At 40.5% G+C, this 59,950-nt stretch overlaps 1 protein-coding gene across 2 annotated transcripts; it reads right to left on the bottom strand.

The window, feature by feature from the left end:
• Positions 1-241: 241 nt before the first annotated feature.
• LOC141774367 (uncharacterized) lies at positions 242-34,352 on the bottom strand. 2 transcript variants are annotated; one of them, XR_012595319.1, is made up of 4 exons: positions 33,578-34,352; positions 28,896-29,969; positions 5,055-5,112; positions 242-4,145 (listed from the first exon to the last, which is right to left on the bottom strand). XR_012595319.1 is itself a non-coding variant. In XM_074646999.1 (4 exons), exons 1-4 carry the CDS (start codon positions 33,830-33,832, stop codon positions 4,130-4,132), a joined length of 1,392 nt encoding a protein of 463 aa, XP_074503100.1. In that variant the 5' UTR covers positions 33,833-34,351; the 3' UTR covers positions 242-4,129. The 2 variants fall into 2 exon arrangements, 1 of the variants encoding a protein (XP_074503100.1); XM_074646999.1 differs by having other exon boundaries at positions 28,907-29,969; positions 33,578-34,351.
• Between the last annotated feature and the right edge of the window lie 25,598 nt (positions 34,353-59,950).

Below are 59,950 nucleotides of genomic sequence, written 5' to 3' on the forward strand. Positions count from 1 at the left end.
AATATAAATGATATTTATAATGAAATTAAATAGCCATTATGAAAGGCAAACTCTATGTAGAAAGAAAGGGCTGGCAGCAGCAGTAGAAACGCTGCGGGTGTGGACAACCCACGCGTGACATACGCAGTGGTTCAGCGAGGCAGCCGTCGTCACACACAGACACTCAGAGTGTGTGTGGTTAAGGCTGGGTTTCACAGCTGTATGTTTGTGTGTGTATCCAACAAAAACACCAACAAAGGAGTGGATTTTACATAAAGACACTTTATTAGCTTATACATACATCTCTGGTTATAATAATTAGATATATAATACCAAGAAGTCAAAAATAATAACTGTAGTTATATATTTATAAAACTAAGCAGATATACTACTCTTGACTTTTAAAAACATAAAGGTCTTTGATAATATATTATAGTTCTCGTCTTGTTTCATCTGTCACCAAATCTAAAAAAAAAAAAAAAAAAAGGGGTGAAGAGGTTATAGAGTATGGATTCAGGATAAATGTATATGTGTGTATGTCTGTATGTGTATATTATTGTGAGCCACTGTGTGTGCACCAAGTAAAATGTCACATTTTCCACACACCCAAGCATCCAGTTTTATAAGGACAACACATCTTGATCGTTTCATCCGCTGGTGAAAAAATCCTGAAAATACTTTTAAAGAGAAAGTAAACATTCTGGGGATAAATTATCTCACACATATTTTAGTGAGGACAGACGTCCCCCTAATGCTAATCCTGCTGAAACCAAGCTCCCTGTCATGAAACATACCGGCCCTGGTGTATCTTTAACGGATGATTTTTAAACACATTTTCGACACAAACCTCAAGTCGTGTAAGTCATTTCTTGTTAAATCTTGACCTTGGATTTGGTGCAGTGAAATCTAATTTCCTCTGTGAAAGTTAAGCACAAAACACAGTTGCAAAGGTATTTGGGAGCATTTATTCATTAAATCTAAGAAGGCTCCACTAACCCACCCACAGTAAATAGAGCTTTAGTTCTGTCATAAACTCAAACTTCTAGTAATTTTTAGTAGGAGCACAAGACATACCAGCACATTTATGGGTTCACTGAAGGTTGGGCTGAGTGGTTAATATCAACCTTTTCTCGCTCCAATCCGTCAAATTGGTCAGTACACCCTTTAGCGTCTGCAATGGATGCACCAGGCTTTCATCTAACTCCCCATCCGCATCATTATTAAACAATCAGAGCAAATAACGTAGTATAAAGAGCGAGGAAGTCTGCATACTGTGGATGGGAGGTGAGGATCTATGAGTCAAACAAACACCCAGGATACCGCTCTTTGTGTCGAGTGTGAAAGTCGACGTTGACTTATTTTACTGTAGTTAGTAGAGTCCAGAAGATACGTAACAAACATACTTATTTTAACCCAAACCACGATCTTTTCCTTAGCCTTACCAAGTAGTTTTGTTTTGTGAGTAAACCTACAAACTAAGTAAACCTACGTTTGAAGTTTATTTTCAAAAGAGACTGTATGCATTTTAATTTTGTCCATTTATTCATATGTTAATAAAATGTATCAATTTATCAATGAAATGCTCTATTACTATTTACGTGACTCTCGTGGTCCTCCATATCTAAATACCTGGGAGTGTGGAAAATGACAAGCACACACACACGCACAGCACCATATATATGACTGAACGCTGACACAAGGTTTAGAGTACTCTAACACTGTCGGTATAGGAGCGGACCTTGACACAAAAGCTGAACGAGGAGCAGAAAATGAGTAAACCTTTCCTTCTCCCCTAAACAACAACATATTTAACCCCCCACCCCACCCCCATATATGTTCTCTCTGTAACCCTTAGAGTTACAGCACCCTGGGTAAAATGCCTCATAACTACACAGGAATACACAGAAGCTATGCATACTTCAAAATATGGCAACTTCTCTGTCAGCTTATTTTCATCAATTGGAGGTAAATGCTCGCTGTGCTGGTAACTGCTGTGTCAAAGTCTATTAATTTGAATTAACTGCTGTGTTGTAACTCCAAACAGAAGCTATGCTCAAAGAAAACAATTGTTTGGTTTGACGGAGGTCTTTAAAGTATAATTGGTGCTTATTACAACCTGACTCTTAGTGTCGTAGTTTTCATCATAATAATCAGTAATAATAACATTGTACTCATCAAGATTAGGGCTACAACCATAGAGTGCTACAGGAATGAGTCCTAAAACACGGAAATGAGCATTTTAGCACTTCCGGTTCCCTCATTTGGAAGTCAATGTTTTTTTTTAATGGGTTTTTAGTTAGATGCTTGAAATAAGGTACAGTATGTGGTAGAGATTTTAACGTTTTGTTCTACAATATAAAATACGTCAGTAAATATCCCACTTGTGAATTTTGAAGCTTTTATGTGTCTTAAAAAAGGCGGTTGCTAACAAGTGGCTAAATGAGACTACTAAACGTCATCACACCGACACGTCCGCCTTAACAGCCTCTTTGTTTATACTTGCGCTCTATTATCTGTCTATCTTGTCAAAATTATCTGACGATAATTTTTTCAATTAATCGTTTCGTCTGTAAAATGTCAAAAAATTCATTCAAATTGGCGAAAAATCCTCCATTACAATTTCCCCAAAGCCCAAGGACATGCTGTCCTCAAATGTTTGGTTTTGTCCGACAGTTCAAAATCCAAAAGATCCTCTAGAAACCACAAAATATTCACATTTGTGAAGCTGAGAGCAAATAATTTTGGCATTCTCATAAAACAATTTGAAACTTTTAAAAGCAATGGTTTTTGAAACCACATGTTTAGCAGCTGGATACCATCATGGGTTGGCTCCGGTCAGCCCTGCTACCAATTGTGGGTTAGGGCAGTTTTCCCTTTTTCGTGGGAACAACGATATTAATGTATTGTGTGAACATAGTTTTCATGTGAAGTGAGGGATTTACTATACATCAGACTGGCACATACGGGTACGTCGCAAAAAGTCAAGGCCGCGCCACCTTCTTGGGGAAAGAAAACCAAAGATCCCATTAACTTCAACGCAATCTGACGTATATTTGGATTATAATTTAGACAAATTCGACGCCATGCTGGTCTGGTCTATAGCTTGGAGCCATTAAGCAATTATATATTCTTTAGGACACGGCGTTTTTTGATTTATTGTTGGTGCAACCAACTGCACAGCAACTCTTCGGCATAGCGTTATTACTATTACCGTTTTTTTTAAAGTAGAAGTTTGGAGACGTGTTTCAACTTCTTCTGTTTACTCTGTAACCCACGGGATTGTTTTCCCCCAAAAGGGGGCGTGGTCATGCTATCCTACGCTGGCTGACGTATTGCCGGTCTGATGTATCGGCATTTGTGGTGCACTCACATTCAGTATAACCTCCAAAACTGTCTTATTTGTGACCTGTCTGATAGTCTTACCTCTTGTGTTTCTTGCCCTATTGGACTGTTTTTAGCGAGTGTTCCTAGATCAATGACTTTAATGAGTACAATGCTAGGCTACGAAAACAAGACCAAGGTTGTAATAAAAACAGAATTATCTTTTGAATAACTCCTCTTTTAGTTAAAAAAGACTCAGTAACTTCTTGTGCTTTTAATTCCTGGTCCACAATGACTTTGTAAAAGAAGTTACCATGTTGGGCATTAAGTTTTAAAATAATCACTGGCACGTGACTGTGAAGAGAAAGGGGCTGTAACCTCCAGTGTTACTATTCCGTGTACGGGTGCTTTCATCCAGATGGCCTCTGGCTTTCCAAAGAGGTAGGACTATTTTGTTGGCAACACAAAGATTCTCAGCTGTCTTATTTATTTTTCCTCTCTTCATTTTGGCAACGCAGGGATGAGCCTCTGCCCGTCCGTCCGATCAATCAGTCTTTTCTGGTGGTCCACGGGAAATGCATAGCAGCAGCAGCAGCAGCAGACAGGGCGGAGAGAGGTTTTCAAGTGTTTACAGTGTTTTGTCGCCTTGTTTCGCTCATCTGCTCCTTCGCCCTTACTGCTTGATTTTGAATTTCATGATCATTTCTCCATCCAGAGATCCACTCGTCCATCCATCCATCCATCCATCCATCCTGCTAATAACCCTCTTCTTCTGTCTCTGGGGTGTGTGTGTTGTCACAGCAGCATCTGATCAAGGGGCATGTCACGGTCAGGAGGCATCAAAGCTGAAAGACAAGAAGGAAATGGTGCAATTACTGCACATGGATGCATCTGTGTGTGTGTATGTGTGTGTGGAGCCTGTGCTCAGCAGAATGCAGGGATCCGTCCTCCTCCAGGTAAGGATGGAGACTGATTTATTCACCCATTAAGAACTGCTTCATCATTAAATATTAACCCAGCGCCATCACTCACCCTGCGGCCAATGCATTAACGCAGGGGTCACACCAGGGTGACCTCTCATACTCACACACGATTTGCCTTTTCCGATTACTGCAAGCCACCTTTACAAAAAATTGCTCCACCAGTCATGGCCGTAGCTGGTTCAGAACATAGGTTTTAATGTGATTTATGTTCAATTGTAGAATGTAAAGTACTCCTCAGCTTGTTAAAACTTCAAAATACCCAGAAACCACAGAGTACAATTGAGCATAAACATTGACTAATTTAACCATATTTTTATTGCATAACTTCCGTACTTAACTTACAGCAGTTACACAGTAAGTGTAGTTATTTTACGTAACAAATGTAGCCTGCGTATTTTAACCCAAACCACGAACTTCCAAAATTCGGATAACGTGAGAGTACTCGTTTTTCGACAGTACGGCAGGTGCCGTACCGGGGATCAGGGCTCGAGACTAACGGCAGAAATCGGCAAGAGAAGAGCAAGTCAGCTGTTAGCAACCGGTTGGCAGCTCAGTCCTGCTCAGCCAAATTAGAACGGCTAACGTACAGAGGTTGCATTGAGTTACATTATGATTCCTTCAAGCTCTGTTCAGTAAAAATTATTATTGGGCCATAAATTATAACATTATCATGATGTGTTCAAAATGTAATCTTGTAAAACAAATTGTTTTTGGCGGATAATCAGGGATTAATAATACAATCACACAAAAAAATCTGTCAATGTGACTCACCTGTCCCAAAGCTTTACACTCCTACAGGAGTTGGTGCAGCAACCAGCAGATATCAGAGCTGCGAAAGAAAACAAAAGAAATAATTAATAATCAAATCAATTCCAGCGCTTATTGTCAAATGTGTGCGTGACTGTTTGTGTATGACTTTCAACTGCAACTAACAACTATTTGGATAATCGATTAATCTGTCAATTATTATTTTATTACTGATTATTAATCATTGATATTTGAATATATTGAATACATTCTGTCTGTTTTCTCTCCGTTATGTGATGGAGCAATGTAGCCAGGCTCAGCTTTATCAAGCGTTAGTTTTGAAATAAATTAGTTTTATCAGGGGTAAGACTGCAACTAACAATTATTTTCATTATCGATTCATTTGCAGACTATTTTCTAGTCTTTAACTCCTGTTCTGGGAGATAAACACGACCTCCGTGCTAAAGATGCTAGCAGAGCAAACTAGCTTTTTTGCAGCCGGAGGAACATTCTCCACCATTATTACATATTTATATGGATCGGCACATGGATCGGTGAGCTCAGTCTGATAACCGTTACGTGAATTACATCATATCGGAGCCCAACGCCAATAGTGGATCGAATCGGTCCCATCTCTCTCTACTTTCAACCACTGCCAGTTTGCTGCTAGTTATTCCAGCCACGCTCAGTGAAAGGTGTATCTGCTCACTCGGAGCTGCTTCGCTGACTGTATGACACAGACACTTTTCTCTCTCTGTCAATCCACTTTGATTCCTGTCATGGATGGGCAGCCACTGGCACATTTCTTGTTACCCATCATCCTCTCCTGTCCTTTCTCTTTGTGACAGTTACCATAGATATGTCGGTCCGTCTGAATCTGTTCTGACTGCGAAACGTCTTTTTAAAATTCATATGCATTCATGTAAGAGAGAAGCGTCACAGTCGGGCCTTGATAGGCTACTATATGCAATAATGATTATATAGAAATGAGCTGTCAAAGAGAAAATGTGTATCTTATATGTTGACAAGGACAAATAGATGCTGGTTTTCCACCCCTTTCTCCAGTTGTGACCCTTTCTGTATCTCAGACAGCTGAATGACGTGGCGGTTGGTAAGAACAGAGCCAGCCACGCCAAATATCGTCACTGTCTACCACACACATAATTACACTGATTAGTGGGAAAAGAGAAAACCTAAATTGCGGGTGAATTCTGCTCTGTTTCACTGCAAACAGCTCTTTAGTCTTAGCAACAGAGGGAGAGTGTTTGAGACAAAGATGTCAGCTCAGTTTGATGAGGCAAGAAGAAGATTTCTCATCATCTGACAAACAAACTGCTCGGTGTTTTACACATCACACAAACACATATCTCTCTCACTGTCCATGTGCCGGAGATGAATGTTGATTGGATTTATGCAGATTGGACAAAATTGTGATGCTAATGCTGTTTCTCAGCAGGAGTAGTTACCTTTTTGTCAGTGATATATTCAGGACTGTATTAATAAAAACAACAGTGCTGATTCTTTCTGCAATAGACCTCTTTTCTGTTAGGAAACATGATGACGTATTTTGTGGGCGGAGCGTTAAGTGGAGGCAGAAAAATTCTCTGAACACGTATTTTTGGCTTGTTTTTTTAAACAATGGCTGAAGAAAATACTAGTTTCTCTCAATATGTGCTGTCACTCTCCAGGATCACAAGTGTTAGTTGAGAAAGTTAACATTAACCAACGGGACCAGATTAGCCGACCCCTACGCCACTGGCAGACTACAGTCTACAGAGTAGTAAACGGCTGGCTAACGCCATCTCCGTGGTCAAATGGGCCGACGCTACAACTTTAGAGCACCCATATACTGACATTTATGTTAAATGCATTGAAACGGCCCCGATGGAGCTGACCATGGATGTATAAAGAGAACGGAGCTGACTGGAGAACTAGAGACGGGCTTGGAGAAGTTAGAGGAAGTATACACGTGTGACTATGTCTGGTTTTCAAAATAAGGTGTTAACAAAGGGAACTGTACATACAAAATACATTTATAGAAATAAGATTGATTGGATTATATTCACCAGAAGTATAAAACATTACATGTCCCTTATAAATTAAAAAGAAAATACAACTAATTTGTGAGGGAAATGTCATTGCTGGAAAAGATTTAATAAATAATTCCTGACAATGACTGATATATTAGACTTCAGGACATCTCTGACTACAAACATGCTGAAAATCAAACATTCTTTCTGTATTAATTTAGATATTTTCAAAAGTAAAAGTCCCTAAAAGTGTATGATTAAACTTTTTCCCATGGTATTATGTTAAAAAAGTAAAAATTTAAAAAACAAAATCGCAATAAATTGCAATATCGAATTGCAATACATATCAAATCGGCACCCAAGTATCATGATATTACCGAATCAGGAGATGGTGAATCGTCCCAGCCCTGGTGAATAGTGAAAATCACAGTGTTGGTGGAATATTCATATTCAACACACCCACATCAGCATGACCGAACCCAGCGTGGCAGTGTGTACCGGTGCAAATGGGAGACTCTGTTGAGTGAACACACACTGCTGCTGCTGCGGCACGACAAGCGTTTCCATCAGTTTACCGCGGTGAAACTAGACGCCTGCTGTACGTGTTGGACAACCCCAAGTGAGCATGTGGCAGAGCAGCTGTGGAGAGGAAGAGAGGCTGACCACTGACTGTGGTCATTTATCAACCCTCAAACACAGCTTAACCAGGCAGCGTGTGCGTGTGCGTGTGCGTGTGTGTGTAGGTGATGAATATTGTAATTATAGAGGAAACACTGACTACGTTTACGTAATTTATGACAATATTCTGAATTTGATAGGGGACATGTTAACAGTATATTCTGTTTGGATATTCTGAATTAGGCCTTATTACAAATGGAGCATTTTCAGATTAAGACATGTGGGATATGCTGATATTATTCAGGTTTTAGGAGCATTGTTTGGACATGTATACAGCACATTCAGATTATGCGTCTCAGTTGGGGTTTTTACGGCCTCTTGCCTGTTTGCGGCCAGCTCTGTGCGTCATACACAAACCAACTAGCCGACAGTTTGCAGAGATGGATGCCCAGAAGAAAAGCCCACATTTCTGGTTAGAAGGAGAAACACACCTACTTTTAAACTTCATGATGTAAGTAAGTGATAATGTACAGCGAGCCGTTAATTGTTGTGAAAGAGTGCCCGACAGGGCGATGCTGCACCTCGACACAAAGCGAAGGGGTCTCTCATCGCCCTGAAGGGGATTCTTTCACAACAATGACCCGCTAGCTGTACATTATCCCGCTTATTATGCGGCTACTTACTTAAGAAATCAATATTTTGACACAAAAACGGTCCGCCAGAGTCTTACATCAGAGCTGCACCCATAGCAACGGTCTGTTATACATAGCACCGGTCTGTTATACACAGCAACGGTCTGTTATAAAGAAATTACAGACTGCAGAACGCCATGATTGACCAATCAGAATCAAGTATTCAATACAGCCGTGTAATAATGTGTAAACATCTTAGTAGGAATATTGTCTTTCTCGGAATAAGGGCAAAAACTGGAATATTTGATGCATGTAAACGTAGTCGTTGACAGTTCTTTGGATCGACCTGTGTTACTCCACCTCTCTCTCTCTCTCTCTCTCTGTTTCATACAGTCATTCTGCCCTCGTTCTCATGTTGACCTGCTTACGCCTCTGGTTGTGTCTCAGTGGTCCAGGCTGTCAGACACACACACACACACACACGCCTCTGGGTTGGTTCACAGCTGTGTGCTCTGCTTCGCTTCAATGCACCTCACTGTGTGTGTCAGAGAGAGTGATGGACGGAGGAAGGAAGGGATGGAGGAAGAGGAGAGTGTCTCAGGGAGAAACAGAGAGGAGGGAAGTGTGTGTGTGGGTGTGGGTGTGTTAGTTTTCAAGCATTTTATTCTGTAATTACATATTTTTTTCTGTTGAGGAAAGACGTAATAGAGACGCAGAGGATCTCTTTGAACGAGAGGACCGTCCACCATCAAAGGGCAGACGCACACAATAGGTGGTCGAGGGACGGAGCGGTGGCGGTGGCGTTTCTGAATTTAAAGTCTAATTTCTGTGCTGCTCAATCACAACCACCCACGCTGCTACACACTCACACGGAGAAGGTGAATATGCTGCATCTATTTGAATACATAAAGAAGGCTTGGAGTCCACACCTGGACACTTGTACACGCTTCTACAAAGAGGTTTTTAAATAAGCATTTGTGTACATGTGTGCTGGTCAGTGTACTAGAATACGAGCTGCATTAATATGCAAAATGTCCCAGTGTTGAAATAATAGGGGGGGGGAAAGGGCTTCAAAGCTGACTGGAGATGAATTGCCAGGGAAGCAGCTGTTGGCCTAGTTAGCAGGCCTGTCCTTAACACAGGACCTCTGATCACACACACACATTACAAAAGCTCACACACACACACACACACACACACACACACACACACACACACACACACACACAGCCTGTACTTGAACACAAGCTGCCAGCTTCAGTTGAACTTTGCCAGAGACCTTTGCTGACCCCTCCCCGACCGCGTCGCCATCATGTGCTATTATGCATGTGTGTGCGTGTGTGCTTCCATTTGTTCATCTGGACCCGTGTGTGTGTGTGTGTGTGTGTGTCCCTGATTTCACTGTACTGTAATATCCCATAATCCACCAGGCCCTCGGGTCAACACTTAATGACTTTCCTGCCAAATATTCCAAGACTCCGCCACCTTCCTGACCCACTTCCTCATAAAAAAAGAGGCCCCATATTACGTGTCATATATACAGTAACCCTGCAGCAGGCAAGAATTTGATGTAAAAATTCATTAGTTCTAGTTCAGGCAACATCGTGAAATGTACGGCTACTGCTGGGAAATCTACTCCACCCCACAGGACGTGGCAAATCAATATGCAAAATACAAAAGCAAATAAACACTGATGAGCTAAATCTGTAATGGTACGTTCAAACACCAAGAGCGAAGCGATTACACACAATATCAATGCAAAGAGGCCAATGGACGCAAATTTGTGCCGGGCGACGAGTTGATATATTTCAACCCGAGCCATACTTGCCAACCCTCCTGATTTTCCCGGGAGACTCACGTTTTTCATCGCCCTCTCCCAGTTTCCTCCCGGGGTCACAATTCTCCCATATTTCTCCCGATTTATGAAAAATGTTCACTCTTTTTTTCCTTTTCGTTATCTGTTGCAGTATACTTACTATACTTGTTATTTTCACTCTTTTAAAGTCACCAGAATGCAGGAAACAAAATCTCTGAAAACTATTTTTTCTGGGGGAGGTTTTGAAATCCTTTAGCGCTGGTAGGAGACACATTGGGCTTTCCATTGACTACAATGCAAACCCATTTGCGGCAACAGTAAACACTCCGAGAAAATGCGCCGGGAGTTTGGTGACGTAGTTTAAAGAGCGAAAGAGACACACAGGGAAGGTGGGAGTGGAGGTGGATGGGTCCAACAAACCCAAGGCTTTCATCCAGGAGACCGCTGTTCGTGTCCCGTGCGTCACATTTCACTTTCACTTTACAATCAGCTGTTTGTTTGTGTCCCGTGTTCACAACGTTCAGTCACATTTTCACTGTACAAACGTAGTAATTTTAAGCCCAACCATGTTGTTTTTCCTAAACATAACTGAGTGGTTTTGTAACCTGAACCGAAGCAAGTGTTTTTGTTTAATTCACAACATTAAGCACACGTGTTTACCGCGACCAAAAAGTGGCGCCACGGGGTCTGACAAAGCATTAGTATGTGTCGAGTTGGGATGAGAACGTGGATGATGCTGCTGAGAGCCTTGGCTTCTGGTCTCAGATGAAAAACCAGTCCCGACCTATTGAGTTTTTAGTTTGACGCAACATACACACACATGTACAGCCATAGAAGCAACACTGAGAGGCATCAAGAGGTGTAACACTAGCAGGTTGAACTGGCTCAAACAACAGCGCTATTTGAACCTTCACACCAAGTTGCTGACGTATGCATAACGGTACATTTCATGCTGGAGTTTGTGTAGCGGATGCTGAAATCCACAGGAGAATAGAATATACCTGAGCTCCTCTCTCTCTCTTTCTCTTATTAATCTGTCTTTCCTGAATATAAAGTCCTCCTGACAACCTGCTTTGCTATCTCTCTTTTCCCTTTATATGGTAGGTACTGCAAATAGGCTTGTTTGGATTGAGTTGCACTAGAGGTAAAAAAGTAACAGTGGAGCATAAACTACTGTAAACCACACACACACACAGTGAGCCTCTAGCAGGAAATTAGAGTGTCAACACTAGTTCAGCCCGGAGCAAACACCCACATACTGCATTCACTACACCGCTCTCTCTCTCTCTCTCTCTCTCTCTCTCTCTCTCTCTCTCTCTCTCTCTCTCTCTCTCTCTCTCTCTCTGCAATGATGCTACTGACAAATTAATTGTCCCTAGGTAATGTTCCCCTCCATTAGCAACAAAGCAACTGTGTTTCTGCAGGGTATCCACAAAAACAAACATACATACTTTAATGCACAGCACCGCAGGCTGGATAGAGTAGTGAGCGATGATCAGGTGCAGAATAAATCTGTATCAGTCAGTGCCAAATATTAAACACACCTAACCATCTATGGACGTGTTTGGCAGCAGAAAGCACCTTTTTTGTCTTAAAAGAAAATCACTGTCATGCAGTTTATTCAAGATATGTGTACCCTTAAACACTTACAAAACCATCCCCCGTTATGTGGAGCAGTCTTTGCTCCAGCAGAGGTTACGTAACAGTGGATATTAAGACCTTTTATTTGAGTAAAAGTAGCAATACTACAGTGTAAAAATACTTTGTTGCTTTGTTACAAGTAAAAGTCCTGCATTTATTATGTATATATAAGTATGCAAGTATTAGCATCAAAGTATACTTAAATTATCAAACTTAAAAGTATTCATTATGCAGAATGATATATATTATATTATTGTATTATACTTTGTGATGCATTAATGTGTTCGTCACTGTAATATTGCAGCTGGTTAAGGTGGAGCTAAGAGCTAGTACTTTATATACTACCTGGTAACTTAACCTGTGATAATACATCATAATATATTAGTTGATTTTTTTAAATTTTCTATTAATAATCTGAATATGCAAAGTATCTAGTTATTAAAGCTGTCAAATAAATTTAATGGAATAAAAAGTACAATATTTTCTTTTAAAAATGGAGTAGAAGTATAAAATAACATAAAATGTACTCATATAGTACCTCATAATTGTAGTGAAGTACAGTACTTGAGTAAATGTACTTAGTTACAGTCCACTACTGGTCTCCATGCCTCACCTACAAGGAGAGCTGACTGACGTTTACAACAGGAAGTGGAAGGTGCGGTCACTGTTTCACAGCTCGGCCACGTCAGTAAGGCTCCCATCAGCCTCAGAACACATCCTGACGCGATGCAGCGTCTGATACCCTGGAGAATAGACTACACTCACGATCACACACATACAGTGTGTACTACCTGTCACACACTCTCTCTGAGGAGCTGCAGGCGGCTCACGGAGCAGATGCAGGTGTGTTTAACCCTTTGATGTCGAGGGAAAGACGGTTACATCGTGTTCCAGTACATCTTTATCCAAAGTAGAGCTCCTGATCCCACCATCGGCCATGTCAACATAATCCACGTACAATCCCATTCTGTCATTGTAATCAACTGGTGACTTCTTTCCTCACAAGTCAACCAATCATGTGATTTTTCAGACTACTTCCTGGCATTCACACAGTCGGGGCTGATGTGTTAAAGCTTCAGTAGGCAACAATTTTTTGCCATCATTTGGTAAAAATTTCATAATAACCTTTCAGCATATTGTAATTCAAGTGTTCTGAGTGTTTGTTACACCGCCATGTTTCTACAGTAGCCCAGAACGGACAAACCAAACACCCTTAACTTTTCCTGCTTGGGCCGGAGTCGATAACATTGACGATGCCGTCAGCGCTGCTCTCTCTCTCTTGCTTCACCAATCGCTTCCCACGTACACACACACTCTATGCACTCTACTCTTACGACAACTGACTCTAGAGAGGGCCATTCGCGTTTTCACGACAATCACCGTAGCTCTCCAACACGCTGCGTGATTCATGCGTCGGGTATTCACACCAGCTGCGTTTCTGCTGCTGCTGCTGCTGTTGTCAGCCCTTTCTTTCTACATAGATTTTGCCTTTTAATGGCCATTTCGTTTCATTATAAATGTCATTTATATTTATTTTAGACAGAGAAAGGATAAGAAACGTGTGGTAATTTGTAAATAATAGTAATAATCCACAATTAAAACCCCGTACTATATTAATTCATGGAGCTCTGCAAGTCACTGCATCTTCTACAACACTGACCTGCTCATGTTAACAAATGAAGGAATTCTGTCCACAGAAAAAAATGCTTGAGGGCTTTTATTTTGAAATGAAAGTCCATCCATTCATCTTCAACCGCTTATCCGGGGTCGGGTTGTGGGGTAACAGCTCCAGCAGGGGACCCCAAACTTCCCTTTCCCGGGCCACATTAACCGGCTCTGAAGCGGGGATCCCGAAGCGTTCCCAGGCCAGTGTGGAGATATAATCTCTCCACCTAGTCCTGGGTCTTCCCCGTGGTCTCCTCCCAGCTGGTCGTGCCTGGAACACCTCCCAAGGGAGGCGCCCAGGGGGCATCCTCACTAGATGCCCGAACCACCTCAGCTGGCTCCTTTCAACGGAAAGGATCAGCGGCTCTACTCCGAGTCCCTCACGGATGACTGAGCTTCTCACCCTATCTCTAAGGGAGATGCCACCCACCCTCCTGAGGAAACCCATTTTGGCTGCTTGTACCCGCGATCTAGTTCTTTCGGTCATGAAATGAAAGTGTTGATTTAAAAATAAATCTGTAGAACACGGGAGAAGTTGTAATCTTCAACCTCACCGCTAGATACCGTCGGATCACATCATTCCTTCAAGAAAGAAAAAAAGTTTTCTGTTTATTGAGAGTTTTTTTACGGGGATAAATATGGTGGTATAGAATGGGCAAAAGAAGTTAAAAGGAAAGAAAGAGAGCAGCTTTTCAGATATTCTGGAGAGAGAGGAGGGAGGGATGTGCGTGCTTCAACCAGAGTTACTCACAGTGATCCTGAAAGACGCAGCGACCTTCAGCTCGGCACATAGCTGTTATGACACATCACCAAGGTAAATACTCAGTGTTCTTCACACACACACTCACACAGCCTGCGTCAGCCTGTCAACATGCGTCACACACATTGTTAGTCGTCCCACAGTCTATTCAGTTAGATTCAATCCAAAAGTCACAGTGGTGGAGTTAGACCACATATTCTCTCTCTGTTGGTGCGAAACAAGAAAGCTACTTCTGCCCACATACTGACACACACACACACACAATTTGATTTCCGGTTTTCTATTCAACACACACCAGTTGTCAGTAGCTGGGAACAGATTGTGGGGGCTTAACTGGCATCGAGGGTCATGAACGTCAGCTCCAACCCCCCCCACAGGGAATTCAAACTGGGACAGGAGCCAGTGAACTCTCCCGTCGTTCTGCCCTGCTGGACCTTCATCCTACCAGACCACTGCTGGATGAGGGAACGCACGCCCACATGGTGCAGATGAGATGTTAGTTTAATGATGCCCGTGGGGAAATTTCATCATTGCAGCAGCGGATTTTAAGTTAAATTATGAAACCAACAAACTGAGACTAGATAGGAACGAACAAACAAAAGAAGAGAGCTGGATATGTTTAGAAGCAGAGGCAGTGAGACCGCCTTCACACTTTTACTTGCATTAAAATGTGTTTTATTGCAATCGGATACTGCTTGACCACATTAAAGGAACCTCATGTAACTTTTTACATGTATTTTTTTTTCATTTTGCCAATGTGTGAACAGGTTGCAACCTAACCTAAACAATGAGACCTTCCGCGACTTTCTTGGTTTCCTCTATCAGCCTGTAGACTGCTTTTAATGTGAAGAACAGGGGCTGTTCGTTCCAGGAAAATCCAACGTCATTTTCAGCTCCAGTGTGCAACCATAGCTAACGTTTGGTTAGAAATGGAGTCCGCTGATATTAAAGACACTCGTGGACGGAGTTTCTGCTTTAAATTTGGTCCGACGGAAGTATAAAAGCGGTGATTGGGTCCTCCAAATCCAGCCAAAACAAAAATCTATTTCTCAGCCACATTTTGAGAAGCCTTTTGAATTAAGACGGGCCTTGTCAACACATTTATGACATATTCAGGCTTCAGAGGGTCCAGCCCCTGAATGAGACACAGCAATCCTGTTTTATGTTCGGCAACATCCAAAGATAGCCTCTTATCTTTCTGTCTGCCGTCGTTGTCTAGAGGATACAATCATTGTCTGTCATTACAACACGATTTAGAGCAGTCATTTTTATGACGGCGGGGGGACGGGCTGTCTCAGAGGCACTTCAAGAAATCTCCCATTGCTGCTGAATTAGGATCATTTGATTATTGAGTGATTTAGCTTATTGTGACCATCCTCTTCAGCCTGTTAAAGCCTTATTGATGGGGCCTCATCAGACAGATACAACCCCATCAAGGCAAGAATGCATTATGGGAGAAAGGTCAGCAACAGAATCATTATATTGGCAATTATTGTCATCTATTTTAGAGATTCTTCTCTTGGACCAAAAGAAATTATTTTTCAATATTTTCAGACCACATATCTCTAAATGATATGTACTCTGTAAGGCTACATGTAGTGAAACAATACAGTAAAACCTGAGCATAAAACAACAAATAGTTTGTGTGAAAGACAGAGGCTGCTGTGTTGTGGTGTCAGTGTCTCGGCGAGGATGGACACTAATGAGAAAGAAAGATGGAGCCTCCTGTTTCCGCTACAGTATGTTGCTTTCTAAGATTCAGTGAAACAGAAACATTGAGCACAAACTTGAGAACACTTCCACAGGACCAACTTTAAATCCAAGTTAAAAACTTTGTCCTGGGTGTCTTTAACTGACCCTTAAATACTGATCATGAACCATCTCACCCTCCTATCCTGTATTCATGTCTCTGTTTATGTAATTCTAAATATTTCTGTTAGCTTTGTAAATATCTAATGTTAGCGAAAGGAAATATAAATACATTATGCAAATATAAACCAATCTGCTTTCATCCATCCACACGACATTCACAACACTTCCAAACGGAATGGGGCGGAGAGGCAAAAAACGCCATGACCGCGCCCTCTTATGAGACAGGAAGTGTATACCATTTCAAACCATTAGGCTCGTTCGAGATGAACTGCGCCTCGCCTGGAAAGTAGACGAGATCAGGCGGCGGCAGTTTAGCATGATGTGCTCATACATCACACTTACAAAAATGGCAAACTGCCTTCGAATCGTCCCCCACTTGAAGGAGAATCCAATCTTTAAGTCCTCTCTCTTCTTCCCAGTCTTTGTTGTACTTTTAGCCACATTTTGCCCACTTAGTACCTCGGCATTGTTTATTTTGGATTGCATGCATTTCATTGCATTTTTGCATCCATTTTTAGCTTGTAACTTGTAACTAAAGTTAAAGAAGTTGAACATTTTATTTCATTTCTGCAAAGACCGTGAATCCAATGTCAGTAAGGCTCATTTGAAGAGAACGGTGCTGCGTTTCTTTTGTTTTTCAGTGCTAACATGTTGAACCAGATCGGCATGATGTGCTCGTATATCACACTTACAAAAAAGGCAAACTGTCTTTGAATCTGAGTTGTGTACGGAACCTGCAACAGGACAAACTAGACCACTATAGAGGAGGAAGACAGGAGCCCAAATATATAGCTACTCTTTAGAAACAAGACCAAAAAAATGCAACCTGCGACTAGCAATATTTGTAAGCAACTTTTCAGGAAGCCCAAAGTTGCTTATAATAAGTGACCTTGTCAACTTTGGCAGATGCATGCATATCCTCTGTAGTTCCCCCATTACCTCTTATAACCACAAATCCCCTTTTAGTGAGAAACATTTATTTTTTGTGATTTTGGTGAACTGACCCTTGGAATCAGTTTGGAAAATTGTGCTCTCTCTCTACAGAAAATCGTCCTGTACATCCTGTGCCAACCTCTCAGTGACGTCTGTTTGTGGTAATAACGCTAATGTCTCCAACTTAATATGGAAATGACTCAGTAATGTCGACATTTTAAATACAAAAATAAGTTTTTCTTAAGTGGTTCAAATGGTCACAAATGTGTTTGTGCTCAGGTTTATTTTAGTGACAGCCCCAAAAGCTGCAGGTATCCACGACTATGTGGCTTATGTTTATTAATAGCTGCAGCGGTGTAATATATTATGTGCTCCCTTGACAGAAACTAGATGACTCTCTGTGTGTGTGTGTGTGCGTGTGTGTGTCTGTGTGTCTGTGTGTCTGTGTGTCTGTGTGTCTGTGTGTGTGTGCTTTCAACTCGCCATGAAGATACTTTCTGCCTATGCACAGTAATGTGAGATTGGGCCAGCTGAGCCCGACAAAAACTGCTGTGTTTTCAATTGCACCTAGGGCACTGATTTAACGGCACACACACACACACACGTAGAAACACACACAGACACTGTAACATGCACACAAACATGCATGCAGGCCATCTGTTGCAGTCAACACCATACCTGACCCTTGTAAACAAACAATAGCGCACCAAGAATACATGCACTCAACACACACATGTACCACACACACTTCCCTCTGTCCACACACACACAGCCAAGAATTAATTAAGCAAGGTAATTTTGCAATTGTGCACAACGTGAGGGTGCACCAAAGGTCTCGTGTCAGTCTCAAACTCACGTCGCGCTACATCAGTGAAACTGTGTGTGTGTGAACAGAAGCAGTTCATTTCTCTGGGACTTTACACTCAGTAGTTAAAGGTAATGAAGAGAGGCCGTCGTAGAGGATTCAGCCTGTTTAACTCTGGGTCCATTAGCAGATGAATGATGACAAAAGAGGCCTTTCTCATTTCCTAAATCGGCTGTCAAACTGATAGCGCCCGTGTGTGATGTAAGAGCCACAAATCCTCTTAGCCATTTGCTGCAATTTTAGATAGGAAAGGATGTAATGAAATAACCACATTTTCTGTTTAAATCGGGACCTTTTTGGTGACATTATATTACCTTCTGTCCTGGACTGAGAGGTATGCAGGCAGACAGACAGGAATCAAATCAGTGACAGAGACAGAAAGAGTAGGAAAATATATTAATGTATTGCTTCCAAAAGAGTGCTGCAGGAATGAGTCCTAAAACCTGGAAATGAGTTAGCATGTTTACCCTTCTGGTTCCCTTGTCTGGAAGTCAATGGGTTTTTAGTTAGATGCCTGAAATAAGGTCTGTGGTTAACACAAACTTAAGAGATTTAACGTGTTGTTCTATGATATAAATCAGTTAATATCCCACTCGTGAATTTTGAAGCCTTTACGTGTCTTAAAAAAGTGGGTTGCTAACAAGTGGCTAAATTAGACTACTAAACGTCATCATATAGTTCATCAATAGCCTAAGTTAGCTTTTTGCTTCTGGTGACTGCATCCACACTTCAAAAGTCATAAAAGTGGTGTTCACTTGTGGAGATTATTTTACGGAACAAAACGTGTTAGTATCATAAACTATGATGCCACAGAGTTTATAATCCAAAACCCAATGGAAAAAATCTCATTGGCTTTTGGTTGAAGGAACCAGGGTGATGCTAACTTGCTACAAAATATGTCATACCTGCAGCACTCTATAACTGGGCTTTCATAAGTGCAACCTTTTGTACGAATGTCCAGAGAAATTGTATTTAAATAGTAACCTATTTGAAAATTCTTTGGAATTACTTATTTACCTTATACTATACTATACTATATACCTTATACTTATACTTACTTATTTACCTAGAGGGAGGTGTGTGATAAGGACAGAAATAAAGGAGTGATGAAGTAGGTGAGCTATCCACACAAGAGCAGAAAAACTTAGATAATAATCATGACAAAATATTAGGGCTGTCAAAGTTAACGCGGTAACGCGTTAACGTAAATTTGTTTTAACGTCACTAATTTCTTTAACGCATTAACACTAGAGTTAAGATACTGACATTATATGAAACTAGAAAAACCTAATGAATCCATTGGTACCAACCATGTCATACTAGCTTGTTGTGAAGGAGGCAAAATAACGCTACAAAGTTATGCAAAATTTTGGCGAGGAAAAACTGGCATGACCATTTTCAAAGGGGTCCCTTGACCTCTGACCTCGAGATATGTGAATGTAAATGGGTTCTATGGGTACCCACGAGTCTCCCCTTTACAGACACGCTCACTTTATGATAATCACATGCAGTTTGAGGGCAAGTCATAGTCAAGTCAGCACACTGACACACTAACAGCTGTTGTTGCCTGTTGGGCTGCAGTTTGCCATGTTATGATTTGAGCATATTTTTATGCTAAATGCAGTACCTGTGAGGGTTTCTGGACAATATTTGTCATTGTTTTGTGTTGTTAAATGATGTCCAACAATAAATACATACATACATTACACATAAAGCAGCATATTTGCCCACTCCCATGTTGATAAGAGTATTAAATACTTGACAAATCTCCCTTTAAGCACACTGACAAACGGATGGTACCCACAGAACCCATTTTCATTCACATATCATGGGGTCAGAGGTCATGGGACCCCTTTGAAAATGTCCATGATAGTTTTTGACAGTTTGGAGCGTTATTAAGCCTCTGTGGCAACAAGCTAGTATGACATGGTTGGTACCAATGGAGTGCTTAGGTTTATTAGTTTCATATGATGCCAGTATCTTCACTCTAGCTTTAAAACTGAACCCGCTACAACCTAAACATTACAAGTTGCGTTAACGCGTTAAAGAAATTAGTGGCGTTAAAACAAATTTGCGTTATTATCACGTTAACTTTGACAGCCCAACTTAATAGCCAAAAAGAAGGCATCACCTTGTTAAAGAGAGCTATGGAAGAAAAAGGGAAACAGAGCTGACACCAAAGCAGCTGAGGTTCACGTTATGCACCGACACACACAGAAACACACACACACACCACAAATCACACTCATTTCAGTCTGGAGCAGACAAATTCAATTAGACCAACACTGCCTAAATGGGTTTATCTGTACAGTGCGAGCTTGTTACATGGAGCCCCTAAGCCTTGTGGTTGTGTGTGTGTGTGTGTGTGTGTGTGTGTGTGTGTGTGTGTGTGTGTGTGTGTGTGTTTGAGAGAGAGAGAGAGAGAGAGAGCTTTATAACATGAAAACACAAGACCTGAACTGGCAGGAGGGCATCATGTTGTGTGCTAAATCTCCACTGCTAACAGGAAACCCTGAATGGAGAATGATTTGATGACTTTTATGGCGGCATTATGGCTTTGTTTATAGCGCTGCTGCGGTGGCTGTTGTGGTTACAGATGTTACAGATGCAGGATTCATTTCCAGTAAGGCTGCTGCAGCAGCACAAATACTGCAGATCTACATACACTAAAAGCCGTTTCTCATCAGTGCGATGTGAAAATTCGGTGCGGGAAGTGACAACTATGCACACCGAGTCCAGTGAGGTTCCTCCTAAATAGTGCCTGTGTCGACTCCACACAACAAAAATATCCAGACAGTGTCTAAGGGGCTAACATTAACTACACAATAAACTAATCAGATCCCAAATGTGATGTTAACGCTAGCTGTTGTGGTTAGCCCTGTTCCGTGACCAACATATAACGTTAGCAAGTGCATATCAGCTACACTACCATCTTCATCGTATCCCAGCTGCTGGGCGATCTCAAGCCATATATTGTCCTTTATTTGGTAGTTTTGGTTGTAGTGTTTGTTGTACATTATTGGGATTTGAGAAGAGGACGGTCAATTGTTATTCCGAAACACCAATAGTCCGAAAAAATGGCCCATAGGACCGAAAAAAGATAATTTCTCCGACAGTCCGTTACGTTCCTTGTTCCACTCTCTGTGCAACAAACAGAAGCACATGGCTACTTATTATGCAGAATGAAGACAACACTTTTTTATGACATCAGTTGGAAGAAAAGATTTCATTGGTCAAACATACATTTCTGCAGGAGGATATGAAGCCAACGTTGAAGTGACAAAAACTGCAGTTCTTCGAATGGCCACTTGAGACTCCAAAAGCGAGTCAATCACCACAGCAAAGAACGTACAGTATATTGCCAAGAAGTGAAAGTAAATTGTTCCTTCCATTGCAACAGCAGCGCCCAGCAGCAAAGTAACGCTTATGCCATTTTGGACTAAAAGCGACTACCGGATGCCAGTAAAACATCCGCCTAAAAAGAGCCGTACAAAAGTAAAACTTTTTATTTATTATTATTTATTTAATTATTTCTATTGTGTTGTCATATTCTACCAAAATGGCCTGTGTTAAACAATAAAATATTATAAATATAATAAGCGTTTTCAGTCCAAAATGGCGGCAGCGTCTGTTGTCAAAAACACCGCAGTTTCGTCTCTTTGCTTCTATACTCTTCACCCACAGACCTCCATGTTAAAATGTCCAACTTTACACCAGAAATAAATACGTTTACAGCCTTGGTCTCTATAGCTAATTCAAGACAACTGTACGGGGGGTGAATTGTTCTATAAATTACCTGTTTAAATTATATTAAGGCTTAAAGTCGGTGTGTGTGTGTTTAAATAAGCTTGTGAGCTATATGTAATGTGCAACCATTTCTGTGTAGTGTGTGTGTGTGTCATTAGCTCTGCCACACACGCTTCATTCAGTAGAGATGTCGGGCTCCTAATGAAGCGAGGAGCGTCTTCTGTTCTTCTCCTCTGTGAGAACAAAGACTTTATCCCAAATCTACAGTCATTTGTACTGCAGCCTGCTTTGGGTTCTGGCTATGTACAGAGCCTAATGAGTTTTACACACTAATTCTTCCCATCTGATTCAGCACTTATCCACCCAGGGCTGGCAGCACCAGCTGGGCTCCAGAGAACAGCTTCACCACTAAGAGAAGCAAACTAACTGGAGAGGAATACTAGATATGTTCAAAACAACAACCATGAAACCTTGAATAATATAAGAAGTTGTTTTGCCCATTATTGATAGATAGATAGTAACTTTATTGATCCTGAGGGAAATTCAAGACTATCCGCAATCGCTTATGTCTACAACTACGCTCATGACTATGAGTACTTTTTATTTTGTATTGAGGAACAAAACAGTGCAACTTGCACACTTTGCTAATGTATACAGTGAGTTATTCTATGTTTATAATTGAGTGTTTTTTTATGCTAGTTGTAGTAGTTGGGTGTATTTATAGATTATTCCAATATTCTTTATATTTTGTATTCTATGGATATATTTATTTAGTGTTGTTAAGAGAAGCAAAGTCCGTGATTCCCTCCATCGAAGTGGTGGCTCTTGAGAAGGAAAAGATACATTTGGTCCTCCACACCCTTACATACACGCCCCTCCCTCAGCAAACTTTTTTTTTTATTTGGTTCCAATTCAATTTGTGCACTGTGAAACGGAACCAGACTAAATAGAAAACTAACAAAAAGTATTCATTTTACTGTGATTCGGACTAACCGAACGGACTACGGCTTGTGAAAGCGCCCTAAATCTACCTCAAAATATTTTAATGGATGCTCTATTGATGATGGAACTGAAGTGTCATGAATAGAGAGGATCAATACCCTGGAATAAAACCACTTTGAGAAAAAAATTAAAACTTAAATAGTAAATGTGAGGGAGCTGCAACGCATCAAAAGACACAGACATGCACATCGATTGTGTAAAGTTCAACCAAACAGACGAATAGAGGAAGTACATGTTTGTTAGGTTGTGCTTTTATTTTGGGTAACTCCTCTAATCACTCTAATCCTGCTCTCTTCTTCTGGGGGCGTGTTTTCATGGATCACACCTGATAATGCAACAGCAGCTGCTGCTGATGTCAGTTACCTTGTTAGGCTGAACCAAGTAGTGAATGAAGAGAGGGGGGACTGGGTAGACAGTTGTTTGTTAACTTGGCTTTTGTTTGGTAACTCTTTAGTTTATTATGCATTTTATTTAATCTTGATTCGTTAATGCTCATTTGTATTTTGTATATAGAAATATTTGTGAGGGTAAATTGTAAATATATTTCTTTAAATGTATTGTGGGAGTGTTTGCGTGCCCTTCACTGTGTAATGGTGCTGGTAGAGGCTGTGTTATATAAGCCAGGTGGGAAAGCAGTATAGAGTGTCAGAGAGAGAGAGAGGGAGGAGGTCAGGTTGGGTGTCACCGCTGCTGCACCTGTGAAGCTGCTTTTATTGTCCATCAACTACACGTTGGTGAAGTTTTTGTAACTTGTGTATGATCAATATTAAAAATCAGAGCTATGGAAAAGCTGGAGTTTCTTGCTAGATTTAGGGACGTTTAGAGCTAATGCTACTTTCATTGGAAGTTGGCAACACTGGGCTTTGCTTTTTGGTTGGATAATTTTTTTAAATCTAACGTACTCTTGCTAGTTTCTCAACATTACCAACCCTAGCTTTGACATTTTAAACATTGTGCAAAAACATGTTTGAATATTAAATATCATTGGCTATATTACGCAGCCCTAGTTCTAACTGTCACCACGACCACAATCCCACCGCACAGCCCAGTGCTGCTCTGGCGTTCTGTTCTTCTCTTGCTGATGACAGAATTTTTGACTATGCAATGGCTCCCAATTGGCATGAAAACACAGCAGTGACAGCACTTCTTGAAAATGTTGACTGCATACAACAGACGTGCTGTGTAAAAGGAACTCCTGGGCCACCGTAGAAATCTCATGAACCTTCAACTCGAGCCCAGGCGGCGGCGGCGGCCAGCCCGAGGGTCACATTAGTTTTAGAAGCATGTATTGATACGACCGGAGCTTCTATAAAAGGGGGGAAATCACACAGGACCTTTTCAATTATTTAGTGCACCAGGGCAGCAGTGCAGAGAGACCACTGGAGTTAATGACCTCAATTTGTAAAAGTGCTGGCCCTTGATGGAGGCGGCTTAATGAAGATTTACGCCGACTGTATCAGTGCAGCAACGAGGGCTGCAAAGAATAGGTATTACATGCTGGTGGTATACGGTGCAGAGGCAGACAGATGTTAACAGGAATGAATGAAAGGTGGAGGAGATGGATGAAGCTGAGGAAGAGGATGGGGTTGGAATCTGGGAAGCTACAGGCTGCAGAGAAACACTGAGAATAAAAATGAGAAAGAACGCGTCGAAGAGAGCATTCACCTTTATATAACAGATTAAAGAGACAAATGTGGAGCTGCAACTAATCATTATTTTCTTTCAATTCGCCATGACCCCATGATGACACATGTTGAGTGACTGCCCTTCTCATTTGCATAATAAGGCAGAAATGTATAAAGAAAAGAACACAGAAATAAATGAGTTTGGGGAAATAAATAAGGGGTGAAATGCAAAGGGGAAATCGTGCATAAATAAATAAATAAATAAATGCATGAATACATAAATAAATACATACATTTAAAATAAATATATAATAAGTGCAAAAATAAATAAAGTAAAAGTAAAAAATAAATGAATGAATTAAAAATAAATGCAAAAATAAATTCATTAATTTAAATAAATAAATGAATAAAAAGGAAAAATAAAGAAAGTAAATAAATAAGGGAATTAATACATAAAGAAGCTAATTAGGACAGAAATATCAACTTATGTCACATTTTATCAATTAATTCATGGCTAAATTTTTTTTTACTTTATTTTTGCTACATTTAATGACATATATTTTTTTTTTATCGAGTCATTTATTTATGTTTGATTTTGGCAGGTTCCGTCCTCCATATAATGTCTGGATGAAATTATTTAAATACAAATTGTTCTCCACGTCAGTAGTAAACTGATCTATTAATCTATTTTTTACTGAAGTGGATACTGTTTTCTTCCAAGAAGAGTGCTATAAGGCAGAAAAACTGTGGATTTACTAAACTTTCTCTTCTACTAAAAGCATATATTATGCTGCAAATGGTATTCAGATATACAGTATAAGTATGCATCGTCTCAGCTTACGGTAAAGTACATCCAGCCAGTATTGTTTCCTGGTAACAGCTGAGTCAGGGATCCTTTGTCCACCCGAGGTACAGAGCTATTTCCCCTGGCCTCAGCTGTAATATAGAGCCCTTCCACTCAGCACTGTAGAAATCATTACTGCTGCTGGACACCACAGTGCAGCACCGACTCACACCAGACACAGCCTGGGACGCAGCGGGGAATGTACAGACGGCTCAACTCTAACCTCCAAAGTGGATCCTAGTAGTTGGGTGTAAAGAGCATTGTATTATTCCAGTTGCTATGCTGCACATAAGGGATAATGTACAGCGAGCAGGTTAAGGTTGTGAAATAAACCCCATTGCTTGCATCTCCCTGGCTCTTATAGAGAGGTAAGTACTCCTCCCAACCACCTCATATACTAACAGCCTCTTTAAAACAAGCCACCTGTGTGATAACAGCCCCAAAAACAGTCCTAAATAAAAGTCTTTTCCACAGTCCCTCCACTGCGTCCCTGAACACAACATAGTCACACATCTCAGAGTAAACACTCAGAGAGACATAAACGCAGAGAAACAACTACACCAGACTCATCACAGGGGAGTACTTTGGAATATTTAATGGCAGCAAAATTAAATCAGGCTTAAAAGCCAAAAGAAAAAATGCATTTTCAAGTCTCGTCGGTGGCTTCAGAGCAAGACGTGTCCTCTGCTGTCAGAAAGCACCCGTTTATAGTTTCCACGTGGGAGAAAATCAATGTCAACACATCAGAAGCAACTCAAATGTGAGCTAATTAACATGAGTGGACAGCTCACACACACACACACACACATTTGCTTCATTTGAGTCTATGCGGAGGTAGAAAGGAAGTTACCGCTTTTATTGTTGTAGTCTGAGTAATGTGACGTCATATCGGTTCCGTATGCGTCACAAAAACAAACCACAACGAGCCGAAACGACAAAGTAAAAAACGGTAGAAAATCCAACATGGTAAACACTAAACATCCAGTAAAGTATGGAAACACTTTGGGTTTCACACATTGACAGGAAAAGCAGAGCTAAACATCATGGCTAAAGCTGCATGCTAACTCTGTCATGGACAGGAAACGTTATCGTATCGCAGGTAACGTGCGGTCAAGCCGGCCGTCACTCTCATCTCCGTGGTCAAATGGGCCGACACAACAACCGTAGAGCACCCATATACTGACATTTATGTTAAATACATTCAAATGGCCCGATGGAGCTGACCATGGATGGATAAAGAGAACGGAGCTGACGGGAAAGTTAGCGACGGACTTGGAGAAGTTAGCGGAAGTATACACGTGTGACTATGTCCGGTTTTCAAAATAAGGTGTTAACAAACGGCACTGAATATACAAAATACATATATAGAAATAAGATTGATTATATTATATTCACCAGAAGTATAAAACATTACATGTCCCTTTATAAATTAAAAAGTAAATACCACTAATTTGAGGGAAATGTCTTTATTCTTTATATTTTTGGAAAGAATGTAATAAATAATGCCTGACAATTACTGATATATTTCAATTCAGGACATCTCTGACTACATACATGCTGGAAATCAGACATTTAACTTTATTAATTTAGATATTTTCCAAAGTAAAAGTCGTGTATAAAGTGTATAATTCAACTTTTTCCCATGGTCTAGTGTTAAAAAAGTCAACAAAAATCGCAATAAATCATAATATCTAATCGCAATACATATCGAATCGGCACCCAAGTATCGTGATAGTATTGAATTGGGTGATAGGTGTCGTATCGTCCCAGCGTGTGTCCCAGCGTATGTACTTTACACACATGTTCAGATCTCTTTAACTGTCTCTCTCTGCTTTCACTTCAGTTTCTCATGTGTGTGCATCTCGGCCCTGAACACACCTCTAGCGTACCTATGTAACCCAAACGCCCTGGAGAGTTGCATCACCCACGTTCCCCTGCTTACAAACACACACACACACAGATGAGTACACATCTCCCTCACTCTCTCACCACTATTACCACAGCCAGTGAATCCACATGAGACCCGTGTGTGTGTGAATGAGTGTAAGTCTGGCTCCTAAACTGGGTCTAAGCTTAGCTGTGCTGTTGAGACTTAGTGTGTGACCTTGTGTTTCCTCCCATACATTAAACCAAGGTCTGAACCAATTAAGGCAGCGAGTGTCTGTTCGAGTCTGTTCATGTGTGTGAATTCAGCAAACAACAAGTTCACTGAATGAACAAGCCATCCGTTTTATGTCAGTTCATCTTAAATCAAGGTCCATTTATTTGTATTAGCTTTCTCCAGAGCCTCTAACTGCATCTCATGATGCTCCTCTCATTTCTCTATGTTGTGCCTCCTCTCTCCTCCTCCTCCATCCTCCTGCCTGTGACCTGGAAATCGACCTCAGCGTGCCGTCTGGACGGATGTCTCAATTCCTCAAATGCATCTCGAGCACAGAGGAGAGAGCTGGAGGATCTATAAGCGAGGATGCACAGGTGTACGGAAGTCTTTTTGGCACTCGTGACGTATAAAAGAGATATGTATATATGGGCGGCTGTGGTTCAGGAGATAGAGCGGGCTGTCAGTCGATTAAAATATGTATGCTTGTTTTATGCAAATGTATGTATATATTTATTATTGGAAATCAATTAACAACACAAAACAATGACAAATATTGTCCAGAAACCCTCACAGGTACTGCATTTAGCATAAAACAATATGCTCAAATCATAACATGGCAAACTGCAGCCCAACAGGCAACAACAGCTGTCAGTGTTTCAGTGTGCTGACTTGACTATGACTTGCCCCCAAAACTGCATGTGATTATTATAAAGTGAGCATGTCTGTAAAGGGGAGACTCGTGGGTACCCATGGAACCCATTTCATTCACATATCTTGAGGTCAGAGGTCAAGGGACCCCTTTGAAAATGTTATTTGTTATTTAGCCTCCTTTGCAACTAGCTAGTATGACATGATTCCTCAGGTTTTACTGTTTCATATGATACCGGTATCTTCACTCTAGCTTTAAAACTGAACCGCTACGACCTAAAAGTCGCGAGATGTGTTAATGCGTTAAAGTAATTAGTGGCGTTAAAACAAATTTGAGTTAACGGGCTATTATCGCATGCAAATGTAATAATAATATATATGTAATAAGTTAATATATACATATATATATAAGTTTGATGCAACATATTCTGTGTTTATCTGTTGCTGTTGTCAAATTTGCTCTTTTTCACGTCAGAAAGCCATTCCAAAACAAGCATATAACTTTATCTTTGAAGAAGAAATAAAAAAAATGGCACCTCTGTCTTGAATTGGGTTTGACTACAAGCCGGGTTCAGGTCTTGGTTGTAGGCCTCTCTGTTGTGGGTCTCGATTGATTTAGTGCGTTATAAGGTAGAGATGATTATAATACACAGCCTCATATCCATCATTTTAAAGCCAGATGACATTCTGGTTCGGCACAATTAATCAAATATTAATCGTGATCACGGTTTTTGGCTTGCCACAATTAAATGAACACGATCGCCTGCGATATTAAATGTGCGTTCTACTCATAGTAAGCGCTGCAGCATACCAAATCAAGCGTTTCCTAAACTAACAGCCAGCCACAAGCCGGTGGCCGAGATTTTTTGGCTTTACTTTGGGTATAGATATTATATATAAATATGATGTTGCTAAAATCAATGAATAATCATGATAAATAATTGTGATTATCATTTTGGCCATATCGTGCAGCCATACATTCTGGTAAAACTTTCTGTAAATTGAATGCTGTTCTTGTTTATGGGTCATGAATGAGTGATGAATTGAAATACAAGATAAGAGTTACCCTCTGCCTACCGTTGTACAGACTCTGGTGGTGGGGGGACAGCTCGTCTCCGGCCGTCCTCCTCTGACCCCCGTCCCTGTTGGGGGAGGATCCGCTGCTATACCTCCCCTTGAGCTCCATCCCGGGGCTGTGCTGATGATAGTGGTGGTGGTGCCGTATAGACTCTGGACTCCCCACGATCACCCGCCCTTTCCTCAGGTGCTCGGGCGTCCCCATCGCCGCCAGCTTGGCCTCGGGACTCCCGCAGACAGCCCCCGCCATGTTAACCGACCGGTGTCTCTGACTCAGCTCCGGGCTGGACTTGGCAGTGTTCTTCCTGCAGCCTGGTGACGCCGGCCCCGACATCAGGAGCTGTTTGTGGGCCAGTAGGTCAGAGCTGCAGGGTTTTGGGTGGGAGTCACACGGCAGCCTGGTGGGAGACTTGCCGTGTTTCTCTGGGCTGTGTCCCCGAAGGCCGGGAGGGTCCAGGTTGGTGAGGGAGCCCCCACGGGGGCGGCAGGACTGGGGGAAGGTGTGGTACTCTGGCGTGGAGCTGTGCCTCCGTCCTGTGGATTCACACACATCTCCCGGTTTGTGGGGGTGCTCTGAGGTTCTGGATCCAGGGCTGGAGCCCAGAGGAGGGGGTTTGAGGTGGAGGTTATCTGGGCTATCCGTACTCCCCGCGCTGGAGGTGCTGCTCCCATCGCCGACGTCCCGCAGCAGGCCAGGCGCCGGGACACCGCCGCCCAGCTGAGACAAGCTGCTCTGACTGTCAACAGAGCTCCTCCGCCCGGGGCCTCCGTGCACACCCACGCCTCCACCTCCACCTCCTCCCGCCGCAGCCCGCTCCTCCTCCAGCATGACGCACACCTCCTTCAGCTCCAGGTTCTCCCGGATGACCTCCACCTGCCGCTGCTCCAGCTCCTTCAGCTTCTGCAGGTAGATGGCCACCTCCTTCCTCATGAGGCCGGCGCTGTAGCGGCCCAGACGCTGCCACTCCCGCGACACCCGCTTCCCCTTCTGCCGGTCGTCGTCCAGGAAGCAGCACAGGTCCCGCAGCTCCTGGTTGTCCTCCTGCAGTTTCTGGTTCACGTCCTGGTTTACATATTCACACACACACAGAGAGCAGCACAGTGAGGGATTACATGCACAGTCCTGCTGGGATTGATCATCTGATGAGTGAGAAGAGTTCCCATCATGCACTTCTGTGTGTGTGTGTGTGTGTGTGTGTGTGTGTGTGTGTGTATGAGGTGTTTCTTGATCTGCAACTATTTTGATAATCGTTTGAGTTGCTTTTTAAGGAAAAAAGCCAAATATTCTCTGGTTCCAGAGTCTCAAATGTGAGCTTTTTCTTTGTCTTATTTGTTTTTGGACATTTGACAAAACGAGCCAGTTGAAAATGTCCCCACTTTTTCACAATTTTTCGGATGTTTTATAGGCAAAACCATGAATATTTTTTTGTCAGATTAACCAATAATGAAATTAGGGCTGCGACTAATGACTGTTTTCAATTAGTCTGCCAATTTATTCTTGATTAATCGTTTAGTGTCAAAAGATTGTAAGAAAAATGTCCAAATGTCTCGTCTAAAAAACTCGGAGATATCCAGTTGACTGTGATATAAAACAGAGAAAAAGCAGTAAATCCTCACATTGGTGAATGTAGATACATTACAGATACCATATGAAACCTCAGGAATCCATCGGTACCAGAAGGAAAAACTGGCATGGCCATTTTCAAAAATTGACCTCTGACCTCAAGGTATGTGAATGAAAATGGGTTCTATGGGTACCCACGAGTCTCACCTTTACAGACATGCCCACTTTATGATAATCACATGCAGTTTGGGGCAGAAACCATGCAGTTTTTTTCATGCAGTATAAATCTCTTGTGGATCCAATGAGCCCAACTATATTAATGTATGATGATGTTAGTCCCCATAGCAGCCATTTCATTGTAGTGAGACCATTTTTTGAAACTTGACCTCACTGTATAAAATGACCTGTGGTGACCTCTAGGATAATTACAGCCTCATGAAACTTTACAGCCACAAACTAGAGACCTAGAGCATTCAGAGGATGGATGGCTTTCCTAGCTAGATTGACAATAAGGGGGTTTCTGAGCAGTTTACCGAACAGAAGTGCTTGCCATCTAATCGCCAAAAAAATGCAATTCTTGCAGAAATCTCCAAATGTCAAAAGTTTTTTAAACCTATGGTGTTCCTCAAGGTCTTGGTGTCTTAATGTGGTATTTTGGAGGGATTATTGATAATTTTTATGAATTCTCGAGTGGGGAAAAAAATGGTTAAATTTAGCACCAATCTGTGTAACAAATGGTATCAAACCTACCAACTTATGAGACATAAAAGAGCATGTGAACAGTCATCATATACGTCCATCATAATGTTCTAAACCCTTATACACTTTTGCAATTTATTTTAATTAATTAATTCATGTTTATTACAGATTAATGACTAGAAAACATCTCAAATTAATCGTCAGGTTCCCAGCTTTCAGATGATGTACATCACCTCTATGTGACATCTACTGTTGACCTGCTATCTCCCCCTAAACACCCCCTGAATGCCCCTAAAAAAAGACAAAAATGGATCTATTCTGGGTCTCAGAGGGTTAAACAAATTGTATATGTAATGCATAAATTGGAAATAAATTGACATTAGCATCCACCATTCTGTCTGTTCAATATGCAACTTATTAATTATTGAGTGAGCATTTTGCCTTTAATCTGTAAATGTGGCCATATATTCTGTTTATTCTGTTTATTTGTTTTGCACAATTTAAGACTATACAACATAACCAAAAAAATAAATGAATAATATTCAGTGCAGGAAGAGGCAAAAACCCCACTGGGTTTATCTGAAGCCTCCACCTAGAGACAAGATTAATATAAAGAAATAATATGACTACATAATAGTGATAACAAAACAAGTGGAAGTGTATGGTTAGTGCATTGTGAGGAGGATATTGATTTAAATATCCTGCTCAAGGTGATACTTCCATTTGGTGAGTTTAGTTTATAATGAGGTCAGTGTTGTTGGAAGATAAGATTAAATGTTTCTCCTGATTAAATAGCAGAATGTGAACTCTTCTCTCATTAAGAAACACAAACACCAGCAGAGGAGGAAGAAGAGCTCCACCTTCATCTGTTACTAGATATAAAGATACTATATACTAGTATACTGGTATACTTATGCTATACTACACACTATATAAAGTATACTTATACTATACTACACACTATATAAAGTATACTTATACTATACTACACACTATATAAAGTATACTTATACTATACTACACACTATATAAAGTATACTTATACTATACAGGTATACTTATATTATACTATACACTATATAAAGTATACTTATATTATACTTGTATACTTATACTATACTATACTATACACTATATAAAGTATACTTATACTATACTTTTATACTTCTACGATACTATACTATAATATACACTATATAAAGTATACTTATAATATACTTGTATACTTATACTATACTGGTATATTTATACTATACTATACTATACACTATATAAAGTATACTTATACTATACTTGTATACTTATACTATACACTATATAAAGTATACTTATACTATACTATACATTATATAAAGTATACTTATACTATACTGGTATATTTATACTATACTATACTATACACTATATAAAGTATACTTATACTATACTTGTATACTTATACTATACACTATATAAAGTATACTTATACTATACTATACATTATATAAAGTATACTTATACTATACTGGTATATTTATACTATACTATACTATACTATACACTATATAAAGTATACTTATACTATACTTGTATACTTATACTATACACTATATAAAGTATACTTATACTATACTATACATTATATAAAGTATACTTATACTATACTGGTATACTTATACTACACTATACTATACACTATATAAAGTATACTTATACTATACCATACACTATATTAAGTAAACTTATACTAAATATCTATAATGATTTCTGGGCAATCGTAACCAAACAACATTGTGAGTGGGAAAAAATAAAAAACATAAAAACCTGATACATGGACAACATGGGGACAAGCAATTACAAGACAGCAATTAAATGATATATCTCAGAAGGATCCTGTACAGAAGGATCCTGTACAGATCCAAATCAGCTCATTCTAGTCTACACACTGCAAAAACAGCTCTACTAGAAATAAGCCAAATATTCTTAAATTTCGACAAATTTTCTTGTTTTGAGCAAAAAAATCTGCCAATGGGGTAAGCAAATTTTGCTTGGCTAGAATTCTTAAAACTAGACTATAAATCTAGACACATGGAGACAGTAATGTGTCTTAAAACTAGAAAAATAGGCCAAAATGTTGCTTATTACAAGCAAGAAATGTTTACTTAAAATGAGTGTTGTACTTTCTTGATTAAGCTGACTTTAAGATTTTTTTTACTTAATTTAAGAATTTACACCTTAATTAAGATCTTAATATCTTATTAAGAAAAAGTTATATATATATTTTCTTAAAATGAGATTACTTTTCTAATGCAAAACTAATGCAAAAAAATAAGAACAATTTCCTAGAAACAAGGCTTTTTTTACTTTCTTAAAAATCCTTTTTTGCAGTGCACACACCTGTATGAACCCCCCACCTCCACCCATCTCACCTTTAAGCTCCTGATCTCGTTGAGGTGCTGCTGGAGTCTCCTGTTCACCTCCCTCATCAGGTTGCTGTGCTCCACGATGGCGCTCCTCTTGCCGGCCTCTGCTCTCCTCAGCCTCCGCACCAGCTCCTCTTTGCCCCACTTCAGCATCTCCTCGTCGCTCATCTTGGAGATGTCCTCCTCCTTCACAGGACTCTCTGCTGCGCTCTTGGACATCTGCTGCTGCTGGTGGTGCTGATGCTGCGCGCCTTTCTCCATCCTTTCAAACTATACAGAAGGAGGCTGGCAGCAATAAAAAAAAAAAGTACTGTGTTTGGTGAATTTTCAGAGAACTAGACACCAAGACACCAAAAATACACCCTGGACAACTCTGATCCAAACGCTACTCGGGTTCCCCCCACCCACCCTGCTCTATGTCCGTGGATTTACATGGCTCTCATCGTCTCCCACGCCCATGCTGCAAGCTCCGGTGCTCTGCTGCTGCTATACCCTCCAGATGTTAGAGCATCAGTCCGCCTCCTGCTGCTGATGATGCTGCTGCTGCGCCCTTGGACGGCTTGGCTGCAGGGCGGTTTCTCTCCAGGTGCATGCCGGCCGATCTTTGCGCACAAGAGGACAGGAGGACAGGAGGAAGAGGAGGAGGAGGATGAAGAGGAGGAGGGGTGGGACTGCAAGGGGAGGTTGCAGGTGCATAGCCGGAGAGCCAGGATGAGGATGATGAAGGTGCGTTATTGGAGAGGACAGAATCTCCCTCCTCTCTCTCTCTCTCCCTCTCTCTCTCTCTCTCTGCTGGCTCCTCTCTGTCTGGTTGCGCCATCAGCTGGTATCACCACATTACTACATGTAGTACTACATGACATGTACTTCCTGCTCAAGGTGATACTTCCATTTGGTGAGTTGAGTTTATAATGAGGCCATTGGTGGCAGATAGGATTAAATGTTACTATACTGGTATACTTATACTATACTATACTATACTATACTATACTATACTATACTATACTATACTATACACTATATAAAGTATACTTATACTATACGGGTATACTTATACTATACACTATATAAAGTATACTCATACTATACTTGTATAATTATACTATACGGGTCTACTTATACTATACACTATATAAAGTATACATATACCATACACTATATACATTATACTATACTATACTATACACTATATAAAGTATACTTATACTCGTATACTATACACTATATAAAGTATACTTATACTATACTAGTATACTATACTATAAACTATATAAAGTATACTTATACTATGCTCGACTGTCTCAGTCAGCAGATTAATTTACAAGAATTTGACAAATTTTAAGAAACGTGGTAAACTAAGTAACAGTTAGGTAAATAAAACTCTTTTTATTATAGTTGGACAAAGTTTCTCTAAAAGTTAACTCTCTTCGTAGCCACTCTGGCCGGACTTTCCCACAATTATGAAAATTGAGTGACATGTTGTGAACGGATAAAACACACAAACACGTGATATCATGTGCTGATCTAGTTCTTACTGCAGCACAGTACACTATGTCTGTTCTTGTCACATCATACAATCCTCATATGACCTCGATCTTGATCTGAACATTGAGACACGTTGAAGGGTTTTGGGCGGGTCCACTGTCAAATCATTAAGTCTTTTATGAACACTACCTGTTAGTCCACATTTCTGAAGACTTTGCGTGAGGGAATTACCCACAGTTCATAGCGCTCTGACGTTAAACACAGGGTTACCTGGGGGAAGTAAAAAAAGAAAAGAAAAAGGAAAACAAAGAGGACGGCACATGGGTGTTCAGCCTGGCATATTTAAATTTACACAAACATTAAGGATTTAGGATGGTACATTAAAGACACATGAAATCAGAGGAATGCAGCATTAGACTATAAGACACACCTGGTTTATTCATCAAGTATTTCTTTTAATTTTGCTGAATTTTGGCAAAACTGAGTAAACTGAGTTTTTGACAGTTACCTCTCGTCTCGTAAGGCAAGAGCCTGGAAGATGTTCATATTGGCAGTAAAATACGTGAAATAAAACAACACATTCTCACTCCCAACTCGTCAAATAGCGCCGCTTGGTCAGTGCCCCTCGGTATCGGAGAACGACGCACGGGGTACCCCTCTTGCGTTACTTTTGGACGGACCGGGGACAGCGTGTCAATATACACTCGTTATATGCGTAGTGTCCTTTCAAAATAAACTTTTCAATGGAAGTTAGGTTTAGGCAACACAACCACGTAGTTAGGGTTAAGTTTACTTTGGAGTTAGTTGAAAGCCCGGTTCGTCACATATTGTTGCTAAAGGGTGCCTCCGTGCGTCGGTTTCCGATGCCGAGGGGCGCTGACCATACGGTGGTATTTGAGTTGGGAGTGAAAACGGGTTGAATCCGTTCATCCGTTTTCTTGTGCTTATCCGGGGCCAGGTCGCGGGGGCAGCAGGCTTAGCAGGGAATTCCAGACGTCCCTCTCCCCAGCAACGCTTTCCAGCTCTTCCTGGGGGACCCCGAGGCGTTCGCAGTCCAGACAAGATAATATAATCTCTCCAGCGTGTTCTGGGTCTACCCCGAGACCTCTCACTTGTTGGATGTACACGGAAAACCTGCAAAGGGAGGAGCCATCCTGATCAGATGACCGAACCACCTCCTTTGGCCCCTTTCGACGCAAAGGAGCAGCGGCTCTACTCTGAGCTCCCTCCGAGACGGGTCGAATAAAAACCCACAATTGGCGTCGTCAAGGTAACGTGATATGTCGCTGCAATGTGCTGTCCCATTCCATTTCAAACCCTTGCAGCCTCTCACACGCAACCATTTACCTGAGGCCTGTACTACGAAGCAGGATTTGGGGTTAGCGAGGTAACTTTGTTTCACACCGCCGGAGTCGGCGCAGCTGAAAGAAGGCTGAAATAGTCATAAACGCCATATCACTGTCAAAAGCCATAATGAAGAGTTACCTATTCATCAATTCTATTCTGAAAGCTTTTTATAAATCACTATCTAGACGACTATATCTGACTTTTGAAGCCGTTACATTAATAAAACTGCTAATTTACACATTCACACAGCATTTTTTTCTTTTGCCAGCTGTCCTTCCTGCATTTGGCAGTTTCAACTGTGATACTTTTATTGTGGATTATGTGTTGAACTTCTGCTCTTCCTTTTTTGAAAATGTGCTGCTCTTTACTGAGTTGATAACCATCGTCGTAGGACCACTTAGCGGGATCTCATTTGTTAGGGTTAGTTAAACCAGATAACCTCTGGTGACGTCAGTCAAGTCCCTGAGGGTTCAGGGATTAAGGCCTTAGGGGGGACGCTGGGATTGGGCCTTTAGACTCCTCTCTGAAGTGTAACAGTGGCACATTAACCCCGCAGCGCTACAAGTTCCAGCCTTCACAGAGTTGATGCATGGACATGAAAGCAAGAAATCATTCAGAAAAACACATAAAATATTGACTCACTGTTAAACTGTGAAACTATGTGGCAGCAATGTTTGACGGGAAGAGGAAAACAAAGTGGGAGTGCCTGTGCGACCTGATAAACTGGTACGTTGAGTTGTGTCATTGTCAGTCCATTTAAATAGGCAGGAGTGTGTCTGCAGCTGCATCTGTTGAGTTACTTTGCAGAGTCCGGTAAGATGGAGCTGCTACTGTTCGTGCTCGTCCTGGTGTCGTTCTGCGGAGCACAGACATGGACGCCTCCAGCGTTTTGCCATGACAAACCATGCCCTGAATACAGTGTGGTTGAGACAAACACAGAAAAGGTAGGTTTCAGAGCAGTTCACACACAGCCTTGGTATGCTATTTTTCTAGAGTGTATGTAGAAAAACAGTTTTATGTTTCTGGTGTTTACAGGACTATGAGTTGCGTTCGTATGTTGCCACTGACTGGATTACCACCAAGATGGCAGGCGCTACCATAATTGCTTTCACGGCTGCACGTACAAGGTTGAGCAACGTTGGAGGTATGTCAGGGTGAAACCAAAAATTTCTCTCATACAGTTTGGTTTTTGTGATGCTAATAGCTAATTTGATATACCGGTACAATTCATGTGCTATAATTAAAACTAGGATATCACAATATTTAACAAGTCATTAGAGAATACCAGCTTTGTAATGTTGTTCATCAATAAACGAAGGTTAATCAAGTAGTTTTGTTGCCTTAACCTAACCAATCATTTCACAAAGTGCATGCGTGATATGAGGCTGATATGAAACATGTTTTTGGTTCAGAAACATTGACATTCAACGTATCCCATGGTTTGCAGAAACGTACAATGCCAACATTTGTTTTCTGGCGAAACAGTTGCTTGAAGATCTGTTTGAGTTGTCCAAGTTTTGTACAAAACAAATACTTGTTTTTAAGTTTTGCCTGATGACAAGATGACAAACCACTGGGTGGTTTCCTCGGAAACATGCCCGTGTCCCTGTAGTGCCGTATAGTTTTGCATATAAGCTTCTTACCATTTCGTACCATGTTTATCTTTTCCAGGTTATTCTGACTCCTGGCCATCGGTGGTCACCGTCAAAAATGGCAACGAATATTGGCTGTCCTGGTTTGTTGCTCATGGAACAAATGTAATAATATCCAATCCATTAGTCATAAAAGAATCAAGACCTAAAGCCGATGTCTATGTCAGGTGAACACCTTCTTTTATCCTTCAATTTATTGTTATGTTGGGGTTACATTTAACAGACATTAAACACTTTAATTATGTAACATGACCTTTATTGGGGTCAGAATTTACTGTAACTGAGAATTCACACTCTTCACACTATTCATTTTCAGATTTAAGTGATCGGTTAATTTGGCATACATATTGTGCAAAATAAAACATGACACACATACCAGCCTAAACCTCACAGTGAATGATGACTTTGCCAAAGTATTTGATGTAATCTGAAACCATTTTTTTCTGTCATTGTTTCCATGTCATACAACAGAACCATTAATGCCATTCCAAGCATCGAAGAAGGTAAAGAAAAGGCAAAGAAGTTCTGTGAAGACTTGACGTATTCAAATTGTAATAGTTACTCTGCGGCTGGCTATGACACCTTTTGGTCTACTACTCACCACAATGAGATCTGGATCAACAAAATCTAGTAAACTGTACATCATATAACCACTGTTACTTATCCTCTAAATGAAATGCAACAATCAACAAATTCTCTTTTTTCTACTTCACTGCAGTCTTGCTGAAATAAACAGTGGCACAACAATAGACAAATTGTAGGATCCAGACAGATAGACAGACAGGCTCAGGTGCTTCTGTTTGCATGCTGAAAACCGGTTTCAGGAATGTCGTGGTGTTTACCAGCAGCCCTTCACACTTCCTAGTACTGATATTGGTAATGCTTCTTGCTCATAAACAAATATATCTACTTTAAACAAACAATAAACTGTTGACAGCTTTATCTTTGTTTGCATGTGTGGTTAATGTCTTCATCTTGTCTTAATGTAATGTAAATATGCCTTTAGCACCTAAGGTATTTTTTTTTATTTTACTTGTACCCACTGGATCTTATTTGGAGAGTATAAATTTATAGATTTGTGTTTATTCAGCCCAGTCGCACAGCAGTTTGAGTAATAGTCACGAAACTTAATGTATTACGTTTTTTTTGTGATGGTCAGCACGAAATCAATTCCATTTATGTAATCAACGTAATTGTGAACCGTGAACGTAGGGAGGAGATCGGGTTGGATGGCTGGGTAAAAAAACACAGGGCTCTCGCCCAGGAGACCGTTGTTGGTGCCCCGTGTGAAACCACAAGTCAAAGTTGATTTATTTGTCACGTAACTTCCGTACTTATAAGTTACAGCACTTCCGGTGTTATTTAAACCCAAACCGCAACCTTTTCCTAAACCTAACTAAGTGTTTTTTTTTTTGCCTAAGCCTAACCAAGTCAATCTATTCCTAAACCTAACTAAGTAGCTTTATTTTGAAAAGACTAGAGCGGAAATTGTCACGTGCGTCACGTGTTGCCGGACATTCGTAGGAAACGAAAATATGTTGTTGAAAGTCGTGCCGAGCATCATGAAAAAAAGGGAAATTCGTATTTATGTACGCGAATCAAATAGATTAAATTTCGTGACTATTTAACAAACTGCTGTGAGACTGTGTTGGTTTATTACAAGCAACGCTTCTTATTGCTCGGAACTGGGGGGAAATTGATAAGCCAATTACAGATGTCTGGGTTCAAAATATGGCACATTATATGGGATTTGGAAAAAATAACGTACACTTTGAGAGGTAAACTTTCTTTATGAAGAAATTTAGAAACCATTCAATCGTTATTTAAAAGGAAAGTTTGGGTGTTGTGAAGTGGAATTATATGAGGTACTTATCCATTGTCAGTGTATTACCTACAATAGATGGCAGTCAGCACGCCCCCGGTTTGCAGAAGCAGACAGGAGTACCGACACAAGAGCAACAACAACAACAACAGCAAAACATATTTTCGACACCTTAAACAAAGGCTCACCTGAATATTTAGAACATTTTCACCTCTCCCGTCAAACAGGTTTCTGTTTAATGTGGCTGTGACAGGCTCGGTTTTAGAGCTAGAGTGAATGAGGCCAAATAACGCTCCGAAGTAAGGCTAAAATTTGTAGAGGAAAACTGGCATGGCCATTTTCAAAGGGGTCTCTTGATCTCTGATCTCAAGATATGTGGATGAAAATGGATTCTATGGGTACCCACGAGTCTCCCCTTTACAGACATGCCCACTTTATAATAATGACATGCAGCGCGGGGCAAAAAAATATGAAATCTTTTACATGCAGTATAAATGTGTTATTTCCGCCTATTCTAAAATGGTGTATTTGAATACTTCTGCATTCTGGGGTCCCTAAACAGTCTTGGAATTACATACATTTGGTATCACTGAAAAGCTGAGACTCTTGTGGATCTAATGAGCCCATCTGTATTCATGTGTGATGATGTTAGTCCCCATAGTAGACATTTTATTGTAGTGAGGCAATTTTTTAAACTTGACTTCACTTTATAAGATGACCTGTGGGGACCTCTAGGATAATCACAGCCTCATGAAACTGGCTGGAAAACCGGTTTCAGGAACGTTGTGGTGTTTACCAGCAGTCCTTCACTCTTCTTAGTAATTATATTTTTGTCGTCTGGTAATGCTTCCTGCTCCAAACATATCTGCTGCAAACAAACAATTAACTGTTGACAGCTTTATCTTTGTTTGCATGTGTAGTTAATGTTTTCATCTTGTCTTAATGTAATTGTAAATATGCCTTTAGAACCTAAGATATTTTTTTATTTTACTTGTAACCACTGGATCTTATTTTGAGAGTATAAATTTATAGATTTGTGTTTATTCAGCCCAGTCGCACAACAGTCTGTGAAATAGTCACGAAATGAAATGTATTGATTCGTGTACGAAGACATGAATTTCACATTTTTTCCATGATGGTCAGCGCGAAATCAATTCCATTTATGTAATCAACGTAATTGTATAAAATGACCTGTGGTGACCTCTAGAATAATCACAACCTCATGAAACTTTACAGCCACAAACTACAGACCCAGAGCATTCAGAGGATGCTAGATTGACAATAAGGGGGTTTCTGAGCAGTTTACACAACAGAAATGCTCGTCATCCAATCGCCAAAAAATGCAATTCTTGCAGAAATCTTTTGAAACCACATCACAGCTTTTTCTATGGTGTTCCTCAAGGTCTTGGTGTCTTAATATGGTATTTTGGAGGGATTATTAATAATTTTTTATCAATTCAGTGGTCAAAACATTGTTAAATTTAGCACCAGATCTGTGTAACAAATGGTATCAACCCAAAAAGTGCTGCAACAACTTATGAAACATAATAGAGTATGGGAATGGTCATCATATACTTACATCGCAATGTTCTAAACCCTTGTACACTCTAAACGTTCAACATTTGAATAATCGCCTAACCAAAGCACAATGTTTATACAGATTTATGACTAGAAAAACATCTCAAATTAATCTTCAGGTTCCCAGCTCCTCCCACCACTTCTATGTGACATCTACTGTTGACCTGCTATCTCCTGACTTTTCAAGTCAACTAAACGATCCTAACTATGGAAAACTAGACTTAAAAATCTGCTGATGAATTCCAGTACTACTGCCAGGAGTGTACTGCTGGAGTGTGATGCCTGATATTCAACACTAGATGATGCTGTAGGCGTAGTTAACAAATAAGACCTGGTGAATGGAGCAACCCCCCAAAATAAGGCTGAATTTGATTTTGACTGACTTATTTATTTTTATTTAACCTTTATTTAACCAGGTTAGTCCCATTGAGATTAAGACAGTCAGCTGCAAGAACACAAAGTTGCAGACACAGACACAAATAGAGATAAAATACAATTCACAATGCATTGAAATTTGCATTAAAAGATAACTATCTTAAGACAAATGGGGGGGGACAAAAAGGAACTTTTCTGGGAGTCAGCTGTACAACAAGGGAGCTAAAAACATTGGCATGCCATAGAGTCTGCTTCTAAAGCCTTCATTTTAGATTTAAACATGTTTAATGATACCAGCTCCTTGATTTTTAGGTCATTTTGGAGCAAATTCCAGGCTGAGGATGCAGAATATGCAAAAGCCCTTTCCCCAGCACAAAGAAGTCCTGTGAATACTGTTCATAATTTTATTGCGTAATAAAAACACTTAAGTATTGTGGGAGCAGACCCAGCAGACTTGATATCAATATGTGATATTACATAGGCTAGGTGTGAAAATGTGTGCTTTGTGAAAGTCAGTGGTGGAAGAAGTATTCTGATTGTTTATTATTATGAAATGCCACAATGAAAAAAAAGTCTATTAAAAGTAAAAGTCCTGCATTCAAAACATTTACAGTACAGAAATAAGGCCAAAACAGAGAACTATGTGAACAAGTCTGTAATATATTGATATCAGTTTAGTATTGTTCTCAATTTAAAGGAGCATTTTACACATGAAGATCAGTTTACTAGTTAAGAGGAGTACTCGTACTAAGGTTAAGTTTAACTGGTAGTGGAACATGAGAATGTTTTTAAGTTTATTTTAAAATGTTTCCTATACTGAAAATAATATTTGTATTATCAATATTGCACATTAGCGTTTTAGTACATGCTCTAGAGTATGCCAGTCAACTGCACATAGTGAAAATATGAGTTTGCGAGAAATTTTTGAATCATGAGAAAATCCTGTCAAATCCTCTCCCTCTTTTCCTGTCTTCTTTCCGTGGTCTATAATAAAGGCATAAAAATGCCCAAAAATAGTTAAAAAATAAAAAAAGACTAAAGGGACTGTTTGTAAGAATCATGAATTGGTTATAACAGCGACACCTGTGGCCGTTAAGTCAACGAAAGTCAGTTTCCTGTTGCTCATGCTCGCCCGTGTGCACGTGCTACCTGAATGTGAGCGAGCATCCGTCAAAACAGTGAGGCGACACACGTCAGCTAAAATTACAATATCACTCTATATTTCAGCTGCTTGGCAGTAATGTTGGCTGACCAGACGAAGGTCTCTCCATGAATCAATGTTGATCCTAGTGTTGGCATTTCCTGCTTCAGCCTCCTGACCGCGGCCGGGAGGGAACAGGGAAGACACCAGCACCCGGTCGGAGACGATCACGTTACTCGCTGCGGAGCTCCGTCACTTCACAAGACACGGGAAACCCGTGTTGGTCTGGAGGAGCTGCAGCAGTTATTTCTGCACAAACGTCCACTGTACATTCACTAGATATTCTCAGAGCTAAACTAATTCTTCTGCAGTGTGTAGTGTGCGCACATGCACATGTAGAGGTGGAGCGAGCTGAGCGAGAACGAGCGCGGTGTGTTAGTGAAGGCAAGCAGGCAGAGGAGCAGAGTACAGCAGAGACTCCGGCCCTGGAGACCAAAGCTACGGTCTCCCCCCGTGTCCTCCGACCGCGGCCAACACTGTTTAACAGACGGGCTTCACTAGATATAACTTTGCTGTTTTGTTGCTGCTGTGTAGTTTGTGTCGGAGTCTGAGTCTGAACAGCGTTGCCACCCGCGAGCGCGCATGGGACACCGACCCAGATTGATTTATACATGTAAGAAGGAAGACTTTACCCCCAAAATTATCATTTGTATATCAACTACTCACCCCATGTTACCTTAAATTCTTGAAGAAAACTTTGTTTTGCTCACATGCCGGCTGGGGTTATCGGGTCGTCTTCTCCTGTCATGTACCAGCCTGGTCTCCTAAAAATTACATTTCCACTCAACGCAGCTGCATTTTAAATGACGTTTCGAGGGGAACCTATTTTCTCCCGTATGACATTTGTTTTTAGTCCGCGGTAGTCCATATAGAGAGGATGTCGGGGTGGGTCAAACAAACACAGGACTGTTGACTCATTTTAATTTACGTCCGTAACTTAAATAACGTAATAAACTATTTCAAGCCGAACCTTGATCTTTTATTAAACCTAACCAAGTAGTCTTGTTGCGTTTTTGTTTCAATTTACAACATTAACCACGTTTAAAACTGTTTAAAACTACGACCATAATCCGGGAGAAAATATTTTCCCCTCGAAACGTAATTGAAAACGCAGTTTAGCTGTGTGGGAATGTAATTTTGTAGGAGACAGGGCTGCGTTAACAGTATGAGTCACTGATAGACTAAGCTCAGTAAAAGCTGCTGCTCCACAGCAGGTTTCTCTCAGGGAACAGAAAGTAACCTTGAACCAGAGCAGCGTATCACTGTTTCTCACCACCAGACCCTCATCCACTCAAAGGACACACTCAGTCGCCACAGCAACCGTTTCTATAGCGGGAAGCCGGGCCCGGTGCGTCAGGTATGTAATCACACTTTTATGGAGTAAAGGTAGAAGAGTGTGACTGCATGACTCATACTTAATAAGGACTTACTCACCCATCTACTCTCTTACATGCCTCTCAACACGTCTATAGATGAAAGGAACACTTTTAGAATCTGATTTAACTGATTATATATTTGAGATCATTCAACATGATTTAGACTCATTTTTGAACACAGACCCTTAAAACATGCACTCTATTATGGCTGATATGAGGCATCTGACGGAGCACAACTTTGACATCACTGTTTTATGAGGTGTAATGCAGACAAACATGTATGCGTATATGTTTTTTTTCCTTTTCTGACTGTTAACATGGATGGTTGTGCGTTGTTGTTTGAATTTCATGACACTTACTTGACAAACAACATTTCCTGGTTCAATCTCACAACACAAAACACACTGAACAAGAAAGCAGTGGAAAGGATTGTCATCTTATTACTGCAAATATTTTACTGACTAGTGCCTCAAAGATTTATTAAGAAATGTCCTGTGGTGAGTTCAACCAATAATACACAGTGCCATGTCATTGTTCCGCAGGCCCATTATTATGAAACCCCAATAGCCCGAATAATGTCCCATATTGTCGAAAGCCCTTTTGTCCGACAGCCCATTATCCCGAAAACAAACGTCCATTGTTCCGAAAATACAAACTCTCCGTGCAATGAACAGAAGCAAATGGCTAATTATCATGCAGAATGCCATCATCGGACCTTGGTGAGGCATGACACGCCATACTCTGCCTCTGGTTGGCTTACCCTGATAATCTTAACCTAAACCTAACTAACCTCACTCCTCATTCCTAAACCTAACCAACACAGGTAATAAGGTAATAAGAGGCAGGGTGGCGGGTCATGCCTTCGCCAGTAGGAAAAAAAACAGGAAGGTCCGATGACGTCATTAAAGTAGGACAATGAGAACACCAACTCTTGATTGTCTATCCCGTTATCTCAAGTAACCCGGTCTCACGGGAAGGCGTATAAATAGCATGACATTACGACATTCTGCGTGTCCTGAGGACGCGTTTTAGGGTTTTCGCGTGCCATTTGCACACCACAAAACAAAACTATGGTAACGTCCACAGTTAGGTTGAGGCAACAAACCCACTTAGTTAGGTTTAGGAAAGACGTCATGGTTGGGCTTAAAAGAAGTACGTAAACTAAGTAAAATATATACGTATCAACGTAACAAAAGTACGGAAAACACATCACAAATGTCTCTAAAAACATGCGACAAACTAACGAAACTTGCAAAACAAAACACCGTTCTCCTGGTTAAAAGTCCTGTGTTTGTTGATCGTTATTGTACATGGTTACCTACCCCAGCGATGTGTTGTACCTTCTGTTCCCACTCAGTAGTGATTATATCTGGTTAAAGGGATTGTACGCAGCTCTATAACATCAATGTATCATTTTCACATTAAATGTGTGATGATGTTTTAATTATTGTATTAATCATCACTAAGCAACACTATGGCCAAGAGGATTAGAAGCCTCCACGCTGCATTTCACATCATGTTCACATCGGGCTGGATTTGGCAGGAAATCTGAGGAATTGTTTTGTGGAGCAAACCTGGAGGAGGGCTGCTCATCTTTTTATTTTCTCATAGACTTCTATACAATCAGACATTGCAACCAGAGGAGTCGCCCCCTGCAGGCTATTAGAAAGAATACAAGTTTAACGCACTTCTCCATTGGCTCCACTTCTCAGACCTGGAGTCGCCCAATGGATTGAACCACCAAAATTAAAAGCGACGTGTGTATTTTAGAGCATCAAACTGTTGGAAATGTTTACTCTGATTTCACTGTATGAGAAATAATCTGTACTGTGATTTACTGAAAAGTCTCCTCTGCCTATTTCCTTAATAAGTCCCTTTTCTTCTCTCTCTCTCTCTCTGTGACGCATGTACACACTTTCTGCTTGAAACATGTGTGTCTGTTTGTCACGCCCATGGGTGTGTGTGTGTGTGTGTGTGTGTGTGTGTGTGTGTGTGTGTGTGTGTGTGTGTGTGTGTGTGTGTGTGTGTGTGTCCTCTTGAGGACAGTGGAGTCTGATAGGAGAAGTCAGTGTCAGCCCTGCGGGAAGATGCCTGCTAATAGAGTTTGCTCTGTGGAGGAGAGTGCTCTAAGAATGTAATGTTGACGTATTCAGCCATGTGTGTGTGTGTTTGTGTGTGTGTGTGCCTGCGTGCATGCGTGCATACACACAACACATAATGGTCCTCTAATATCGGTCCATCTGAGTTTTTTTACTCCACCGCAGAAGAACTTTTGTGGACATAAACACTCACTGAGAGTGTATTGAATAAGGTCTTTTTTAGTTTGTAGTCTATGTGAATGTGAGAAATCTTGGACGTTCTGAATTTGATATTCAGAGCATATCTAGTGCCTCCCCACAGCTCTCAACATGGCTTTAATGTAATTCTGATCTGATGATGATGTTGGATGAAACGGATCACCAAAGTGAGTACAATTCATCCTGTGGGGAGCATGAATGTCCAGCCTGTTCTCATTCCCAGGGCGTTAAATACCGCCGCACACGGCACCCTTTAGCCCCGGTATGAAACCAACACATTTTCACTCCCAACTCGTCAAATACCACCGCTTGGTCAGTGCCCCTCGGCATCAGACCGAAGCACGGGGTACCCCTCTTACGTTACTTTTGGACGGACCGGGGACGGCATGTCAATATACACTCGTTACATGCATAGTGTCCTTTCAAAATAAACTTCCGTTTTCATAGGAGGTTAGGTTTAGGCAACACAACCAATTAGTTAGGGTGAGGAAACAGTCGTAGTTGACGTTAACTTCACTGACTAATGACTCACAGGACTAACGACTGAAGTGACAAAATAAGTCAACGTTTGTTTGCTTAAAATAACTACGTTTGTACAGTGAAAATGTGACTTAACGTTGTGAACACGGGACACGAATGAACAGATAATTGTAACGTGAAAGTGAAACTCAACACACGGGGCACGGACAGCGGTCTCCTGGATGAAAGCCCTGTGTTTGTTGGACCTATCCACCTCTCCTCCCACCTGGTGTGTTTCTTTTGCTCTTTAAACTACGTCACCACAGCACTTTCCCTGTGTGTTTACTGTTGCGGATGGGTTTACATTGTAGTTAATGGAAAGCCCGATGCGTCTCATACCGGCACTAAAGGGTGCCTTGCGCGCTAGTATCGAACACCGACGGCCGTGACAAAGTGTCTGTATTTGACGCCCTGGAAATGAGAGCGGGCTGAGGTAGAGCATGAGGACCTCATGTTTCCTTTGGCGCCTGACAACAATACAGCACAGTGCATGTAAACAAAGGGGAGACATTAATTCATTAAAATAACATTAATGCCATCTTAGTTGCTCATTTCATTATGTAAACTTGTCACTTGCGTATGTTGTATTTGCATAACACTAGCAGGTGGAAACACATTTGTTTGCAGTTTATTTTGTCATCAGTTCGGATGGAGGTTTGGTTGGACACATGACTTACAGTGTTTGTGGACAGCCTTTACACTGGAAACACAGCACTGTGCATTATCATAATGCAGTTCATGTCACTGCTGTCCCATTGCAAGTGGACAGTGTTGATATGGACTTGCATGGATTATATGGCATTAGTTTTCCCACACTGGGTTTGGTGCAGGATTAGTCAAATCACTTGAGCGGGAAGGCAGATTTTCTCAGTCATACAGTCTCTCTCTCTGTCTATGTCCATCTCACTGTCACTGTAACACACACACACACACACACACACACACACACACACACACACACACACACATACACACACACACACACACACACACACACACACACACACACACACACACACACACACAGCTCCCTTCCCCCATCCTACAATCACAGGTCAAGAAACGTGCTGTGGTCCTACCCAGACAGCACTGTAATGTCATACTGTCAGGCTGTCGGAGGCAGATCATACATTTTCATATTAAATTCTTTTGATATCTTTCAACTCTGACTGATAATATAATAGGGGATGTATTCTAGAGCCAGTTCTTGGAAGCTTTTGCATTTGATTGAATCTAATTTGGTAAAATAAAATAAAAAAACATTAACACAGTATTAGTCTATTTTTCTAGAGTGACCAGAAGAACTGAGCATTTAGCATGATCGGTTACAAACACCATGTCTGAACAGATGCCAAGAACGCCATCTACTAAAAATATGACTAGCATGTCCTGTTGAATGTTTCCCCTACAAAATGGACACTTTTCTCTGTCATCTTATTTAACAAGTTGCCTTATTGAGTGAGAACAAAATGCTGAGAATCAGTATCTCAGTATTAGGATACTTTATCTATATCTGTGATTGTTACTAATCTCGTATGTGCTTTTGTTTTGTCTGACTAGGATGTTTTTTTACCCTAAGGTTTCTCTTGCAAAAGCTATCTTGATTTCAATCAACTACCTGATTAATCAAATGTTACAGCAGTCGTGTTTCCATTCAATTGTCGAAGTGAATTTTAAGCAAACTTTTTAAATTTTGCAACAACAAAAAAATTAGACGCATTTCCATCAACTGGTTTTGAGCAAATAAATTAGGCTGTGTAGTTTCATCAGAAGTTGGCGGTGTAGGCTATGCTTTACGCATGACTGTAATCCCCCAGCAAACAGAGTAGAAGAAGAAGTAGAGGTTGCGAACCCGAAACCAAACAAGTCGCCTTGATTTATGAGAGTCTTCAGGGATTTTTGTAAAATTTTTAATTGTTCTTTTATGTCAGCTAGTATTGACCATATTTCATGCTGTCTGGAGACAAAGACAATACAAATATATATCCGGGAAGACACCGACAGCGGAAACAGCTGATCATTCATGTCAGTTAAATGTTCAGTACGTCAGAACTTATTCAGCAAAGGCGTTTCCATATCCTATTTAGCGCATCAACTCTTTTTTGACAAAGGCAAAAAAACACTTCAAAAGAGAGTAAAACTTTTTTGGTTCAATTGAGGAAGTTTAAGCAAATTTTGCTCTTTCCATACAGCTTTTCTAATGCAACAATTCAAAATGCGCATAAAAATACATTTAGTTTGAGATACAAAACACTATCGTCAGCAAAGAATGGTGATATTTAATGGTTCTGCTACGCTATCTCACTCCTTGAAGCTCTGAATCTCCTCTGTAAGTAACATGTTCAGCCATGTTTTGGCAAAACTATGAGCATTTTGAACACACTGAGCAAATCGATAGACAGCAAATAAGTGGATTGTGCTGTTTTATAGAAAAATTGTGTCTTCATAATTTTGTCCTAAATGACAAAATAGGTAATTTGTCATTGCCCTCGAAAACGACCCATATGAGCGTTTTCTGATCTGCCCTTTCTATGGTTAAAGTTTGGTTAGGTCAGTGGTTCCCAAACTTTTTCAGGTCAAGGACCCCTAAACTGACACAAATTAGACCACGGACCCTCATCATTTGATAGAAAAAAGTCAGACTCCTCTTATGTCTACTCATCCACCCTGACCTCCTCCTTAACAGGTTTTGTAGTTCTACAACGACGTCACGCTACTTCCAGCTTTTCTTCTCAGAGACAAAAGCCATTATTCACACCCTCATATTGTCAGTCAGACATTAATGTAGATGTAAATATAGACAACAACAGTTTAAGAGATGAAAACAGTTGTTTTTCTGTTGAGAACCGTCTCTAAATTTGATTGACACTTGTATCTGTTGTGCCTGATGTAAATGTTGACAGGATTGCTCGTTGATTGGCAACATTTAAGCACTACTTTGTCCAATCTGCTAATTGTTCTGACAGGAGCAAGAGATGTATTTCAGATCATATCATCGAGTCACACTGTGTTTTTTGACACATTCTTTCCCTTCCAGCTTGTGTCTGAGTGTATCATGGTGTTACACAATGTGTCTCCTCTAATGTGTGAGCCCACTGTTTGATAATCTGTCACCAAGCCTCCCAACCTTCCCAAAATAAGAGATTATGATTCTGAAAGTCATGGCTCCAGATCAGCTCAAGTCTCTATTTATAGGCTTTTGCATCATCCCACAATGCCTTCTATTCTGCTCTATTTTTGTCTCCTTTTCTGCAAGAATGTAGATGATTTTTCTCAGCGTCTATGATTCGTAAGATCCTTAATTACTGTCCTGTGGTATCCATCCATATTTCTTTGTGTAGACATTATGGGCCCTAACTACCTATCGATAATCTGGGCGCAAAGTAAGGTGCAAGGGGCAAAGTATGTGTATGTATTTAGTCCCCTATAGGTGTGTTTTGGGGTCAGTGATTGGTCGTTAGGTACGCACATTTACGACTCATTCAACTCAACACAACTTTAACAATCCAAAGAAAAACTGCACATTAAACTTCACAAAGGTCACATTTATTTCACAGAAGTTATACTGGACGGCATTACAATGTCGTTTTCCAGGGTTTACTGTACATGACATGTTAGCATACTTGCTAAATAATGTGTTCCAACTATTGGCACCCACATTACCAGATCATTATCTCCGCAAGGTGTAAACTTGTAGGATGATCATGTGTTGGAAGATCATGTGTGTTTGTCTGTCTGTCTGCAGCTAATCTTGCATACTACTGCATCCATGTCCATCTCTAAAGGCATACTTTTCCATATTCAAAATGCATCGAGCACATTTTCCATATAGCATCACACTGAGAGCATGTAGTTATGCATTAATGGTGATTCTGTTACATGAATGGTAATGTGTGTGTGTGGGTGTGTGTGATCGCTGAGGCTAAAGAAGGCCTGTTCACATCGATCCGCCTCCCACCACCTGCAGCACCATGTCCCTGTACTTCACACGCCGCCGGAAAAACATCTTAAAAGGCAGCAAAAACACGTTTTACACAGAACGAGACCGAACATGTATGGAAACGTGGGGATGTCAGAGTCTCTGGAAGGAAGCTGGTCATCAGCTCGCGGAGGTGTGTTTGGAAACAGTGTGTTGCTCACTGTTAGTCCTCCTGCTGAGTTTGGGCTCGTGTTGTTGAGATCCATTATGCATCCTGCCAGTGTCACAGTGTGACAGGAGAGGAGATGAGGGTCATCCAGACAGATTGGCCTGACAGTAAATAAACTCATTTATTCAAACGTCCCCTTGCTTTTGTTTTGCCTACAACCCTGCATCCATTAGTCCAGGTGTCCTGTCCAGATGGAAGGTCTCAGTTGGCTGACCAGTAACAATCTGGAGAAAAAAAGATCCTAAACTGGGTCCAGGGTTGAAGGATAATTCCAGTTTATTGCAATTTAGCTCTTATTTTCATAGTTTAGGCCACCATTTCTATTGCTGTTAACATACTTATCAGTAATTGCAGAGATGTGGGAATACTACGACATCACATCAGTGGTGGAAAGTAACTAAGTAAATTTACTCAAGTACTGTTCCTAAGTACAATTTTGTGGTACTTTGCTTGAGTATTTCCATTTTATTACTTCCACTACTCTATATCTCAGAGGGACATATTGCACTTTCTACTCCGTACATTTATTTAACAGCTTTATTTACTCGTTACTTTTAAGATTTTTTGGATAATATAACAAGCTTTTAAAAAAACAACACATTGTTAAAGACTAAACCAGTGGTTTCCAACCCTTTTGGCTTCTTACGTCTTACAAAAAACTGTGTAGTCGGGGTCACATTTCAGATAGTCTATGAATTGTTAACAGCTCCACCAAATATTGATTTTTTTCCTCTAAATTTCTCGCATGGTTTCATGCCAATAAATGTTCAAATGATCCAATATCTCACCAAAAATGAAAGAGTAAAGGGAAAAAGTCCAAAAACTTGAAACAGATATCTGTATCATAACTTTGTTTTTTCTTCTTTCCTCTCCCATTAATCATCTCACGACCCATCAGATTTATCTGGTGCCCCTGAACATAAAACAATAGCGGCTGCTTACACATTGATGCTTCAGTATTAATGAACTAATGATGTCATATATAATAATATATCAGTCAGAGGGACCAAACCAATACTTTTCCTTTAATACTTTAACTACATTTTGCTGCTAATAATTATGTAATTTTACTTGAGAAAACTTTTCAAGCAGGACTTTACTTATAATGGAGTATTTTTACATTGCTGTACTGGTACTTTTACTTAAGTAAAGGATCTGAATACTTCTTCCACCACTGATCACAACAAGATCTGGTAGGGCAGGTTGAAAATGTCACCTTTATTGTCTGCTTTTCTCAGTTTGTTTGATCACAGACTGTGCCAGGGTTGTAGGTTTCATTTAAAAATGGAATGAAATTTTGATTAAACTGAACTTGAAACTGAATTTGACCCTAAAATTTAAGTCTTTGCTGTGATTGTGCCCTTCACCTCTCCTTTCCTCTGTACTCCCCCCTCCTTCATCACACCCTTCCTCTTCCATCCCCTCTTGCTCTCTGTCCCTGGTGTGACTTTGCAAGCGGATCTCTTCCAAATATAGAGAAAGGAGTCTAACCATCACTACTGGAATAGCCCAGAGAGCAGAGACATAAGTGCTGTGGAGAATCCCCACAGGGAAAGCCTAGCTGCTGAGCAGAGCTGCAGAAAGGCAGAGCGGCGACCGACACTATTGATCCGGAAAGAGGACCAGATTACACCTCTAGTGTGCACACATACTACACAGGGACAGATAGCAACACGTCTTCTTCATGTGCAATACTAAAAAAAAACATGTGGAACATCCTTCTGTTACATGTGGTACAGTACACATGTGAGTGTTTGCAACCAAACAAACCGTTTAAAGTTTTAAATGAGAATTCTTATTTTGGAGACAAACATTGCAGGTTGTCCGGACCTTAAGGTAACAGTTCAGCCTTTCTCTTGTCAATGTCAGTCAAAATTATAATACACTGTAGGCTCAGCAGCACAACAAACACACAAAACACAAGATAGCACTGCCAGTATAGAGCAGGAGAAACAAAACGGACTGACTGACCATGTGAGATCAATAACCTGGATCTGGAACACACCACATCGACAGTATGTACAGTAAGGGTGGGAAAAAAATGAAGTAAATGACAGATAAAAGACCTAAAGGTAACTATTAACCAATGGGAGTAAAACCTGCTAACAGAGAAGTACCACGGACAGCTCCCAGATCAGTAGTTAAACTGATCATAACAAAGTACGTGTGTACAGTAAGTGCACCTGTACTTAAAAGTACATCATTCAGTGCACTCAGGTGTACCTACATGTACGCGTCTGTCTGTATCTGAAGAGCATATTTGTGCATGTGATGTGTGCGCACATCTGTGTGAATATGAACCTGAACAAAACAGTCACATAATCTTTTACAGAGGACAGGATTATTCATCCAGAGGGCAGCGACGATTTATTTAATACAACCTTTCCTGTCTGGACAAGCTGCAACTACTGTACACACTGCTTCACACTCACATCGATGTTTCAGTGAAATAACTGCTTCCTAATACTATATATAGTTCATCTGAGGTAAACTGCACATGAAGCAATACAAAGCTCAAACATAACACCTCTCTCAGCAAGATTAAAAAATCTGAACCCCCACTAGTGACCCATAGAAGTTGTGATGTTCATTATAACACAACACAAAAGTACTCAACAGAGCAAAATGTCGGGCTAAACCATTAACTGTATATAAAGACGGACGACATATACTTCACTCTTTAATACAACTAGACATTAAAGTGAAAGATCCGTAGTTAGTTAGTCCAGCTTTCTATTGATGGAGCAGATGTTCTTTGGAGTTGAGGAGGAAGGTATGTTTATCATGAATATGTGTGTGGTGGTGTGTATGGACAGACCGAACCAACAGTCAGTCTTCTGTGTCTCACGTAATGAATTTCAAACACACCTAATCAATCTTCTATGAGAAAACAAAAATCCTTTTAACTGTTCCAACCAAATCTGTGATGATCAAAAGAGGCGAGGAGCAGCTTCAATGGTCCACGCAGAAAGGAATAAACATGGAATCCTAGAATGATTTACAAGACAATGACCGGACTAACAACACATCAAAGGCAGGTGTAACATCACACTACAAACGCCGTGTGTGTGTTAGTGTGTGTAGAGGGAGGACAGGTATGATGCAAGTGTTTGAGAGAGACGCAAGGAGAGTGAGAGTGGAAAATCTACGAGACTTCTTTTCCGATTCTCCAGCCCGTTCACACAAAAAGGCGTATGATTACCACGATAATGTGCAAGGTATTTAGCGTGCTATAAGAACGCCTTTCTTGCCTTTGGCATGTCATTTGTACGCCCATGTAGTCTGTACTGACTGCAATGTAAACACATCTGCGTAAATATGCTATGCTCAGAGGTAGTGACGCAGAATAAAGAGCGAGAAAGACCACTTATCGCGGGTGGGAGGGGAGGTGGATGGGATTCAACAAACACAATCCAGGAGACCGCTGTTCGCTTCCCTGTGTTCACAACGTTCAGTTTCATTTTCACAGTGTAATTTTAAGCCCAACCATTTATTTTTTGTCCTAAATCTAACTAAGTGGTTTTGTGCCTGAACCTAAACAAGTGTTTCTATTAAATTCACAACGTTAAGCACGTGTTTACTGTGCCCGAAAAGTGACGGCGAGAGGTTCTGACAAAGCGTCAGTATGCAACAAGTTGGGATGAGAACGTGTTGGTGACACCTGCTGGTCTCCTTCCTTTAAAGGTGCTAGAGATGAGATTGGAAGCATTTCTGTTGCCTCTCAATGACTCTCAATATGGCGTTGGCAAGCCAACAGCTCACAGTGCTAACAGTGCAAATAACATTGAAAGTGCTGACAGAGATAACAGTGTTTACTGGAGGGTGGGTGCTACACTTCCCCGACGACGTGGTCGGTCGGGACGGCGTTATCAGCTGTAACCGCCGTATGAAGGCAGTGCAGAGCAGCGGCCGTGAGCCAGCCAGTGGGGCACTCTGAACACATGCATGAACATGCACTAAAAGCAAATGCTGTTGTGCTATGTCAGCAAAGCACAGAAAAGCTCTGATTACAACACACAGAGAGGGAGAGTGACTTCATTCTCTGCTCAGGTAGACATTACTCCTCTATATCTTTACATAGACAATAGTTGTTTGCTGCTATATTGATGCTCTGGATATCAAATATAGCACATTTAAAGGGGCTGTATGTAAGTTTTTACACATATAAACGTTTTTCAATAGTTTTTTATTGCCAATGTTTGAACAGGTTTTAACCTAACCTAAAAAATGAGACCTTCTGCGACTTTCTGGGTTTCCTCTATCAGCCTGTAGACTGCTTTTAATGTGAAGAATTTGGGAAATTGATGTTATGCACGGTCGCAAGTGTCTTTATTTTCAGCTCCGCTACAGAGCTAACAGTGTGCAGTCTTGCAAAACAGTAATGTGACCGACTAGGATCAAGATCGGCCGGGCCTTCGAGTCATGGAGGGACCTTTGTTTGACAAGCTAACATTACTGCCAAGCATGTGAAATATATAGTGATATTGTGCTTTTAGCTGGCTAATATTGCTCAACGTTAATCAACATCACGTTCAGTCTCGTGTGTATCGCCTCACTGTTTTGACCGATGCTCGCTTGCATCTTTGTAGCGAGAGCACAAGCGCGAACAACACGACTTAACAGCCACAGGTGTCACTGTTAACAATCAATTTCTGATTCTCACATCTAGCCCCTTTAAAGAGAGAGATAACGGTCATTACAAAACCATACAAGCTCGCTTGAGAGTAAAATTTAAACATGGGTTTAAGTGTGTTAAAACAAATGCCCAATCCTGTTGGTGAGGATAGTGTCAAGGAAAATGGTCAGCAACATATGTAATTTGTGGTGAATGAGCTAAAACATGTGTAACATGCCTGCCCTCTGGCCTGGTCCTTTACATTTTATGTCATGTCAAACTGCAGCATTAATGTAGATGAGATGATCTCATCCACACAACATATTTTAATGCCCCGTCAGTAGCAACAGAATATGACACGGAGCGTGTTATTGACGTGCTTCAGGAACCATGAGGTCATAGAGTACATGTAAAAAAAAAACACCATGTTGCTCTGTTTAGAGATTTCACCCGAAGGATGAAGGGTAAAAATCCCTCGCTGCCTCCTAATCCAGCACGCTTCGATGTCATTGTCTTTGTCTGGAATCACGGCTGTCAGACACTATTGCTCAGGATGAGGATTATGCCCAATCCGTCATGAAGGAAGTGTGTGTGCGTGTGTTTGTGAGCACGGGCCAAGGGGCTGTGGGTGTAATCTGGGAGCTCTGCCACACTGCCGTCTATCTCTCACATGGCATTATGGGTCTCGAGTTACCGTCCTCGCTGTGATGACATCATTACACACCTCAGTGGGAGGGCAGGAAATGAACAAAGACCCAGAGTGATGTTTTACACATGAAAGTTCAGTGCAGTCAGACGCTCCACAGTATTTGAAAGTCTAAATGTGACGGCTCAGTTTCAAGTGACAATCTCAAGTGTATTTACTTTTATGTTCCATTCTTCCAGAATAAAAGCGTCCGTCTAATGTTTCATTATGGAGAGGTCAGAGGACGTGACCTTTGGCCCTCATCAGCTGCCTTTGAGGGCGTTTGCATGTTTTGAGGGTGAAAGATCAACCTCATTGTTTTTAATAATGGCTGTCTGCTTCAAAAGAGCTTTTGCTGACGAACCATCCATAGCTGCACTTTATTATCTCCCAGGAGGCTCATTTTCTACAACATAACTTCAGTATCTTTGAGTTTAACTCAAAAACAAATTGACAACTCACCATAATTACTCTGCATAAAATTTGTGAAGCTTCAGAAAAAGGCTCACTCCTTATCTAATTCCAGCATCAGCTCTAGAAAAAAACAATTATTTTTTCTTAATACTTTTATTACAATCCAATTATACAGTATGTCCACAAAATATTTGCACTTTTTACAATTTTATTTTTTTATACACCCAGTGGTACAAACTGAATAAATAAATAAATAAAATTATGAATATAATATAGATTTTATCATGTTATTTTATTATTATAAATGAATAAAATTATATATATTTAATTGTATTTATATAAAATAATATGATAAAAATTATATCATATAAATAATTATATTATATATAAAAGAAGGCTCACTCCTTAGCTAATACCATCAACAGCAGTGGAAACAAAACAATGTGTTTAATTAAAAAGAACAAAATAAAAACAAAAACATATATATATACACATATATACAATTCATTAAGAAAATTACAATATATAGATATTTAAAAAAAGAACATTGAAATGGTAGAAAACAATAGAGAAATAATTTATGTTTGTTGTGTCAATAAAACAAACAAACAAACAAATAAAAACAATTAACAACAATATATTGCAATATCAAATATCAAATGTATATATAAAAAATAAAAAAAATAAAAAATAAAAACCTCTCTCTCTCTCTCAGACATGCATACATGCACACACGCCCCTCCCTCGTGTTTGTCTCCCTCTGGGTATCATCTCCAGCTCTGCAGCAGCTCATCACCAGCCTGAAGCAGCCTGAACATCCACGCTGAGAAACCACACTCCTGTACCGGCTCGTTGAGCCAGGAAGCCCGCCCTCTGGCTCCAAACACGGAGAAGGAAGAACCGTGCAGAGGCAGGCAGACCGTTATCACCAACAACCAACAACCACTTCACACTGCGTCAATGCTGCAGAGTGAGCTAACAACCGGAAATGGAAACTTCAAAATAAAAGCATATAGTACATGCCTTATTTGTAACTTCTTTCAAATGGACTGTTTCCCCTCCCCACACACACACACACTCACATCCAACCCCCAAGCATTAAAAGGACTATTTGTAACTTTCAGAAATGCTTGTTAACAGCGACACCTGTGGCCGTTAAGTCAACGAAAGTCAGCGTCGGGCTCGCGCTTGTGCTTGCTCTAAATAGACATCAACGAGCATCGCTCAAAACAGCGAGGCGACACACATCAGCTAAAACCACAATATCACTCTATATTTCACCTGCTTGGCAGTAATGTTAGCTGACCAGACGAAGGTCTCTCCATGAATCAATGCTGATCCTAGTGTTGGCTTTTCCTGCTTCAGCCTCCGGGGCCGAAGCAGGAAAAGAAACGTTTTTGTCTCCCGACTGCACCCGGAGGGAGACACCAGCACCCAGTCGGAGACGATAACGTTTCTCGCTGCGGAGCCCCGTTGCTTCACAAGACACGGAAAACCTCTGTTGGTCTAGAGGAGCTGCAGCATTTATTTCTGCACAAACGTCCACTGTACATTCACTAGATATTCTCAGAGCTAAACTAACTCTTCTGCAGTGTGTAGTGAGTGCGCATGAACGTGTGGTGGAGCGAGAACGCGCGTGTTGTGTAAGTGCAGGCAGGCAGAGGAGCAGTCTGAACAGCGTAGCCACACGCGAGCATGCATACGCGAGCGTGCGTATGAGCGCGCATACGCAAGCGCGTACCGGTAGATTTATACCTGTAAAAAGTTACAAACAGTCCCTTTAACACAGAAACAGTTTTTAAAGCTAGTCACATGTCAAAGACAATTTTTGGAGCAGTAATGCAAAAAGCACTTTACTATGGACATAAATGCGGACGGGAGCTGGGAGAAACAATATTTTGTTTCCTTCTGTGTATGCAAATACTCAGTGAAATGACGTAGTGAATCTTGAATCTTTTTTTTTTTATTTCAGGATTTTTCACAGTTGACAAATATGGATGATGATGATATGATTGCATTATTCTGATTCCCCCGAAAAATATCTTCATGCTGCAATTTGAGGTTCCGCCTCCAGTTGATAAAAATGTTTTTAACTATAGTCTTTGACTATACTGTATACTGACTGTGCAATATTATTACTACTCATTCATACTGTGCAATATTTTTCAGGTGGAATTTCATTTAATTCACACTGTGCAATATACTTTTCCCCCTTGTGCAATTTTGTTAATAGTCTGTTTATTGTCAATACTGTATATACTGCTCCTATTTTTACATTTCCTTTAAGGTTAATTGTTCATATTTTGTTTCACTTTGTTTAGCTCTTTTTTTTTTTTTTTTTACTGTGTTAGCTGATGCTTATTGTTTTTTGCACTATCCCCTTTGCTGCTGTACACTGCAAATTTCGCCACTGTGGGACTAATAAAGGCATATCTTATCTTATCTTATCTTATCTTGTCTTATCTTTTATTTTCTCATTTCTCATAAATAAATAAATAAATAAATATCAGTGGCAGCTGGTAACTCCAAAAAATTGGATAATTGGGGAGGACGGGAGGTAAACCAACCCACGGCCTCATGTTATTTTACACACTCGTTGGCTACATATCTCTGCTTTCTTTCTTTATGAAACAAAAGAAACACAACTCACATTCAGTATAACAATAACAAAAGAGCCAGGCGTATAGCACACTAAATAAAAAATATGAAATCTTACACATAAAGGCCAATTGAATGTTGTCTTAATAGCCTTTTTTCTTAGTCAAATTAGAAAGTGGATTCACATATTGCTCAACATCCATCAAGAAAACAACAAAATTAGCTATTTATTGTTAAATTTATATTTATGAATAAAAGATTAAAAGA

Source organism: Sebastes fasciatus, chromosome 9, assembly GCF_043250625.1.
Source record: "Sebastes fasciatus isolate fSebFas1 chromosome 9, fSebFas1.pri, whole genome shotgun sequence".
Classification (NCBI taxonomy): Eukaryota; Metazoa; Chordata; class Actinopteri; order Perciformes; family Sebastidae; genus Sebastes; species Sebastes fasciatus.

What these genes read in the sequence shown, in the direction of transcription:
- LOC141774367 (XM_074646999.1), bottom strand. Translation starts at nt 33,832, where the DNA reads ATGGAGAAAGGCGCGCAGCATCAGCACCACCAGCAGCAGCAGATGTCC. An exon ending in ACGAGATCAGGAGCTTAAAG is followed by an intron (nt 29,970 to 33,577) that starts GTGAGATGGGTG and finishes TATGTAAACCAG; the next exon opens with GACGTGAACCAGAAACTGCA. An exon ending in CCACCAGAGTCTGTACAACG is followed by an intron (nt 5,113 to 28,906) that starts GTAGGCAGAGGG and finishes TTTCTTTCGCAG; the next exon opens with CTCTGATATCTGCTGGTTGC.